At 41.8% G+C, this 72,089-nt stretch overlaps 1 long non-coding RNA gene across 1 annotated transcript; it reads left to right on the forward strand.

Annotated features, from left to right (window-relative positions):
• Positions 1-17,333: 17,333 nt before the first annotated feature.
• Positions 17,334-37,975, forward strand: LOC137342807 (uncharacterized). The gene is made up of 4 exons (XR_010967342.1): positions 17,334-17,400; positions 28,681-28,942; positions 32,378-32,434; positions 36,858-37,975. It is a non-coding gene; the product is annotated as an uncharacterized lncRNA (long non-coding RNA).
• The last annotated feature ends 34,114 nt before the right edge of the window (positions 37,976-72,089 follow it).

Genomic DNA, 72,089 nt, shown 5'->3' on the forward strand with positions numbered 1-72,089 from the left:
ATCACTTTTTGCCCATGTAAACTAGCTTTCATTCTGATGTCCCTGAACCTCTAAATCCCTTTGATCATCAACCCTTCCCCCATGCTTATTCCAGTGTGTTTCTAACTGTTGTTCTTCTGCTCAGTGTACAGCACCTCACATTTTGAAATGCATTTGCCATGTTCCACCCATTCACAATTATTTAATTTCACAATTACCTGCTCTCTTTAAAATTCAACATACCTCCTAGCTTAGTTTTAAATTCGGATATGTTCCCTTCTATTCTCAAATCAACAGAAAGAGAGCAAGAGAGAGTATCCATACAGGACAGGTCCTCACTTTTGAAACTTTCCATCCTGTATCCATCCCATTCTCTCCTTTTAGTCCCTACCAATATTGTCAAGGCTCATGAGGTTAACGAGGTGCATAGTCTGCTGTCCAGGGGGCTCATAGAGAGACTATTGAAACCACATAAGTAGTGGGAAAATAGATGAATCAAAAGTCCCTTGTAAGGGCAGTCTGCCCTACAAATGCCATTTTGCAACCTGTGCCCTGATCACTTCATAAAGTTTTAATGCTGACTTTCAGTGATCCAAGTAATTATCAATGTTACCAGGTTCGAACATTCCAGTCTTTCTGCAACTTGTGTGAAATCAATAATTTTGGTACTTTTTCCTACCGATGGATTTTTTTTGGCTTTTGAATACTGGGACATTCTCCAAGAACATTTTTTATTTTCCCTCTTTTGTTTCCAACTTTCCTGGTCAGATATCATTTTCTCTTAAACAGATAAGTTGGAATTCAGGACAATTATTTTGCTGCTAATGTGTTCAGTCACATTGGCAATGTTTCCAGGTTTCCCCTCAAATATTTGTGGAACCTTACTGTGCACAAATTGGCTGCAGAATTTCCAGGGGTTAAATTGGATAAACCCTGAAACCAGGCGCGGGGGGTTGCGATGCGCAGTTCACCCGCGCCTGGTCGTCGAGAGGCAGGCAGCAAGTAAGATTCGTACTGCCAGATCATTTACCTGATATCTGCGAGCAGCCAGGCCGAGCTGCGCTTTTGAGTGGCTGCTCACCACCAGGGGGCCCCTATATCGTGAGTGGCTAGGACCACTTAAAGGCAGCCAGCACCTCTTAAAGGCAGCCTGCACCTCTTATTTGCAAATATAAGATACGGGTCCAAACGGAGATCAAACATTACAGACATAAAACGCAGATGCAGGTCCCATCCCTATGTTTACAAACTGATGAGTTATGTTAAAACATTGAGTAAAGGTTGTGCAGTTCTAAATCCCACATCCTCCAATCTGAACGCCAGACCTCACCAATCTGCTAATCTACATTTGTACCAGGCTTTATGAAGTGATCAGGGCACAGGTTGCAAAATGGCATTTGTAGGGCAGACTGCCCTTACAAGGGACTTTTGATTCATCTATTTTCCCACTACTTATGTGGTTTCAATAGTGAGAGACTGTGCACCAAGGTTCTCTGGTGATGCACTAGGGCCTTGGTGTAAGAGGTGGACAGAAGGATAGGTATCCTATATCCATAGCGGGGCAAGAGGCCCCCCAGACAAATGCTCAAGAGGCAGTGGGAAGCAGTAGAGGACGAAGTGAATGCCAGGCGCATAGCATCATGAACGTGGATGTAGTGCAGGAAGAAGTTCAATGCTTTGATATGAGTGGTCAAGTTGAGTGAGGTCAACTGTCAAGTGGCATCTCCTACCAACTGCACCACTAGCCACATCCACTGCTCCACGCTCTACACTCCCATCACCCACCTACCAACAAACCCTTTCAATCAGTACTCAACTCTTCCAATCAGATGCTTCCTCTCGCCCTCACACATTACCACTGTTGCAAGTCACACACCCACACCTCACAGGTCACACACACATTGGCAGCTGTTCAATCATGACAGGCACATCACCCAAACATCTTGCAAGACACTCACCGACACGTCATAAGAACATAAGAACATAAGAAATAGGAGCAGGAGTAGGCCAATCGGCCCCTCGAGCCTGCTCCGCCATTCAATAAGATCATGGCTGATCTGATCCTAACCTCAAATCTAAATTCATGTCCAATTTCCTGCCCGCTCCCCGTAACCCCGAATTTCCTTTACTTCCAGGAAACTGTCTATTTCTGTTTTAAATTTATTTAATGATGTAGCTTCCACAGCTTCCTGGGGCAGCAAATTCCACAGACCCACCACCCTCTGAGTGAAGAAGTTTCTCCTCATCTCAGTTTTGAAAGAGCAGCCCCTTATTCTAAGATTATGCCCCCTCGTTCTAGTTTCACCCATCCTTGGGAACATCCTTACCGTATCCACCCGATCAAGCCCCTTCACAATCTTATATGTTTCAATAAGATCGCCTCTCATTCTTCTGAACTCCAATGAGTAGAGTCCCAATCTACTCAACCTCTCCTCATATGTCCGCCCCCTCATCCCCGGGATTAACCGAGTGAACCTTCTTTGTACTGCCTTGAGAGCAAGTATGTCTTTTCTTAAGTATGGAGACCAAAACTGTATGCAGTATTCCAGGTGCGGTCTCACCAATACCTTATATAACTGCAGCAATACCTCCCTGTTTTTATATTCTATCCCCCGAGCAATAAAAGCCAACATTCCATTGGCCTTCTTGATCACCTGCTGCACCTGCATACTAACCTTTTGATTTTCTTGCACTAGGACCCCCAAATCCCTTTGTACTGCAGTACTTTCCAGTTTCTCGCCATTAAGATAATAACTTGCTCTCTGATTTTTCCTGCCAAAGTGCATAACCTCACATTTTCCAATATTGTATTGCATCTGCCAAATCTCCGCCCACTCACCCAGCCTGTCTATATCCCCTTGTAGGTTTTTTATGTCCTCCTCACTCTCTACTTTCCCTCCCATCTTTGTATCATCTGCAAACTTTGATATGTTACACTCGGTCCCCTCCTCCAAATCGTTAATATAGATTGTAAAGAGTTGGGGACCCAGCACCGACCCCTGCGGAACACCACTGGCTACTGGTTGCCAGTCCGAGAATGTACCATTTATCCCAAATCTCTGCTTCCTGTTAGATAACCAATCCTCCACCCATGCCAGAATATTACCCCCAATCCAGTGATTCTTTATCTTGAGCAATAATCTTTTATGTGGCACCTTGTCGAATGCCTTCTGGAAGTCTAAATACACTACGTCCACTGGTTCCCCTTTATCCACCCTGTACGTTATATCCTCAAAGAACTCAAGCAAATTTGTCAGACATGACTTCCCCTTCGTAAAGCCATGCTGACTTTGTCCTATTAAATTATGTTTATCCAAATGTTCCGCTACTGTCTCCTTAATAATAGACTCCAAAATTTTACCCACCACAGATGTTTGGCTAACTGGTCTATAATTTCCAGCCTTCTGCCTACTACTCTTTTTAAATAAGGGTGTTACATTAGCAGTTTTCCAATCTGCCGGGACCTTTGCCGAGTCCAGGGAATTTTGGAAAATTATTACCAAAGCATCCACAATCCCTACTGCCACTTCCCTCAAGACCCTCGGATGTAAGCCATCAGGTCCAGGGGATTTATCCGCCTTGAGTCCCATTAATTTACTGAGTACCAATTCCTTAGTGATTTTAATCGTATTTAGCTCCTCCCCCGCTTTCCTGCAGGAGAAGGTGGCGCATAACAGAAGGCAGCAAGTGGCAGTCGCTCCATGGAACATGAACCTGCTGTCCCCTCTCAGGATGACAGCATCCCTGTCCCAAACCTGCCACTCTGCCAGTGGCCTTGCTGTTGCCTGTCAGCTAACCAGCCCACTCCCTGTAGAGTATTGAAACTTTATTATAGGAACATAGGAAGATAGGAACAGGAGTAGGCCATTTAGCCCCTCGAGCTTGTTCCGCCATTCAATGAGATCATGATTGATCTGAGACCTAACTACATATACCCACCTTAGCCCCATATCCCTTAATACCTTTGGTTAACAAAAATCTATCAATCTCAGATTTAAAATTAACAATTGAGCTAACATCAACTGTCGTTTGTAAAAGAGCGTTCCAAATTTCTACCACCCTTTCATAGAATGATAGAACCATAGAATGGTTACAGCACGGAAGGAGGCCATTCGGCGCATTGAGTCCATGTTGGCTCTCTGCAAGGGCAATCTAGCTAGTCCCCTCCCCCGCCTTATCCCCGTAGCCCTGCAAATTTTTTCCCTTTAAGTACTTATCCAATTCCCTTTTGAAAGCCACGTTTGAATCTGCCTCCACCATCCCCTCTGGCAGTGCATTTCAGATCCTGTGTAAAAAAGTTTTTCCTTAAGGCCCCCTTGGCTCTTTTGCCAATCGCCTTAAATCTATATCCTCTAGTTCTTGACCCTTCCACCAATGGGCACAGTTTCTCTCTATCTACGCTATCTAGACCCTTCATGATTTTGAACAACTCTATCAAATCTTCTCTCAATCTTTCTGCTCTAAGGAAAACAACCCCAGCTTCTCCAGTCTATCCATGTAATTGTCGTCCCTCAACCAGAGAATCATTTTAGTAAATCTCCTCTGCACCCTCTCTAAGGCCTTCACATCTTTCCTAAATTGCGGTGCCCAGGACAGGACACAATACTCCAGTTGTGGCCGAACCAGTGTTTTATAAAGATTCATCATAACCTCCTTGCTTTTGTACTCTATGCCTCATGCATTTTTAACCGCTTTCTCAACCTGCCCTGCCACCTTCATCGATTTGTACACATGGACCCCCAGATCTCTCTGTTCCTGCACCCCTTTTAGAATTGTACCCTTTGGTTTATATTGCCTCTTCTCATTCTTCCTACCAAAATGTGTCACTTCACACTTTTCTGTGTTAAATTTCATCTGCCATGTGTCCACCAGCCTGTCTATATCCCCTTGAAGTCTATCACTGTCCTCCTCACTGCAAATTTTGAAATTGTGCCCTGTATACCCAAGTCTAAGTTATTAATATATATCAAAAAAACAATGGTCCTATTATTGACCCCTGGGGAACCCCTGTACACCTCCCTCCAATCCGAAAAACAACCATTCACCACTACTCTCTGTTTCCTGTTACTTAGTCAATTTCGTATCCATGCTGCCACTGCCCCTTTTATTCCATGGGTTTCAACTTTGATGACAAGCTTATTATGCGGCACTTTAACACACGTTGTGTAGAAGCGTTTCCTAGCTTCACTCTAGCAAGTCCTGGCTCTAATTTTTAGGCTATGTCCCCAAGTCCTAGTATTCAAATATAGGAAACCTCCAAAAACAGGTACAAATGCATCGGCAGCCAGAAGCAACAATCCAGCACTAACCTGTAAATCCTGCATGGTCCCTTTAAAGCACGCTGGTGGGGGATCCTCCATGCTGTTTACGACCTGTTCAGCTGTGCAAGGTTAAGACAATGCGTTGGCTGGACCGTTTAGTTCCAAAATCGCATCTGTCCCTTTAAATCAACGTTGCACACTGATCTACCGTATATTCTCCTTACTTGACATGCTGCCGGTGTTCGTTATCTGTGCATGCGCAAACACCTTCACCAAGATGGCGTCTGGTGCACATCATGCTAGAAGTGTGTGCATGCATTCCGGATGCCATTTTGGGTCCTTAGGAGGCTGCGTAACACCTACAAAACGGGTACTACATGGCCCAATTTATAGCCCTCCTACTTTACAACAGTGACTACACTTCAAAGACACTTAATTGGCTGTAAAGCATTTTGGGACATTCTGAGGCGTTATATAAATACAAGCCTCCCTTCCTTCCTTCCGTCTATCTATCTGTCAATCTGTCCCTGTACCGTTGATAGAGATTAGGGAACTACTTATCTGACTGCAACAATTTCCAGATGCAGTCTTTACTGAATAAATTTGATTTAGGTGTTGAATTAGTAAGCAAAAAAATGAGCTACTACTAGGTGGTCAATTTTCCTGCTGCTTGATCACATGGTCCCCTATTCATGTACGGTACACTTCTAAAGAAACCGTTATGTTCATGTATAATTGATAGCAAGTTTTCCACAGATGTTCGCTCAAGAGACACCAGTGGGAACCTCTATAAATAGAAGATAGGTTGTAGCCAGCAGTGTGATATGATAAATATCCCCACAAGTGAGGCTGACCAGATAAGTTGTGAATAATGAAATCAGGAGTTGGTTATGCTCAATCTCAGGAGCGGAGATATTTATCATTTCACACTATTGATCATAACATATTCCATTTATAAAAAAGGTTCCCGCTGGTTTCTCTCAGATTTACTATGGATTATGGTGATGAGGCACATGGTCATGTCATAGATGCCCTATCATCACAGAGCAGGAGAAAAAATTCTTGATCTGTTTTTACGGTCACATCTGTGATTGTTAAGATTGTTTTCGCTGCTAACACTGTAAACGTTATGGGAATTCTTGATGCTTAGTTCAAGGTTTTCTACAGCATATGGATGGATGAGTAAATGCTGTTAAAATTTATATATTATCTATTTGCACATATGAGGAATGGGAATGAGTCTATGAAAATCGATAGTGATTAGCATGACCTCAAGGTTGGAGTCTGCAACCACTGCAGTGGTATCAATGGAGATTGTTTTCTGCAGGGCGCTGTGTAAAGTGCCAGTACAATGTAGCATTCAGATAAAATGTTTTAGTTCCAAACAGAAGATGCACATAAGGACCATCTACAGCTGCTCTGGAACATCATATAATGCTAGGTTTCATAATTTCTGAGCGAAAAAGGATAAAGAAACTGATAATTGAGACGAGATTAAACTGGTGAAAACCACTTCAGTCCTTTTGTGTTTAGTTCATGAATTTGGGGGGGTTGATAACAGAAAATAGTTCAAATAGGGTATTTTCTACTCGTGCTGAAATTCAAACCTTTTTAAAAAAATCATTAGTGTTAGTAACATTTCATTATGCAACCAGACCCAGCTCAAGGCAGCAGAGAGAAAGTGGAGGTAGAGGCTATATTTAGAAACAGCTCACTCTAAAAACTTAGTTTTTGTGAGAAACTCCTACCTGACGTATAAGTAATTTTGGGCGCTAAATTGGGCCTTGTAGCGCCCGTTGTTTTGGCTTCTCCAACATCCAAGATAGCATCTTGGCTGCGCTTGCACGTTTCCAGCGTGACGTGCGCCGGACGCCATCTTGGTATAGGAGTTAGCGCGTGCGCAAATACCGAACGCTGGAAGCATGTAAAGTAAGGAGAAAATGGATACAATCAGCGTGCATGTGATAAACACCATTTTGGGACTTAACGCTCAACTCAACACACAGTCTTAACCCCGACTATCTGAACATGTCTTTGAGTGCCTGGAGGACCCCCACCAGTGCTATTTAAAGGGACCATTACAGGTTAGTGGCTGGATTATTGCTTCTGGCTGCCGAGACATTTGTAACTGTTTTTGGAGGTCTCCTATACTCGAATACTAGGACTAGGGGACGTAGCCTAACATTTAGAGCCAGGACATGCAGGAGTGAAGTTATGAAATGCTTCTACACGCAAAGGGTGGGAGAAGTTTGGAACGCTCTTCTGCAAATGGTAGTTGATGCTAGCTCAATTGTAAATTCTAAATCTGAGCTTGATAGATTTCTGTGAGGCAAGGGTATTAAGGGATACGGGGCTAAGGCCGGTTTATGGAGTTACGTCACAGGTCCACCATGATCTCATTGAATGGAAGAACAGGTTCAAGTGGCTGAATGCCACTGCCACTTGCTGCCTCCTGATATGCGCCACCCTTCTCCTGCAAGAAAGAGGGACATGAGTCTGGGTGATGTGCCTGTCATAGTTAAATAGCTGCCAGTGTGTGTGGCCTGTGAGTTGTGGGTGGGCAGCTTGCAACAGTGGTAATGTGTAAGGGTGAGAGGAAGCATCTGATTGGAAAAGTTGAGTACTGATGGAAAGAGTTTTTTGGTAGGTGGGTGATGGGGGTGTAGTGGGTGGAGCAGTGGATGTGGTTAGTGGTGTAGCTGGTAGGAGATGCCACTTGACAGTTGACTTCCCTCACTTTGACCACTCATGTCAAAGCATTGAACTTCTTCCTGCACTACATCCATGTTCATGGTGCTGTGCACCTGGCATTGACTTTGTTTCCCGCTGCCTCCCACTGCCTTTTGGGTATAAGTCTGGAGGGCCTCTTGCCCCCGCCCTGCCCCGTGGATATAGGATGTCCCTCCTTCTGTCCACCTCTTGCACTAAGGCCTCTAGTGCCTCAGCAGAGAACTTTGTTGCATGCACTCTCGCAGGCCTGGTACAAACTCAGATCGGCAAATTGGTGAGGTCTCGCATGCAGATTGGAGGATGTGAGATTTAGTAGTGCGCAACCTTTATTCAATGTTTTAACATAACTCATCAGTTTGCAAACATAGGGACGGGAACTGCATCTGTGTTTTGCACGTGCGTTGTCTGATCTCCATTCAGACCCCATGCAAACAGCAGACTGTTGTTTTCAGCAAATAACAGGTACCAGGTACTTTAAAGAGATTTTTAAGAGCTTGCCTTTAAGAGATTGGGGCTCCCCCTGCTGGTGGAAATATGAATTGCATTGAATCCGTGTGTCAACGCTGATTCGGAACGCTGCTTGAAGGTAAGACCTCAGGCCTGACGAAAATCTCGTCCTGCCTGCGAAGGGGCCATTGGCCGCGGGGTAATAGTGGATCGCGCAATCTCTGCCCAATAATAAGCCCTATCCAATTTTCCCCCCGTGCGTCTTAAACACAGATGATTCAGAGTAAAAAGGCTAATATTGTATCACTTAGTTCTTAAACAGGGGGACTTCTTTAAAGTAGGAATTCACATGGTGGTTGTGGTGCTTGAACTTGAGAGCGTGACTCAGTGCTTCATCATGTAGTACATCTACCCACTAAACCATTTGGGGATACATATTTAGTAAGTTTGTAAGCCTTACTACTTGTGTTCATGAACTCTCACTGCTAGTACTTTTAATGAGAGTGACTACAGCTACATATTTATTGTACGGATGTGGGTTCTGTACTTACCTCCATTCTCAATGTGTTTCCTGAAGACACGCTCCTGTTCAGTACTACTGTGAGGCATAAGCCAAGCTGTGACTACTGTGTGGGAGAGAGCTTGGAGAATATAGTGTCAAAATTGTAGATAATTGCCTCCTACTAACATTCTCAACTTTTAACACAGGCGAAAGCTGAGAGAGTAGACTCTCCGAACAGCGGTAAGTACCAGCTGGAAGTGTTTAGTAAATCATTTAGATGTTTCTAAATTTGATCATCTAGTTTAATGACAGGTTGTGAATGCAGTTCTTGTTTTTGGCTTAGTGCAGAGTGGTACAGAAGCTCAGGCAATTTGTTTGTAAATGTAGTTTGCTCATTCCGTCATCTTATCCATTATTTTGTATGGAGTCATTGGGGACAATGGTCAACATGAGCATCCAATGAATAAAGGATCCAATCTTCTGAATTTTGTTTTTGGTGGAAAGGAAAATGTGGCCAATTGGAGTCTTACCTCTTCAGGAACTGTATTCCTTTTCCAATAATTAAAAAAGAGTGGCACAATAACCTGGGATGTGGCACCATAATATTGGTTTTCGGAGTATTTGCACAAATTCCATTTGAATGTTGTCAGAGTAAACATTTGGCATGTGGATCCACCTCTTTGAATGTACTGTGGTATTAGTCATTACTGTAGGTAGAACACATCAACATAAAATGCATTTTGTGGGTGTGGGATCACCACAAATCCATATTTAGTAACAGTTACTCACGCAAATTTTGCATCAGTGCAAACACCGATATTATCTTTGAATTATTTCAAATATGAATTTGACCATTACCTTACCATCTTCTCTTCTATCAGCTGAATTCCTCCAGCTGTGTTTAATGCATGTGTTTGCGATTGTGGGTTACTGCTTCTGATACCACTCAGACGGCGCCATCATTATTAAATGCAATATAACAAATAATATCAGATGTTTTAAAGTGACTACTGTTTCCAAGTTAATGCAGTTATAATTTTGCACTGTCTCAAAAATACAGATGAAGTGTTTCTTCTTCTCCACTATTCATTGAAAAAGAACCATTTGGAGAGGTGTTGAGACTGCAGGCTATTGCCTTTGACAGACTATTTGCGTGTTGTACATGCCATTAGCACAGATGTTTGAGAGTATAGTTTATGGTCTTTGCTGCACTATTTGTGTGGGATACATGTCGTGATCAAACTATATTGTGCTCTGGTCAGACCACACTTTAAGTATAATGTCCAGTTCTGGTGACGGGGAAACAAGGGAGACATTTAAGTGCCGGAGGCAGTGCAGAGAAGAGCCACAAGGTTGATCCCTAGTGTCAGGGGTCTGAGTTATGAGGACAGACTAGAAAATCTTTGGCTTTTCAGCTTGAAAAGGAGGTGTCTGAGAAGTGATCTTATAGAGGTATATAAAATAGTAAATGTTATAGAAAAGGTTCACCTGGAATACTACTTTAAGTGGGACAAGGGGACATAGGTTCAAATTAATAAAAGGACTGATATCAGGAGGTTGGTCTTCACACAGAGTGATCAACACTTGGAATGGACTAACGAGCAGAGTGGTGGATGCTGAGACCATAGAATCATTTAAGAAACAATTGAATGAAGCAATGGGAAGAGTTTGGGGTTGTTCTGGATGGATGAATTAAAGTGGGGCAAATGGCCTTCCTCATCCAAAAGTATCATGTGATCACAAGTACAAGCATTTTGAGAATTGACTACTGAAGCTGCTAATAATTTTCTTAGAGCTTGTTAATGATTGTCTAATGCCAACAGGCACATACTCAATATAATTACAATGCAACATATTTAAGGAAGTGGTTTGTTTTCAACAAACAACGGGGAAGTAGAAAATCTTCATCTGTATTTTTAAATGATTGCAAAATTGCAGCTACATGAACATAGAAGCAATTGTTACCTTAAAGGAAACTGCAATATCTGATTCATGCCATTCCTAGACAATTATTATGTCACGTTTAATTACTCATTTTTTATATAATTAAGGCTTAAAATTGGTATCACTGTCTTGCGTAAGGCGGCTTTGCTAAGATGGAATACTGAGTTGCATTGTATGCAAATCCTGTGGTTTGCTGAGCTGGTTTTTACTCGCAGAGTGTTTCTTCACTGTAGATGTTGCTGGTCTTACAACACCACATTGCTTTCGCTAACATTGCTGTACAAATGGCAGTGAAATGCTTTCACTTTAATTTAATGATTCCTTCTTCAATAAAGGCTTCCATTACTGTAGAATCCATTAGACAAGCTGCCTTACTGCTAAAGTTTACGACCATCCTTAATCCTTTCGCTGTAAGTGATGGATATATTTGCCAAATATTTTAACAAAATCAACTTCTGGTGGTTTTAAAGTACAGCGCAATTCTGTTACATGCATTATGTCAGGAAGGACAGAAAGGGCTGCTTATAATAACATCGATAGCTGTAAATGTTGGGCTGCAAAACAGGAGGCTCAAACTGTGAAATGGCTGAAGGAACAGGATTTGAAGGTGTTTTTGGAAAAAATTAGGAGAACAAAAATGTTCCTTAGGACGGAGGAAGTCTGGAGTAATCGCAAGCAGAAGTTGCCGAAAATAAAAAGAAGGCTTTACACACTGGTGAAGCAGCCCCCATTCCGCTTATGTCTGAGGAGGCGTGGGTGTGTGCAGGGGGAATTTTAATCTACCCCACTGCCACTGTCCCGCCCATGGCGGGACAGTGGCGGTGGGGTAGGTTAAAATTTCAAAAATCTGAAACCCGCCTCGAACGTGCCAACTTAATGGGGGTGGGTTGAGGGGCGAGCGAGTAATTTGCTCTCGAGAGGCGGGGCAATAATTTAAATATGTTAATGAGGGTGCGTTTCTCAAACCTTATCAGACTTTTACATTTAACGGCTGCGGGTCAGGTTTCCCAGGGCTCGGAAAATCCAGCAGCTGAAGGGAGGCGAGACAGCCGGGTCCAGAAGGAAAGTTCTTTCCCAGCACTGCTTGTGGGCCAGGAGTAGCAGGAATGCTTCCCCCCAAGCTAACCTGCTGCGATTGGCTTCCCTCCCCGCGATCCGACGACCCCCCCCAACCACAGCGATCTGAAGGCCCCCTCCCTGTGACCTCCCCCAACCTGCGATCTCTTCTCCCCACCCCCCCACTCCGTGATCGTCCCCTCCCCCCCGTGGTATCTTCCTCCCTCCTCCCTGTTCACCTGCTGCGGCCTTCCATTGTAGGCCATCCCGCTCGGCCTCTCAATTTGCTTGGCTGCCGGCTGAGAAAAGGAGAAAAAAATTTCAAATGAGGTCCTGCTGTTAAATTCGTCAGGACTTCGCGTTACCCGCATTTCCGGGTTTCCTGGCCGCTACAACACCCTACCCCTCTCCCTCCTCACCTCCCCGTAAATAAGGGGGCCAATACCTCAGTGCTCAGGACTAACAGGATTTTCATTCCCACTTCACCTCTTGCTTCGGAAACTTGACTTTTGAGGGAGCATGCAAAAGGCAACCAGCAGTTTCAGAACAACAGCCACCTGACACCAGCAGTAAATCTAAATCTAAATAAAGGGCATGAAACCACAATTAAAGTGTTAGAAGCATTAAAGTTCCATACAGCTGAATATTTACACAGTTCGACTTAGCTGAAGTCCCTTTTACTTCATTTTATAACATAGGGAGAAGCTGTTCCTGGTTATCATCCTTATTTCCAAATCCCTCACGGCCTCACCCCACCCTATCTCTGTAACCTCCTCCAGCCCTACACTCCTCCAAGATCTCTGCGCTCCTCCAATTCTGGCCTCTTGCCAATCCTGATTTTAATCACTCCACCCTTGGCGGCTGTGCCTTCAGCTGCCTAGGCCCTAAACTCTGGAATTTTCTCCCTAAACCTCTCCATCTCTCTACTTCTCTCTCCTCCTTTAAAACGCTCCTTAAAACCTACCTCTTTGACCAAGCTTTTGGTCACCTGTCCTAATATCGCCTTATGTGGCTCAGTATTAAATTTTGTTTGATAATGCTCCTGTGAAGTGCCTTGGGACGTTTTACTATGTTAAAGGTGCTGTATAAATGCAAGTTGTTGTTGTTGTCGTTCTCTGGAATATTACACCATCCATCCATCATTCCCTTACTAGTCCGTTCTTTCGATGAGGATTTCACCATTCCAACCAGAAGACGAGGCCTGATTCATTCTGTGAGCTGAAGAGCAGGAGTCCAGACCTGCAGTGGAAAAAAAAGGGCCAGGCGACTGTTCACCTTTTAGATGTGTGGGATGTTGTTAAACAGGCTATTAACACAGCATGGAAGCAAAACGTACAACTCCATCAATACATCAACCAAAATGAAAACGAGCCCCTAGAACTTTGAAATACTTTATTAATTTGAAATGGAGACTGTGAGTTAAGTAAGGTTCTATATTCTAGTGAAATGTGTTATGCTTAATTTTATCTCTTACTAAATCTGATTCAAAGAGCAGGATTCTCCCCTTTACAGTGGGGTAGTGGCTGGGCAGACTTCCGCTCACCACTGTGACCCACTGTAACCCCTACCCATTTTCCTGGGTTGAGGGCATATCACATGCAGGACGATCCCTTAGCGGCATCTGCACCATCAAGGTTGCTGCAGAGGAGGGGAACTCAGGCAGTGTTGCAGTGGGACCACCAATGCAGCATATGAAGAGGCATCCTTTGGATGTTGATATAGCCAGAGTTTCAAAAGGTAAACTTTTTATCCTGCCTCAAATATTCTTCCCTTCTCCCTTAAAGGTACTAACACATTCTGGGGTTTGGATCCACAAGAACTAGCTGCTCTCCACTAGCTGCTCTCCACTACCTCGCACAAGTGACCTTTCTCATGTGCCAGCATTGGCAGCAAAGTGCCTGCTGGGCTATTTCGTCAAGGGGGATATCACCACTGAGCCTCCTAGCCTCTCTTCACCTGACATCCACAGCAAGAATTATTGGATGGTGTTCATGAGTGGAAATCACGTGTGACTTTTTTTCCTCTTTCTTCCCAAGATACTGAGGCCCTCGTAGCACGCCAAGCGGAACAGATGACTGAGCACAGAAAAAAGATTGTTCCTGGGAACTTCCAGTCTATATGGCTCAGTTTCACACTGAGCAATGTACTTACCAACTGAGGCCCAGGTGAATCAAGGTAAAATATATTTTTAAAGGTATTAAGGTCGAATTTTTATGGAGAGTTTTGCTGTTTGAAAACTTAGTCATGTTAATATTCAAAAAATGTCAATTCAAGTCCAAAGTCATTCAAAAAGTTTTCATTGTAGCACGTAGGTTGTTAGATGGAACACACTGTAATAATGGAGTACCCCATTTCAGGAGGGTAGAAAAATTAACCGGACCACACACATATATATAATATATATGTACATACATAGAAATATACACACACACATATATGAACATATACACACATATTATATACATATATATAATTTACACTTCCTGATAACTGGCCATAATGGGGCGAGCCTACAGCGACAGACTAAACTTGATGGGGTGGGGTTAGTATTTGGATGAGATATCCTGGGAGTATCAGAAGCTGTATACTACAAAAAATGATATTCGGAAATCTGTGGCTTCGGCTAATTCTCCCCTCTGGTTAAAGAACAAGGTGTGATGATGATGCAGCCTTATGAATATAAAAATCATATTCACACAGCAAATCATTTAATGAATGTATTTACTGTAAATAACTTTTAATTTTTAGACTAATAAAATATCCCCCATATCGCATGTCTTATCCACACATACTATCCCCTCTTCAGTCTGAGCACAGTGGAAAGGTGTGGCCTGGAAATGTCTCCACGGCTGCTATCATTATTACACTGATGTTAACTGACAGGACGCAGTTATTCAGTTAAGATGAATCACAACGTCTTTCCTTCATCCTCTTTCCTTGTCCCCCACTCTCCGTGGCACTCCATCTAGCGATTTGATTGTAAACCCTCCTAAACACGTTCAACAAAGGTAAAGTCTGGGACCAAACCCAACCCTTTAAAAACAGATCATTTTTTGATAAACAGCACTAATACAGAAATGTGATTCTTGGTACAGAGTGCGGAAAAAGTTCATGCTTAGTAAACCAAAGCTTTGCAGTGTCTCCAAATTTGATCCATCTGACATGACATTCAACTATTTCAACATGTTACACTTTATTCAACCAGACGGTAAACATCTCCAGCATTTCAGAGCTCTAGCACTTGGAAACTTTTCTTTGAACTGTTGCCATGAGTTAGCAGTCTGTAGCCCTTCCAGTTTCACCATATTAACAACAGGTTACATACTTAGAACCTTTACACTGGTGCTAGACCAATCCATGGGTCTGCATTGTATATAATTTACTCAAATCAGCAGTAACTTTGTGAATCCATCTTTCTTTTCTGAATCCTAATTTCATGAGGGTTGCAGTGCATTGCATTGAAGAGAATTACAGTGAAATGTTGAATATTATGTGAATCATAACTTTATACTTTCTATTATATGTTTGTGTCTTTTCTGCTCTGATCCTTGATATTTTGAGATTTCTACTTTAATTCACTCTCATGTTTGAGCTTAAAGTCCCTACAGTCTCAAGAGTATCTTCATTGGCTCTAGTATCTGGACAAGTTTTCAGCAAACAAGCCCAGGAAATCTTTCTGTAAATTGCTCTAAGAACTAGATCTATCCTGTACCTCCACAGGACCTTTCTGGTGTCTTCAAAAAGCAATAAAGAATCATTACATGAGATCTTGTTTGAGACTTTAACTGACAAGTAAATGTATTGAAGAAAAGATGAAGAAGCAAATATCTAACAGCAAAATAATATATATATGTGTGTTATATTAACCAGTTATAGAATCATACAGTGCAGAAAGAGGCCATTCGGTCCATCGTGCCTGTGCAGGCTCTTTGAAAAAGTTATCCAATTAGTCCCACTCTTCTGGTCTTACCCGATGGCCTTACAAATCTTTCCTTTTCAAGTATATATCAATTGCCGTTTGAAAGCTGCTTCCACCACCCTTACAGGCAGTGCATTCCAGATCGCAACAACTTGTGTAAAAAAAAATCTCTCATCTCCTCTCTGCTTGCTAATTATCTTACCTTACTTACTGACCCTCTGTCAGTGGAAACAGTTTCTCCTTATTTACTCTATCAAAACCCCTCATAATTTTGAACACGTTGAATAAAAAACATCGGGATGTAAATTTGATAGCGCCCAATAATGCAAAATGGTTGGCGCGCTGGACTCACACGCCAGAAGTGAGAGGCTCGAGGACCGTCCTAAATTCTTCCTCGAGCCTCTGGGATAAATCCGATGAGTTGCAGGCGCCAATTGGGCTCCCCAACACTACTCACCAGTCTGGCCACGTGGAATTTTGGCCAGCTCAGACGTTGAATTGGCCCGTAAGTAATTCCAGGGCGGTGGTGGTGGGGCAAACAGGATGGGAGGAGTGCTGGCTGGCTGCAGCAGTATTTCTGTGGAGATGTGGAGGCAGGAGGAGCCTGCCTGCGCTCCTCCCTTCCTGGTGTGTTGAGTTGATGAACCAGTAAAGGGACTGCTATAGATCACTCCTAAAACAGGGCAAAAAAAGCTGCGTCACCTTTCTGTGGGGCCAAGAGGAGCATGAATGCTCCCTTGATTGTTTCCAGCCTTCCTATAAGGGCCAACTTCCAGCAGAGCTCCATAGAGGACCTGCCAGATTTCCCATTTTTCTGTTAGAAAACCTGACCAGACTGTCCTTGCAACATTTGTATTAACTTAAACCGAGCCTTGAATTTTAAATGCAGCTGAATTTTAAACTCCTTGGGGTAGATTTGGACTTTGTGCGATACTGACATCAATGGAAAAAAAAACCGCGAGAGACGTAAAACAGGCTGCCGATTCACTATCACTCGTTTTACACTATCGCACAAAGTCAAAATCTACCCCCATCACTATTGCGTCTCAATGAAAGGAACTTCTACAAAGTTATAACAAGATGAAAATACTTCATGTTTGTTGCAGTGTCCTTATCTGAGCTTGTCACACATCCTGTTAAGATTGATGTGTGACATTCCAATGAATAGCATTTGCGACATTTTGACTTAAGAAGGCATTATAAAAGTATTATTCATATCGTAATTACAGCACAATTCCTGTTGTTTATTCCAATAATATTATGATTTGTGGGATGTATTTAACTATAAATGTGAAAATTGAGCATTAGGATATCACAGATTACTTTTAAAAGCCACAAGGTGATTTTTTTTTAATTTAAAGGGTTAAGGCTGGAGCAGAGTTGTTTTTAAGAGTTGTCGATTTTCTTGCTCACATGCAAAGATATCATTTAAGAACAGTGTCACCTGTGAGCATAGAAGCGCTCCTGTCCTCTCATCTGAACATGTGCCAGAGAAGGTTTTGACTATTCCAGATGTCTCCAATAGCAAAATAGATATCTTCAACAGAGCAAAAAGACTCAAGGTATTTAACATTTAATTCATGTCCTGAATAGTGCTCCACAAATTCGGCATCTTGATGCTTTTGGGCTATATGTCGCAATCTTTTTTTTAGTATTTGTGGCTGGTTTTTAAGATGGATACCGATAAATAGTTCTATGGTTAGAGGAACAGATAGGCATTTCTGTGGCCGCAGACAAGATTTCAGGATGGTATGTTGCCTCCCTGGTGCCGGGGTCAAGGATGTCACTAAGTGGCTGCAGAACATTCTGGAGAGGGAGGGTGAACAGCCAGAGGTCGTGGTCCATATCGGTACCAACAAAATAGGTAGAAAGAGGGATGAGGTCCTGCAGGCAGATTTTAAGGAGTTAGGAAAGAGATTAATAAGCAGGACCTTAATGGTAGTAATCTCTGGATTACTCCCGGTGCCACGCACTAGCGAGTATAGAAATAGGAGGATAGAGAACATGAATGCGTGGCTGGAGACATGGTGCAGGAGGGAGGACTTTAGATTCCTGGGGCATTGGGACAGGTTTTGGGGGAGGTTGGACCTGTACAAGCCAGACTGGTTGCACCTCAACAGGGCTGGGACCAATACCTTCGCGGGGAGGTTTGCTAGTGCTGTGGGGGAGGATTTAAACTAGCTTGGCAGGGGGATGGGAACCTGAGCGTAGATTTGGAAGGGAGAGAAGCAGAGCTGGAAATGGAAGGCAGAAAATTAGTAAGTGAGTTTGGAAGGCAGAGGACACAAAGGTCAGAAACTAGACCACAAAGGAGTTTGGCAGTGCTTAATGGTATATACCTCAATGCAAGAAGTATAGTGAATAAGGCAGATGAGCTAAGGGTACAGATAGACATGTGGAAGTATGATATCTTAGCTATTACAGAAACATGGCTTAAACAAGGGCAGGAGTGGCAGCTCAACATTCCTGGTTATAGGGTTTTCAGACAAGATAGAGAAGGGGATAAAAAAGGAAGGGGGTCAGTATTGGTTAAAGAAACAATTACGGCTGTGAGGAGGAATGATATGTTAGAAGGATCATCAAATGAGGCCATATGGGTTGAGCTAAAGAACGAAAAAGGGGCAATCACACTACTGGGAGTGTACTATAGACCCCCAAACAGTCAGAGGGAGATAGAAGAGCAAATATGTCGGCAAATTTCTGAGACGTGCAAAAACAATAGGGCAGTAATAGTTGGGGATTTCAACTTCCCTAATATTAACTGGGATACAATCAGTACAAAAGGTATAGAAGGTACAGAATTCTTAAATTGCATTCAGGAGAACTTTTTTTAGCCAGTACGTAGCAAGGCCAACAAGAGGGGCGGCGGGGGGGGGGGGGCGGGGGGAGGGGGGAAGTTCTGGATTTAGTTTTAGGGAATGAAGCTGGGCAGGTGAAAGGAGTATCAGTGGAAGAGCATTTTGCTGGTAGTGATCATAATTTAGTTAGATTTAGCATAGTTATGGAAAAGGACAAAGATAGAACAAGAGTAAAACTTCTAAATTGGCCAATTTTACTAAGCTGAGAAGTGATTTAGCAAAAATGGACTGGAAACAGCTACTTGAAGGTAATTCAGTGTCACAGCAGTGGGAGGCATTCAAGGGGGAGATTCAAAGGGTTCAGAGTAAACATGTTCCCACAAAGGAAAAGGGTGGGACTGCCAAATCTAGAGCCCCCTGGATGACAAGGGTAAGGCAAAAAAGGGAAGCTTATGTCAGACACCAAGAGCTCAATACTGCAGAAAGCCTAGAGGAGTATAGAAAGTGCAGGGGGAAATTAAAATGGAAATTAAGAAAGCAAAGAGAGAGCATGAAAAAATACTGGCAAGTAAAATTAAGGAAAACGCAAATTTTTTTTATAAATACATAAAGAGCAAGAGGATAACTAAGGAAAGAGTAGGGCCTATTAGAGACCAAAAAGGTAACCTATGGTGGAGGTGGAAGATGTGGGTATGATTCTTAATGAATACTTCGCGCCTGCCTTCATAAAAGAGGGGGACGATGCAGAGATTGTAGCTAAGGAGGAGGAGTGTGAAATATTGGATGGGATGAACATAGTGAGAGAGGAAGTATTAAGGGGATTAGCATCTTTGAAGGTAGATAAATCACCACGCCTGGATAAAATGTATCCAGGCTGCTAAGAGAAGCAAGGGAGGAAATAACGGAGGCTCTGACCATCATTTTCCAATCCCTGGCTACAGGCATGGTGCCAGAGGATTGGAGGACTGATAATGTTGGACCGTTGTTTAATAAGGAGAAAGAGATAGGCCGAGTAATTATAGGCCAGTTAAACCTCGGTAGGGGAAATTATTGGAATCGTCATTTAGAAAGGCATGGGTTAATCAAGGACAGTCAACATGGATTTGTTAAGGGAAGCTCGTGTCTGACTAACTTGATTGAATTTTTTGAGCAGGTAACAAGGAGGGTCGATGAGGGTAACACATTTGATGTAGTGTACATGGATTTTAGCAAGGCTTTTCAAGGTCTCACATGGCAGACTGGTCAAAAAAGTAAAAGCCCATGGGATCCAAGGGAAAGTGGCTATTGGATCCAAAATTGGCTCAGTGGCAGGAAGCAAAGGGTAATGGTTGACGGGTGTTTTTGCGACTGAAAAGCTGTTTCCAGAGGGGTCCCGCAAGGTTCAGGACTAGGTCCCTTGCTTTTTTTGGTATATATTAATGATTTGGACTTAAATGTGGGCGGCTTAATCAAGAAGTTTGCAGATGATACAAAAATTGGCCGTGTGGTTGATAGTGAGGAGGAAAGCTGTAAACTGCAGGAAGATATCAATGGACTGGTCAGATGGGCAGAAAAGTGGCAAATGGAATTCAATCCAGAGAATGTGAGGTAATGCATTTGGGGAGGGCAAACAAGGCAAGGGAACATTCAATAAATGGGAGGATACTGAGAGGTGTCGAGGAACAAAGGGACCTTGGAATGCATGTTCACAGATCCCTGAAGGTAGCAGGACAGATAGATAAGGTAGTTAAAAAGGCATATGGGATACTTTATTTTATTAGCCGAGGCACAGAAGATTAGAGCAGGGAGGTTATGCTAGAACTGTATAAAACATTGGTTAGGCCACAGCTTGAGTACTGTGTACAGTTCTGGTCACCACATTACAGGAAAGATGTGATTGCACTAGAGAGGGTACAGAGGAGATTTACGAGGATGTCGCCAGGGCTGGAGAATTTTAGCTGTGAGAAAAGATTGGATAGGCTGGGTTTTCTTTGGAACAAAGGAAGCTGAGGGGAGATTTAATTGAGGTATATAAAATTATGATGGGACTAGATAGAGTGGATAGGGAGGACCTATTTCCCTTAGCAGGGGAGCTGAGGAGAAATTTTTTCACCCAGAAGGTGGTGGGGATCTGAAACTCACTGCCTGAAAGGGTGATAGAGGTAGAAACCCTCAACTCATTTAAAAAGTACTTGGATGTGCACTTGAAGTGCCGTAACCTACAGGGATTCGGACCAAGTGCTGGCAAGTGGGATTAAGCTGGATAGTTATTTTTCGGCCGGCACGGACAAGATGGGCCGAATGGCCGCCTTCTGTGCCGTAACATTCTATGATTCTATGAAATGTGTCACCAGAAGATCACATGAGAAGTTGAAAGTTCAGGTGAGGCTATGCAGTGCTATCTCTACTGTAATTATTCTTACTGCTGAGAAGGCTTTGCATCTCCTTGTACTTATTCCAAAATGATGACAGTACAGTGCGTCTATCACTGCCTTCGGCACTTCACACTTAGGTACATGCCAGTCACACCCGCAGCTACACACTGAACATCTGAGCAAATTAGGTCTCATTTGATTTGTAGCTATTTCAGTTAAACTGAAACTTTAGGTTCTAAATAGCCCCTATTTATCGCACACTAAGATCCTCAGTGTCTCATTTTAACTTTTTAACAAGCTGCCAACAAACCACTGCATTCAGAGTATCAAAGTGGGTGGCTTATGTGCAAATCCAATGTGACCTTTTTAAATGAATCTTTGGGGTAGCAGGATGGCACAGTTCATTGGGGTGCGTATCTGCTGTAGTAGGATTTTTGCTTCCTCCAACAATTCACCTTATGAGTTCTTCCTGACCTCGACTATGCAATGTGGGAGAAGGAGGGGTTGAGATGGACAGTTGAGTCAGAAGACAAGTCTGCCCTTTGTTGCAAAATTTCTATCAACCCGTTAAGAAGCAGCATTCACAATAAAGTGAACAAAATTCCACATTAAAAGGGGCTGCGTTACCTTGCAAAAGAATCCAGGCTGTAATACTGAAAATCCATGGGAACAGTAAAGAGATATCTAAGTTGGGAGATGCCATTGAGCCATTTCCAACTTTCCTCGTCATTAAATGTTTCAAGATACAATCTTGAATAAAATGAGAAGTCAGCAGTTGATGAAATCCAGAACCTTCTTGCCTCTCTGCAGGGTCAACCATTTTTAACAGTGTTTTGTATTATTAACCCTTATAGCACCGTTATTGGTTTTAATTATCTGGGAGTCCGAGATTAAGCTTGTTCAGTAGAACCCCTTACATGTTTTATGGGCATTTCAATGATCAATGTGGTCAAATCCATGATGACAATCTTTACATTCTGAGCTTCTGATTGGCTGAACGACCAGCCTCTAAGCCTATTTTCAGCTAATAAAAACCCATTTTTTGATAATTGCCCCCTCTTCCACAAAGGCTTGCAGGAATCTGGAGCTAGAGGATAAGTAAAACATTTCAAAGTTATAATAGACAACTTTCCTTCGGAAAGGTACAAAAATGTTCAAAGAGGCACAAAGAGAGAATGTGGTGAAGGGAGCAACAGGGGAAGCAGAATTTAAAATTATGTTTTAAGTGTTTGATTTTGTAGCAAATTGGCTGCTGCATTTATATAGAATTTTCAGCACAGAAACAGATCATTCGGTCAAACTGGTCTATGCCGGCATTTATGCTCCACACGAGCCTCCTCCCACCCCTCATCATCTAACCCTATCAGCATATCCTTCTATTCCTTTCTCCCTCATGTGCTTATCTAGCTTCTCTTTAAATGCATCGATGTTATGCGCCTCAACTATTCCTTGTGGTAGCAAGTTCCACATTCTTACCTCTCTCTGGGTAAAGAAGTTCTTCCTATCTTATATTTATGGCCCCTAGTTTTGGTCTCCCCCACAAGGAGAAACATCCTCTACACAACAAAAGTAATTCATTGGCCGTGAAGCTCTTTTATATAAATGCAAGTTTATTCTTTCTTCGTTAAAATATAGCAAAGTGTCTCCCAATATTTCCCTCGCTTTATTACTGTAATGTTAATATTTACTTCAGCTTCACTGTTCATGAGAGCAAAACTTAAAAAATCACCAGGCCCAGTAACATATAGGGGAGGGGTGGGGAGCTTAAAAATGATAGCATCTCTTACAGACTACAAATACATGATTTTTTAAAAGAAAATATTGGACAGATCTAGCTCAGAAATAACCTCGTCCTTCATTTCCTGCAGGTACATCCATTGGGTCATTCAGAAAGAATAACCAGCAGGTGGTAAGACCACCAGGAATTTGTCTGCAAGCAAAGCCCATATTTTAAGCAACACAGCGACCCTTTCTCATTTGCCAGAAGGTTTGGTTATGATGGATTCAAAGACTGCCATTAAGCTGGATACCCCCAATTTACTTCAATAGACCTTTGGCCTTCAGGACAAAACTGATGGTCTATTTTGAAGTTTTCACAGTAAACATAAGAAATAGGCCCCTCGAACCTGCTCAACCATTCAATCAGATCAGGGCTGATCTTTGACCTCAGCTCCACTTTCCTGTCCGATCCCCATATCCCTTGATTCCCCTAGAGTCCAAAAATCTACCTATCTCAGCCTTGAACATATTCAACGATTCATTATCCACAGCACTCTGGGGTACAGAATTCTAAAGATTCACAACCCTCTGCGTGAAGAAATTCCTCCTCATCTCAGTCTTGAATGGCTGCCCCCTTATCCTGCGACTATGCCCCCTAGTTCTAGACTCTCTAGCCATGGGAAACAATCTCTCAGCATCTATCCTGTCAAGCCCCCTCAGAATCTTATATGTTTCAATGAGATCACCTCTCATTCTTCCAAACTCCAAAGAGTAAAGGCCCATTCTACCCAATCTCTCCTCAAAGGACAACCCTCTCATCCCAGGAATCAGTCTAGTGAACATTTGTTAAACTGCCTCTAAGGCAAGTATATCCTTCCGTAGATAAGGAGACCAAAACCGTGCACAGTACTTCAGGTGTGGTCTCACCAAAGCCGTGTACAACTGTAGCAAGACTTCCTTACTCTTGTACTCCAACCCCCTTGCAATAAAGAACATTTGCCTTCCTAATTACATGCTGTACCTGCATGCTAACTTTCTGTGTTTCTTGTACAAGGACACCCAGATCTCTCTGAATACCAACATTTAATAGTTTCTCACCATTTAAAAAATATTGTGCTTTTCTATTCTTCCTACCAAAGTGAATAACCTCAGATTTCCCCACATTATACTCCATCTGCCACTTTCTTGCCCACTGATTTAACCTGTCCAAATTCCTTTGAAGACTCTTTGTGTCCTCCTCACAGCTTACTTTTCCACCTCCCTTTGTATCGTCAGCAAACTTTGATACATTACCCTTGATCCCTTCATCTAAGAAATTAATATAGATTGTAAATAGCTGAGGCCCAAGCACTGATCCTTGCGGTACCCCTAGTTACAGCCTGCCAACCTGAAAATGACTCATTTATCTCTACGCTCTGTTTTCTGTCCGTTAACCAATCCTCTAAACATGCTGACATATCACCCCCAACCCTGTGAGCCCTTACTTTGTGTAACAACCATTTATGTGGCACATTATCGAATGCCTTTTAGAAATCCAAATATACTACATCCACTGGTTCCCCCTTATCTACCGTACTAGTTACAGCCTCAAAAAACTCTAATAAATTTGTTAAACACGATTTCCCTTTCATAAAACCATGTTGACTCTGCATAATCATATTATGATTTTCTAAGTGCCCTGTTACTACTTATTAATAATGGATTTCAACATTTTCCTGACGACTGATGTCAGGCTAACTGACCCGTAGTTCCCTGTTTTCTCTCTCCCTCCTTTCTTGAATAGCGGTGTTACATTTGCTACCTTCCAATCCAGTGGGACCATTCAAGAATCTAGGGAATTTTAAAAGATCACAACCAATGCATCCACTATCTCTGCAGCCACCTCTTTTAGAATCCAAGGGCGTAGGCCATCAGATCCAGGGGATTTGTCGGCTTTTAGTCCCATTAGTTTTCTCTAGTATGTAAGGGGTTTCTTTTTACTGTTTCTCGGGCTTATAATAGGTCAGCCAGTTATGTTTTTCCTGAGCTGCCCTGCCCGCAGTACGGTTGCGAATCGCTTACCCCTTCCTGATTCTGAGCTGAGGACTTATCGAGTGGTAACAAAGACAGACAAACAGACCAGTGGATTGGTACAAGGAAAACCAATGTTTAGTAATAAGAAAACTAAAACTACAAAGTAAACAGTATAATACAGAAGATAAAAAGAAATCGCTGTGGATGTAATACAGTTTTACGCTTAACGGGTTGGAAGAAACGGACACATCGAGGGAAAATTCTAAAATCACAAGTTTAGCAATATCCCCTTTAACCCCCACCCTTACACTTATGCTAGGTTGTCTTGTGGCGGCCAGAAAATTAATGCTCACCGGTGAAAACAGATGAAAAGGCCTGGCCTCTGTGCCTGCTGTTGCCGTCGACATGTGGTTGCGAGGTTTACTGAATGGCCTTCCTTCTTAGGTGCTAGCAGACAGACAGGACAGGGCCAAGAGGTGAAGAGAGAAGAGCAGAGAGATACTGGGCAGCCCCAGTTATACCCTCTTGGTAACAGGTTTTTTTTCATACCTCATCAGCTTGCTTCATTGTTTGATTTAAGCACGAAACGTAAGACAAAGGACCCCATCTCTGGCCCATTTACATTAATGGCCAATTCCTGTATTTCTGAGTTCCATAACTGCTTTAAGACAAAGGACCTAATTTCTGGCCCATTTACATAATGGCCGGTTCCTGTATCGATCTGTTCGCTAACTGCTTTACCATTGTTCCGAATGTACCTTGATGGTTCACCTTTTGTCCTGCGATCACTTCCTGCTCGAATTTTGATGTGTTGGCCGGCCATGTTGATAGCTTGCCTCAGGGCTAGAATGCAGCTGCATTGTTTAAAGAAACCTGTCTGAAACACGAAGCCTGCTGAGTTGTTGAGAATGCAATTTCAAATCTGCCGGTCCTCGGCCATGTGTCTGACTGCAGCCATTTTGAGAGACCTTGGATTTTTTTAAAACAGTCACACCAGGGTTTCTTTAATAACTCCAATAAATCTTCAGGGTGGGGGGAACATGTGAAATTTTGCGAATCCCTTCAAGTACTTCTCTACTGTTATAATCACTTTAAGTTCCTCACTCTCATTATCCCCTTGGTTCCCCACTGTTTTTGGTATGGTTTTTGTATCTTCTACTGTGAAGACAGATACAAAATATTTGTTTAACGTCTCTTCCATTTCCTTATTCCCTATTATAATTACTTCTGTCTCAGCCTCTAAGGGACCAACACTTTTGCTACTTTTTTCCTTTTTACATACTTGTAGAAGCTCTTACAATCTGTTTTTATATTTCTTGCTAGTTTACTCTCATTCTATTTTCTCCCTTTTCATCAATTTTTTCATCATCCTTTGCTGGTTTCTAAAACCCTCCCAATCCTTAGACTTACTACTATTCTTTGCAACATTATAAGCCTCTTCTTTTAATCTAATACTATCCTTAACTTTTTAGTCAGCCACGGAAGGATCACTTTTCCCGTGGAGTTTTTATTTCTCAAGGGAATGTACATTCGTTGAGAATTTTGAAATATTTCTTTAAATGTCTGCCACTGCTTATCTACCTTTTAATCTACTTTCCCAATCTACCTTAGTCAACTCGTCCCTCATGCCTATGTAATTGGCTTTATTTACGTTTAAGCCTCTAGTTTCAGACTTAAGCATGCCACTCTCAAACTCAGAGAATTCTTGTTGTAATTAAAATATGTAAAGTAAAACTTATTACTTGCAAAGTATTTTGTGAAATCCTTGACAGTGATGCATATCAAGTATTGGGATTAATGATGCGAATGAGCAAAGTAAAACTGGTTAATCATGATTTATATTATATTGCCTGGATGCAAAGTCATTTCCTTTAACTGGTCCATAAATCCTACAATTAGGGTCAAATCAATTGTAACAAATTAAAATGGAAATCTGACTTGATTGAAAATGTGCTTGTTGTATAACAAATTAGTGTATTGCTGCAATAAAGTGCCACAAGCAGAGGGAATGTTTATTGCTGGTCCTTTGCCTTACTAATATTGCAATATTATTCCCCAATCCCGTACACAATTACCCTGTATCTGAGAATCAAAACTAGTGGGTGGTGAGGTGCCAGAATGCATTGGGAATCCAACACATGGTACATGAGCAATAGGGGGAGGGCACATTTGATTCCTCCATGAGCTGATTCGTGATCTCAGTCGGACTGTTGTTGGGAGGACAGGTGGCTACTGAGTCATGCTGCCTTGGGGTGGGTGGGAAAGGATGGATTATCATCAATTAACTCAATTTGATCGGCATATATTAGCTGCACAGCCAACTTACAGTTTATTTTCCCAATGGTGAAGGAAATGCCTTTTAACATTAATTAAATTAATTTACCACATAAGTATCCTGTTTAATTTTGAAGATTTATTTAGTTTAGTTAAAATATTTTTGCAGGGAATGCATACACAAAGAACTTGCCTATTGAACATTGAAATACATCATTCAGAGCATGCAAAAACCTGATTTAGACCGAGGCCTTATCTGCAGCCTGGCCCTCTGCCACAGTAAATAAAATTATTTTTAATATACTTGATCGTAGAAAATTTGAAATATTTGGAAGTGCTGAAATGAAAGCTATCCAGTATTATAGTATTGTGAGGGATATTGACTATACATGGGGAGGGGAAGAAAAGAAAGGGGAAGTTTTCCTTTATTCGCTATTTGTACTGAAATTGTAAATCCATTTATGATTTCTCTACAGATAGCAAACAGAAGGAATCTTCCCCCAGGTGTCAGCTGTACAGGGTATGACCAACGAACATCTGAATTTATTTTTTGATAATGTTGTGCTCATCAAGGTGAAAGATATCAGTGTTGGGAAAAGGAACACTTTCCATTTCAAGAACTCAGTTTCAGCCTCAAGGATTCTGAGCAGGTTACGTACAGCACAGAGTGAGCTCCTCTAGTTTGCCCCAATGTGACTAACCACAGTAGAGCACCCGCTAGTGCATCAATGTGACGTTTGTCTCACACCAGCCATCCTGTGGTCTCTCTCGGTCAGAATTTCCTAACTGGCAGCCTTGCCCCCAGAAGTATGATGGGGACGGGACCACTGCCTGCCTGAGTGACCTGATGCCGACCCTGGTGAATTTTCTGGGGTCAGCCCAATTAGATTAATTAAGCCAGGCTCTTGATTGGGAGCTCACCAATGGGGGAGAGGATCCAGGAGATTACATAGAAATTGCAACATGGAAACAGGTTGCTTGGCTTAATCAGTGCTCAGTGCTGCAGGATTTAAATATAAGGTAAGAGCAGGCAGCCACACCTTCTAAGAATGCACTGAATCGAGCATGTTTGACAGTTAACAACTACCTTCTCCTCACTGTATTGAAGTGTTGCAAGAGCTTAACATTAATGTCCATGAGGTACCACAGGACACTTCACATCCTTCCCCTCCCCCCAGCCTTCACTTGCAAGTGGTCCTTCACCACCTTATGTAAATGGACTCCATCAAAAGCCTGATATAGTAAGTATCTGCTTGTTTCTTGTACCTGTTACAGTCTACCTCCTGATATCTGGGTTGGATTGCATTTCGTGGCAACCAAGGGGCATTCAGATTGACTGCATTCTTCTTAAACAAGAGGATAGCCCATAACCAAAGAGACAGATCAGTCACAGATGGTGGACTGCCCCTCCCCACCTCCTGCCTATCACTCTCTATGAGAAGAACACACTGAAACTTCTTGGGAGGCAGACAATGAAAGTTATAGAACTGGAGGACGGGAGCCAGCTGTGTGTGCGTCATGACATTCTGCTTCTCTTATTTTTCATGCTACTGCACCACACATAACTTGTCAGCAAACAAAGTAATGAAACCCTCATGTCAATCTTTCTGCTGAAAGTCATGTGTGAATTGATGCTCCTCAGCAATCCATTTTTTTTATCTCTCTTCTTTTTGATCTCTTCTAGATGTGCAACACCAAGAAGAAACAGGAGGCAGAAAATCGGCCAGACCTTTCTGCTTCAGGTCCTGCCAGCATTTTATCACAGGTGTTATCAATCACCCTCTCCATTTTACACACCTGCCCAGAGGCAGCATGAAAGAGTGAATTAGAGGGGAGTACACAGAATGATGCAGAGTATGACTGGGTATGGGGAACTAAGGATGGAAGGTGAGGACCATACAACCATAGAAGTTTACAGCACAGAAGGAGGCCATTTGGCCTACCATGTAAGTGCAGGTTCTTTGCTAGAGCAATCCACTGTTCTGCTTTCTTCCTATATCCTCCTGTGCTTCAAATATTAATCAGTTTTTCCTTTAAAGATACAATGGTGCCTGCCTCAACCATTGCCAATAACAAAGCATTCCGTGTTCCAACAGCCCTCTGTGTAAAGAAATATCTCCGAACCTCTCTCCTCACTTTTAGTAACAATTTTAAATTGATGGCTCCTCATCATTTACTCCCCCAACCAAAGAAAAAAGTATTTCCCTATTCGCCTGATCAAAACCCTTCAGCTTTTTAAAATCCTAATTTAATCTCCTCTTACTACTTCACTGGAAACAGTTTCAGCATCTCAAGTTTCTCCTCATAATTATAGTTTCCCATCCTTGGTATCATCCTGGTAAATCTATGCTGTGTGTTTTAATGACCCCACTATAATGGGCACCCGAAACTGTGCACAGTAACTATGACCTAACCATTGCTTTGCACAAATGTATCATTACCATTTTATTCTAAGCCTCTATTTATGAAACAAAAAATGCTACTGGCTTTTTTGAATAATGACTTTATTTACCTGCGCTCATACATTCAGGGCATTTGAAGCTCTATGTTTTTCTATTATCCACACCTGCCAGCATTTAATTTCAGTTACCAATAGGCCACTTTTACTTCAATTCAATCACACAAAGACCACATATTAAAACATATTAACTTTATTAATAATTAAAATTAATGTCTAATGAAATGCCACATGTAAACAGAACATTCAATTAATTAAAACTTGTAATCATCCTATAGCATAAAGGTTTTCATTATATGGATGCACTATTAACATTTTAAATCCCACAAGTAAGACAACAACAAATATATAAATCAAAATTAATAATTCAAAAGAACAAAAATTTAACCTTTGTTTAATTTGTTCCTTTCAGCTGTATAAATCTGGAGATCGTCCGCTAATTCTGTCTATTCATGCACCCACTTTGCACCAGTATCGTGGTTCAAAGGAATCTTTCTCACAGTCATTCTCTTATAACAACATAAGAAATAGGAGCAGGAGTAGGCCAAACGGCCCCTCAAGCCTGCTCCGCCATCCAAACAGATCATGGCTGGTCTTCAACCTCAACTCCACTTTGCTGCCTAATCCCCATATCCCTTGATTCCCATGATAGATAGATTTGTGCACTCTATCTCAGACTTGAATATACTCAATGAATCAGCACCTACAGCCCTCTGGGGTAGAGAATTCCAAAGATTCACAACCCTCTGTGTGAAGAAATTCCTCTTCATCTCAGTTTTAAATGGCCGATCCCTTATCCTGCTACTATGCCCTCTAGTTCTAGACTCTCCACCCAGGGGAAACAACCTCTCACTATTTACCCTGTCAAGCCCCCTCAGTATCTTATACATTTCAATGAGATCACCTCTCATTCTTCTAAACTCCAGAGAGCATAGGCCCATTCTACTCAACCTCTCCTCATAGGACAACCCTCTCATCGCAGGAATTAATCTAGTGAACCTTTGTTGCACCGCTTCTAAGGCAAGTATATCCTTCCTCAGACAAGGAGACGAAAACTGTATGCAGTACTCCAGGTGAGTTCTCACCAGAGACCTGTACAACTGTAGTAAGACTTCCTTACTCTTGTACTCCAATCCCCTTGCAGTAAAGGCCAACATGCCATTTGCTTTCCTAATTGCCTGCTGTACCTGCATGCTAACTTTTTGTGTTTCTTTACACCCCTGATATCCCCCGATCTCCTCTTCTTCACCTCCCCGATGTCCCCCGATCTCCCCTTCTTCACCCCTCCAATGTCCTCCCGATCTCCCCTTCTTTGCCTCTCCCGATGTCCCTCCCGATCTCCCCCTCTTCACCCACCCCCCCGATGTCCCCCCCGATCTCCCCCTCTCCCCCCTCCATCCTGATCTTCCCCCTCTCCCCCGATCTTCCACTTTCCCGCCCCACCCGGTCTTCCATTCTCCCCCCCCCCCCCCCCCCCTCCCGATATTCTGTTCCAGTGCCGGATGATGTCTCGCTCTCTCTCTTTCTCTCCCCCCCCCCGCCTCGCGTTGCAGCACCTGACAGTAACCAGCCAGTCAATCAGATTGGCTGCCGGGCGCGAAACCCAGAGAGCACGTTAATCACCATCAATTACGATGCGATCGCGCGGAAACGGTAAGTTTTGTTTATTCGGGTTTGCCACGTGCTCCTTCATCCCCCCGCTCCCAACCCGCCACCATTTCAAAATTGAGCCCATTGTGTCCTCCTCACAGCTTGCTTTACCACCTAGTTTTGTATCATCAGCAAACTTGGATACATTACACTCGGTCCCTTCGTCTAAGTCATTCATATAGATTGTAAATAGCTGAGGCCCAAGCACCAATCCTTGCAGCACCCCACTAGTTACAGCCTGCCAACCTGAAAATGACCCATTTATCCCTACTCTCTGTATTCTGTCCATTAACCAATCCTCTATCCATGCCAACATGTTAACCCCAATCCCCCAATCTTGCATAACAACCTTTTATGTGGCACCTTATTGAATGCCTTTTGAAAATCCAAATACACTGCATCCACTGGTTCCCCATTATCTACCCTGCTAGTTACATCCTCAAAAAACTCTAATAAATTTGTCAAACACGATTTCCCTTTCATAAAACCATGTTGACTCAGCCTAATCATATTATGATGTTCTAAGTGCCCTGTTACCACTTCCTTAATAATGGGTAATCTTGATTTTCATGCAGCCTCCTCTCTGATTTCAACACCTCTTCGAATCATCTACTTTAAAGGGAATGTGTCAGCTTGGCCCAACGATAGTACACTTACTTCTCAGTTAGAAAGTTATAGGTTCAAGCCCCACTCAAGCGTCTTGAGCACTTATGCTGGGTTGACACTTCAATTACAGTGAGGGAGTATTGAATGTGCTGTCTTTTGGGTAAGACCTTAAAACAAGGCCTCATCTGCCTGTTTGGATGGAGTTAAAAGATACCATGGTGCTATTCGAAGAAGAGATGCGGAGGCCTCCTAGTGTCCTGGTCAATATTTATCCCTTGGCCAACACCACTGAAAAGCAGATTAACTGTTCATTATCTTTTTGCTGTTTGTGGGACCTTGCTGTGCGCAACAATGATTTCAAGACTAATTCATTGGCTATGACGTGTTTTGGGATGCCCTGAGGATGTGAAAGGCACAATATAAAAGCATACCCTTTCTCTTTCTATTGTATCTCCTAACAAAAAACATGCAAAACAGGAACAGTTGAAGGATATCCAATGTAGTAATGGCATGTAAATCCACATTAATGTTTCAAAAAGATTTAAAAATGCTGTGTGGATAACATTACACTTGAACATTGGTCTTTATACTCTTGAAGAAAGAAATCTGGATGTGGGAACAAATTGTGGAAAGAGAAATAATCTGATTGTTTGTGTTTCTTCTGCAGGCTCCCAATTTGTCAGAAAGTCAGGTTCTTAAAGCTGAAGACTACAACATCAGAGAGGTAAAGCATACTGCACTAGGTTTGACTTAACAGGAGAAAACTATACCCTTGATGGATCAAGCTGAAAATTCAGCCAAAGCTGTGTCCTAGACTGGTACAACACGGGGTCGTACGTTGGATTCCTTGAGTCAAGGGCAGACGCTGCCTCTTGGGAAATCAGAGGCGGTGCTACTCACTCATCTGCTGCTGGCCAATTACAGAGCATCACTGGAAATGCCATGACACCAGATTGGCTCTTCATACCCAAGAAATGATGGCCTAGAAATTCGATGATGCTGTAAAGCAGGCGGCAAAGTGTCCAATGTGGCGGGCAGTGTTTGCACCGGCAGTGCACAGCGCACCATATTTGTATAAGCATCAAAAGAGGCATCCGAGGCCCCGGGCCTGCAACAGGCATTAGCCCCTTTGCATATGCAAATTAGGGGCCTAACACCTGTTTGAGGCCTCCTTTGTAAAATTGGGCTGCCCTGAACGTAACCGGCGCTGGGCTGGCTGCGTTCAGGAAAACCAAGTCTACATGCAGCCTAACCAGCAGGCCACCACTAAAAAGGTACATTTTTAAAAATACTTACCTGAGTGTGGAGCCTGGAGGTGCAGGAGTGCTGCTCCCAGATCCACATTAAAGCCACGGGCCACTGTCCGCTGCCGCTCACCGCCAACCCCGCCCCCATCGCTGCCTCACTCCCTCTCCCAGACACTGCTCCCCTGACGCAGTGGCCCAAAATCCAAGTAGTCTTTGCTGGCCAGCTGCCTGTGGATGCTCTCCGATCTTTCTCCCTTCCCGGTCACCAATCTGCCTTCCCCCCCCCACCCCTCGCCTCTGATCTTACTCCTCGGCCTTCTAATGCTGGCAGCGGCCCGATCTTCGGTCACTCTTTGCTGGAAGGCTCTTCATGCCTCGCAGGCTTGATGTAAATGAAGCCTTAGGCCCAATATCAGGTGGGCCTCGGGCCTACCCGTTCCACTGCAGGGATTGTTCCCTGCACTGAATTTGTGCATTTCTAGGCCTATTTGTTCTGCTCAAAAGAGAGGAAAAACTGACAAAGTGGGGGGAAATATAAATAAATACAAACAATTGTAACTGTTTAAAGTAAATCTCCGCTACATTTTCAGCATCTGGTATAAATGAACAAAGCCATAATATACAAAGAACAAAAATGATCAATTTAATATGGCTATACTAACAATGGTATTAATAATTAACAAAGATTTAATAAACATTGCACTGTGCCACTCCAGTGCAGTAATTAATAACATACACTGACCATTGAATTTTTGTTAATCAACTGCAAGTTATTGCTTAATAAACCTGCAGTATTGAAATTGGAATTCCTGATCCTGCAGTGTGAACCTCATCAGACTTCAGGGACCCAGAATCACTGGCTCTCCCGCTCTGCACGAACACCCACTGGCTCTCCCGCTCTGCACGAACACCCACTGGCTCTCCCGCTCTGCACGAACACCCACTGGCTCTCCCACTCTGCACTAACATCTACTGTCAGCACAGGAACCCAAAGGAGAAAATCAAAACCAGACATGCTATAAAAAACACCTGAAACAGCAACCATGTTTCGAGGCGATAATCTCGTCCTGTGGCTGACATTTCTCCTGTCAATAATTTTACTGATAAATGCGACATGTGTACACAACAGGATATCACTTGCACCAAATGTTTTGCTAAAATGATCAACAAAGGGAATTTCATTCCTGGCGATTCAGGTACTTTTTACAATCCATCAGGTTTATTGCCTGTAAGTTAGTGGAAAATGATGTCACTCTATTTTAAAGGGGACATTCCACAATCCCATGCTGAATTTACATAGAATTACATAGAATGTACAGCACGGAAACAGGCCATTTGGCCCAACAGGTCCATGCCGGTGTTTATGCTCCACACAAGCTTCCTCCCTCCCTATTTCATCTGACCCTATCAGCATATCCTTCTATTCCTTTCTCCTCGTGTGTTTATCTAGCTTTCCCTTAAATGCACCTATGCTATTCGCGTCAACTACTTCATGTGGTAGCGAGTTCCACATTCTAACCACTCTCTGGGTAAAGAAGTTTCTCCTGAATTCCCTATTGGATTTATTAGTAACTATCTTATATTTTAACTTTTTTACACAGTGTGTGGTTAGGATCTGGAATGCACTGTCCAAGGGGATGGTGGAGGCAGATTGAATCGTGGCCTTTAAAAGGGAACTGGATAAGTACTTGAAAGGAAAAAAATTGCAGGGCTATGGGGATAGGGCGGGGAAGTGGGACTAGCTGGATTGCTCTTGCATAGAGCTAGCACAGACTTGACTGGCTGACTGGCCTCCTTCCGTGCTGTAACCTTTCTATGCTTCTATGATTTATGGCCCCTAGTTCTGGTCTCCCCCGCATGTGGAAACATCTTCTCTAGGTCTACCCTATCAAACCCTTTCATAATCTCAAAGACTTCTATCAGGTCACTCCTCAGTCTTCACTTTTCTAGAGAAAAGAGCTCCAGCCTGCTCAATCTTTCCTGATAGGTACAACCTCTCAGTTCTGGTATCATCCTCTTTTGCACCTTCTCCAGTGCCTCCATATCCTTTTTATAATATGGAGACCAGAACTGTTCACAATACTCCAAGTGTGGTCTGACCAAGGTTCTATACAAGTTTAACATAACTTCCTTGCTTTTCAATTCTATCCCTTTAGAAATGAACCCCAGTGCTTGATTTGCTTTTTTTATGGCCTTATTAACCTGCGTCGCTTTTAGTGATTTGTGTGTCTGTACCCCCAGATCCCTTTGCTCCTCTACCCCATTTAGACTCTTATTATCCAAGCAGTTTGTGGCCCCCTTAGTCTTCCTACCAAAATGTAATACCTCATAATTATCTATATTGAAATTTATTTGCCAATTACATGCCTATTCTGCAAGTTTATTAATGTCTTCCTGTATTTTGTCGAAGTCCTCCTCGCTTTTAACTATACCCCCCAATTTGGTGTCATCTGCAAATTTTGAAATTGTACTTCCGATTCCCGAGTCCAAATCATTTATGTAAATGATGAACAACAGTGGTCCCAGCACTGATCCTTGTGGAACACCACTTCCCACCTTTTGCCAGTCTGAGTAATTACCTTTAACCCTTACTCTCTGTTTTCTGTTTTGCAGACAGCTTGCTATCCATTCTGCTACTTGTCCCCTGACTCCACCTTAGTCATGAATCTATTATATGGTACCCTATCGAAGGCCTTTTGAAAATCCAAATATATTACATCTACTACATTACCCTTGTCTACCCTTTCTGTTACGTCTTCAAAGAATTCAATAAAGTTGGTTAAACATAACCTTCCCTTTTGGGATCCATGCTGACTATTCTTTATTATATTTTTGGTTTCTAGATGTTTTTCTACTACATCTTTGAATAAGAATTCCATTATCTCTCCTACCATCAACGTTAAGCTAATTGGTCTATAGTTCCTTGGACTGGTTCTATTGCTGTTTTTAAATATAGGATTCACATTCGCTGTCTGCCAGTCCTCTGGCACTATTCCCTTTGAAATGAATTTATATATACGTAATGGTGCCTCTGCTATCTCTTCCATAACTTCTTTTGATATGTGTGGATGCAATCCATCCAGACCAGGGGTTTTATCCTCTCTTAAAATTTGATTAGTTTATCAATTATCTCCCCCCTTTCTATCTTAAATGTCTTCATATCTTTTTTGATCTTTTGTCCTCGAAGGGAGTGCGGGTGAAAGACGGGGGTACAACACTGAAGACTGATTTTTCCGGGTATCAGGATTGCCTAATATGTAGATTATAGTGAGCAGTAGGGGTGTAAAACAGAGATGTTCATGTCCATTCTGCACACAGAGACAAATTTAACTTGTGGTTCACAATGAGCCATCCGTGGGCCTCATTGACATGCAGCCGGTGAGCTGTGGGTGGCAAATCTGAGGCAGCTCGCTGGTTGGGGAGGTGGAGGGGGGTAATTGGCCGGCTCCTACACTAAGCCAGCCGGCAGTTGGAGCCTGGGTGGAGGTGGGGTGGGGGGGGTTTTGATTCCAGGGGTTGGGCTGCTGAGAAAAAGGGTAGATGTATCTCAATGTATGCCATAGGACCCCAATTTCCACATTACAAGTGGCTTCCCACCTGAAACAGGTGGCCACACCAGCCTCCCAACCCAGGACCTTCCCCAAGGTGGCGGCAGCTGTAGCACCAGCCAAAACGGGGCAGTGAGTGTCCTAACACCATTTTCAGTCCACTACTGCCCCATTTACACCAGGATGGGGCCCTCAAAATTGCTCCCCCAATCCTTTACTGTGCAAAGCACAAAAGCAGTAGCGCCAGTTGAGAATACCTTGTCCTATCCCTTTCACTTTTTGAATTGGGCACAAGGTTCTGATGTACATCAGTTCTAACCTAAATGTTAATTGATCTTTCTTTCTGTTTCAGACACTGATCGACCTGCTGTGCCTCTCCAACATTTTCTGTTTTTCCTTTTCACACTACTTTACTACGCATTACTTTTAAGGTCGTGTGGCTCTGGAGCAGCTTGATTTCCAAGGCTCTACCATCACAATGACACAAGGTTCAAGTGACTGGCACCTTTAATGGGAAACAGCAGGTCAGGCAACACATGGCAGTCAAATGTAAATTGCAAATGGGCCAAGCAGTATGTGGGGTTTATTCAGGTCTCTGCAGCTGCCCATTAACAACCGTGAAGAACAGACTGCTGAAAACAGATCTACTCTTCACAGGCATTTCTAAAAAAGACCAGGAACCAAAGAAAGAGAGAAATACTTTATCAACAGGTTACACACATTGCCCTAAACAAATTATCAGCTTGATTATAATATATCGGACGCTTAAAAGGAAACATTGTCATTTTGCAATGATGTAACAACATATCTAATGCATCTACATGTTACTTAATGATTCCCTCCTTTGTTTTAGAACTTACAAGCTGAATGGGAATTATACATGGTTCTGGTTGAAGAGATAAATTGTAGATTGCAGAACTGAATGTAATGACAATACACTTTTAATATTTCATAACCAATGTTTATTACAAATTAATAACAGATGTTACATGAGGTTATCACATATTTATAATATGGTTACAGTTCTGTATTTATAGGTTTACTGAAAGATTATTATATTAACAGTAATAATTATATTGGTCCAGCTATTTTATTAAATGTGCATTAATTATTAATAGCAATGTTATTAGAAGACAATTTAGTTTCATAGTTAAGAGTACTAAGGCTTTGTTAAGCACACGGTGTTCGGGTTGCAGTGAGTGATCCAATAGATTTTATGCAGAAGCAAGGGGCAGAGAGCTAATCAAAGCAGAAAGCGGAAGCCAAGTGATCTAATTAGCCTAAGGGCCCATTTCAATGTACAACCTGCTAGGTCATTTATTATAACCACTAATAAATAGTTCAGAATCGGGCTTTGTTTACATTTTTATTTTAATTAAACATACACGCATTTTATTCTGCTGTTTTCTGCAACTCTTCACTTCACCTGACGAAGGAGCAAAGCTCCGAAAGCTTGTGATTTCAAATAAAGCTGTTGGACAATAACCTGGCGTTGTGCGACTCCTTACATTTGTCCACCCCAGTCCATCACCGGCATCTCCACATCATGACTAATACTTAGGCTAATAATTGAGGCAGAGCTAGCCAAACCAGTTAAAAAAGAACTGGATTCTACACGTAGGATCTGTCCACCTAGGCAAAATATTCTGTAACTTTGCTGTGGTGGTTTAGAATCATGGAGCACAGAAGGAGGCCATTTGGCCCATTGTGCCTGTGCAGGCTCTTTGAAAGAGCTATCTGGTGTGAATGTATCTCACTATCAATGGTCTGGGAATCTCAGACACTGATTGTTCTTTTACCAAAATATACCTCCATAGTTTTAAGTGTCTTTCTGTGCAATGGCAAAAACTAATTACAACCTGAAACAAAGAAACATTGAAACTAAACTGTTATTTTGCTAAATATTAAATATGGATTGTCTGTTTCAAAGTTATTATTCACAGTTAATTTGTACTGGAACAACGCCATTCTTCTGGATCATGAGTAGCCATTGCTGCAGAATTGGCTACATAATAATCATGAGTGGCCTATGCCAGCTCACTATCCAATCTATCCTGTGGGGAAGTGCCTTCCCTTCACTCAGTGCCTCTTCTATTGCATGACTAGGATCAAGAATGTGTGGTGCAATAGACAGTATTAGCACTTCCATCGAGTGAGGACAGATCTGGACAAGTTGTGGGGGAGGGAAGGTGGTTTTTCTTCACAAGATGTGATAAGTAGAGCTCTGCTGTGTGCACAGTAATCCCTGTGATATCAGGGAGTTGTGCTAATAACCTCTGGGACATTCTGACTATCCTTGCGGAGACTAGAGTTGCATAGTGCCCCTTTTAACAAGCGGCCTTGGCTGGCTGACATGGGAGCGCACAGCATTCTGTTTGTGTGCCAGGGCTGGGCAATTTCTCAAAATCTAGAATGGCTTCCTGGGAAGACTGGCATATGAAATTCCCCAGTGGCGGAGCCTTATTGTAGAAGCATATGCACTGGCAGCCCCAGCATTGGGGCTGGATTCCCATTAGTGGAAGAATGAATATGTGTATATATGCTTGTTTGGATGACTTCTCTCAAATGATGTCAGTTCCTCAGATCTTGGGCCTTTAAAAACATACTTGTTTATGGAAGATTCTGCTGAGCAGTTGAGATATTTTATTTGCTTTTCTACAGTTATCATTACTTGCACTTAGATTATTTTTTCAGTCATCCTTTGCATACATGTGAACAATTTTGTAAACCTAGAATTATCAATAAAATTTAAATCGAAAGAAATATGTTGCTTCTTTCGGTTGGCAGGAGTTTAGATTTAATTTAGGAATGCTATTTTTATGCTAATACTGTCTATTGCACCACACATTCTTGATCCTAGTCATGCAATAGAAGAGGCACTGAGTGAAGGGAAGGCACTTCCCCACAGGATAGATTGGATAGTGAGCTGGCATGGGCCACTCATGATTATTATGTAGCCAGTCTATGGTTGGCACTGACACAAACCTGGGTGCAGGCCCCTTCCTCATTCTCTCAGACACAGAAGGGTTCATGATAAGTTATAACATTTTAATCAGCTGTTGTTATAATGAATTTGTCAACGTATTTTGTGTGGAAGCAAAGGTCAGTGAACTGAGTAATGCATGAGGTCCAGGCTTTCACTTAAATTAGCTTTTCGTCTCACATTCCAACATAGGCAACATTTTAGTGAATAGGAGAGAGTAACATCTCACTGCTGTTATCTGCTCATTTACGTTCTTTAACCACTTCACCATGCATTTGTAATGGATTAGATAGAAAAGCAAATTTTAAGATTGATAACTTAATCTTCTAAAATATTACATTTCTTACAAACTCTATAAAGAGTTCTGGGCAAAGGAATCTGAGAATACAGGGGAAAGCACCTCTCTCCCCTGAAATCTCACCCAGCAAGAAAGACAAGAGCAGCACGTCATGGAAGCACCATCACCTCCAAGTTCCCCTTCAAGTCTCACACCATCCGACATGTATCACCATTCCATCACTATCGCTGGTCCTGGAAATCCTTACCTAACACCATTATGGGAGCACCATCACCACAAGGACTGCAGTGGTTCAAGGCGAAAGCCCCTCACCACTTTCTCAGGACATGTAGGGATGGGTAATAAATGCAGCCTTGCCAGTGGATTTCCCTTGCGTGCTATGGTATAATGACATTGTAATTCCAATCTTTATAAATGGGTTTACAATATCGACAGAGCTGGCTCACAAAGGAAATCACTGAAGTACTAATGTGATACTTTCCATAATCATTGTCTGTGTGGCTTCATTGGTTGGAAATATATAGACAAAGGCTTAAAAGTCAACAATGGTTAAGGAGGCAATGGGGGAAGCCAAGTGAGTTCAAGAGAATAGTGATCTGCCTGTGTGGGGTAAATCTACAAGTATAGTCATGTGTGACTGTACAAAGAGAATATGTGTTATGGCCAGGTCATGCATTTCCTATTTCTGGTGCACATATGCTGAAAGGAAAGGTTCTTCCCCTCTGCCACAGGCCAAGGGTTTGAATATATGTTTGAATAATATTTTATATGTAAATAAATCTGACAAGTTATCTCACCTCAGTAAATGAGCTGGCACCCCTGACTCCAAAGATACTGTGATCAACCTTTTTAAAAAATTCGTTCATGGGATGTGGGCATTGCTGGCGAGGCCGGCATTTATTGCCCATCCCTAATTGCTCTTGAGAAGGTGGTGGTGAGCTGCCTTCTTGAACTGCTGCAGTTCGTGTGGTGACGGTTCTCCCACAGTGCTGTTAGAAGTAATTTCTCCTGGTGCTGCCAGAGGGAATAAAGTTCTGGCTGCCCAAAGTTTCTGGGTGTGGTTGGGCCAGCATTGTGATTCCCCAACACTCATCTGTATGGGCACAACCCAACATCAGGGAAAATCCAATATCAGTTAAATAAAGCTGTGAATTGCAACTCTCAAATAACTCTGCTTGCAGGCACAAGGGGTAGATGTTCTGGTTCCTGTGCCTGGCTGTAGTGAATCACTTGAGCACAAATGAGTACAGAAAAATCAGACTGGTTCCTTTCCAGATGTGTGATCAAGTACACCGAGGCACAGGACCAGGATAAACTTTACCCATTGTGTTTGTTGCTGCATCTGCTTGATTCTACAGTACCAGGAGTCAAGGATTGTCCAGAGCTGTAATTTCTTGAAGTTGTTTTATATACAAATACAAGACAAAATACTGGCCCAGATTTTGCTGTCAAAATAACGGTGAGGCTAATGGCACACACTATTATTTATGCATAAATGGTACAGCAACTTCAGGTGAGGGGCAGGTGTGCAGTTCAACTCAAATATCCAAAAGTTGCTGTCCGAGATGCACTGCTCTGCTGTTAGCTTTCTATCTGGCTCTCTGCCTCACCATTGAAATGCATTGAATGGCGTGAAGCTCCCGAATTTGTGTAGTAGATGCGAACTAAACTCACCACGGAAAGTTAAATCTTGTCCATTCCAGTCTAAGTACCCTTTTAACGACGTGATAAATGTTAATTACTGCCAATCAACCTTTCTGACACTGAAAATTAACTATTACAACTGTGGAGTCTCATTCCTTCAGGTTTTATTTGTTGTTGGAGATTATTAAAATGTAAAATTTTAAATTTTACCTTTTTTTACTTTTCTTTTCTGTCTCTTCTTTCTCTCTTAATCCAATCTTTCTTTTGCTCTCTTTCTGTACCTGAGTTGACATTGATTTCATCCACTCTAAATTTACACTTCCTTCTCAGTCCTTGCTCTCTTAATTTCACAATCCTTTACTCTGATTGGTTAAAGAGATACCCTGTTGCTTGCCCTGTTCACTCATGTCCCAGATGCCCTGTTTCCCTCTCTGTGACGTTATCAGCTCGTACTTTCAGCAACTTGCCACACAAAAATTTTTAAAACCTAATCGTGCAAGGGCAGGTCTAACTAATGGAAAACAACGCTAGATGCCCTGCTATAGCAAAATCTGGGCCATTATGTTCATGGTCAGTCTTGGAAAATTGCCAGAATATAATAAGCACGGTTGTATCTGTGCTCTCAAACCACATTAACTAAAGTGAAACCTGATTCAGCCAAGCCACAGGATGTATATATATTGCTAAGACGATTACCTGCATGGTGCATCTGAATGGTTAGCGGGAAAATTCTGTCATCTGCTTGTTTTTGTGTGTCGATGAAGTGCCTTTATTTAAGTCCTGCTCTATATCTAAACTTTCTAATTAAATGAAATCCCGCTGTGTTTGAGGGGCAGGAAAATGGTCTTCTCCCCTCATTACACATTAATGCTCGCTGTCTAAATAGGGTCACTTGTCTACTGATAGTTTGTATATTTTTTAAAAAATGTCCTTGAAATTACATTGTACAAATAAACTGGTTATTACCCCACTAAAATAGGGGACAAAGGAATTTTATGTAACTGTACTAAGTAAAATCTGACAAGTATGCATCTCATTAAAACTAAACTGCCCAAAAATTTGAAATCCTGAATATGTACCTTGAATTTCACATTGATATGGTTGCTTCTGGTTTCAATGTGGTGATTCAGTGACCTACTTATCAGGCCATGGATGAAGCGGTATCTTGTCGTGTGTTTCTCTTATGAAATATGTTTGTTCCCCGCTCCCATCCCATCACATTTGTTTGGGCCACACGGGTGATCCTCCAGCACCTCTCTCTCATATGTTTGATAGGAGGCTCGGAGTATGGTGTTACTTTGGGACACTGACGTGCTCTACAATCACCATGTTCATGGGCCTATCACCAGAGCCCGTTTCACAGCATCAGCACTGACTAGTGACAAGTTTATTTTAAAATGTAATTTTGCTTAATGCTATTGTGGGGGTTCAATCCAAAGGGGCATTGTGTTCATAACAATGTGCATGCTAAATCATTTTGATGAGAGAAAGAGCCAAAAGAGCTATTTGGCTTTTTTGGTCATGCTGATGTATTTGATGTAATTTATGTCATTGTGTCATGTCATTGTAAACAAGTGCAAAAATATTTGCTAAACGTCATATTGAAGATGATGTTTGTTTTCTATTATATCATGCGAGTTGCTTCTCACCACTCTGTACAGATGAGTAGCTGCCATCTTGAATTCGTAGGCCCAGGCTCAGTGCCAAGTGCATTATTGAACACTGATTTCTTGAGCTAGTATAAATGTTTAGCACCATAGATTGATGTCAATACATAACATTTAAATAAAATGTTCCAATTTACCAGTGTCCTACATTTACGTATAAATCTTGTGCTTCAGAATTTTCTGGAAAGTAGGAGCATCACGTCATGCTCAATTGTATATCCCAATGGCTCCTGAGAAAGAACCTGATTATATATGGGAAATCTGTAAGCATTACTCTAACAGCTTAGGAGGTGTTAAATATTATTCCAAATGTATTTAATTACATAACAATGTGGAAAATGCTATGTTGGCATTAAGAGATCCACCTCTTAATGACTGATTTAATGCTCTTTAACTCATTGTGCACTCATACTGTTACCTGTGCATGGTATGTGAACGGATTTTAGTCTAAATAAATGCACATAGATGCATAAATCACTCTGATAAATGTCTTACATTGCCTCTCTCCAACTTATTTAAATAATGGTGCTAAACAGGTTTTGCACCACATCTTGTAGATTTAATCAAATAGATATTAAATAGACCCTATTCTGTTGCGAATGAGAGCATGGGGAACTTGCTCCATCTTTTATGGGAGTGTCCCAGGTCTCACGAGTTCTGAAAGAAATTGGTTAATTTCGTCAAGAAATCCCTCAGGTTATGTATCCCTTTGAACCTAGCTCTGTCTATCCTGTATTAATGGGTCTTGACTCTACCATCAGACTCAATCTGGTTAGTTTAGCAATGGCATGAAAATGGATAATTTGCACTGGGAATTATGAAAATCTAAACAAAATAAATGGCACATCAATTGATATGCTCCACATTGCTGATTTTGAATGATTATAAATCCTTGTTCTTGGAGGAATGGTATACTAAAGTTTAATCCTTTTTTCAGGTAAACCTCAATGCGACAGCGTTGAAGAGAATGAAGTGGGCTTCAGGCTGATTATATCAAAGGCAATCTCAAATAATTTTTGGGCATAGCCTCTGCAAGAAATATCTGACTGATGTCCTTGTTTTGATTTATTTTCAGTCTGGAGCCTAGGCTGCATTATTCTCATCAGTTGGATTGTACTCCTTTGCCATTTAGTTATACATACTTTGTGTTTTATCAATTTCATGCTTTTTTTAAAAAAACAACCGTTCTCTCAATTGTTCAGTGGGTAAATGCACCACGAACCCCTTCAGATCAGGAAAATAGGAACATACATAGGAACAGGAGTAGGCCATTCAGCCCCTCGAGCCTGCTCCATCATTATATAGATCATGGCTGATCTGTACCTCAACTCCATTTACCCAGCTTAGCTCCATATCCCTTGAAACTTAATAAAAATCTATTGATCTCAGGCTTGAAAGCTCCAATTGTCCCAACATCCACAACCTTTTGGGGCAGACAATTCCAGATTTCTACCACCCATTGTGTGAAAAATTGCTCCCAGATTTCCCTCCTAAATGGCCTAGCTCTAATTTTAAGAGCAGATCACCCCTCAATCTTCTATACTCATGGGAATACAAGTCAGGTCTATGCAAACTGTCCTCATAATTTAACCCTCTAAGCCCCTGTAACATTCTGGTGAATCTGCGCTGCACTCTCTCCAAGACCAATATATCCTTCCTGAGGCGCGGTGCCCAAAACTGAACGCTACAACTCAGGACTACATGCATGCTAAACAGCGGAAGCAACATGCTATAGACAGAGCTAAGCGATTCCACAACCAACGGATCAGATCAAAGCTCTGCAGTCCTGCCACATCCAGTCGTGAATGGTGGTGGACAATTAAACAACTAACGGGAGGAGGAGGCTCTGCAAACATCCCCATTCTCAATGATGGCGGAGTCCAGCACGTGAGTGCAAAAGACAAGGCTGAAGCATTTGCAACCATCTTCAGCCAGAAGTGCCGAGTGGATAATCCATCTCAGCCTCCTCCCGATATCCCCACCATCACGGAAGCCAGTCTTCGGCCAATTCGATTCACTCCATGTGATATCAAGAAACGGCTGAGTGCACTGGACACAACAAAGGCTATGGGCCACGACAACATCCCAGCTCTAGTGCTGAAGACTTGTGCTCCAGAACTAGCTGCGCCTCTAGCCAAGCTGTTCCAGTACAGCTACAACACTGGCATCCACCCGACAATGTGGAAAATTGCCCAGGTATGTCCTGTCCACAAAAAGCAGGACAAATCCAATCCGGCCAATTACCGCCCCATCAGTCTACTCTCAATCATCAGCAAAGTGATGGAAGGTGTCGTCGACAGTGCTATCAAGCGGCACTTACTCACCAATAACCTGCTCACCGATGCTCAGTTTGGGTTCCGCCAGGACCACTCGGCTCCAGACCTCATTACAGCCTTGGTCCACACATGGACAAAAGAGCTGAATTCCAGAGGTGAGGTGAGAGTGACTGCCCTTGACATCAAGGCAGCATTTGACCGAGTGTGGCACCAAGGAGCCCTAGTAAAATTGAAGTCAATGGGAATCAGGGGGAAAACTCTCCAGTGGCTGGAGTCATACCTAGCACAAAGGAAGATGGTAGTGGTTGTTGGAGGCCAATCATCTCAGCCCCAGGGCATTGCTGCAGGAGTTCCTCAGGGCAGTGTCCTTGGCCCAACCATCTTCAGCTGCTTCATCAATGTCCTCCCCTCCATCATAAAGTCAGAAATGGGGATGTTCGCTGATGACTGCACAGTGTTCAGTTCCATTCGCAAACCCTCAGATAATGAAGCAGTCCGAGCCTGCATGCAGCAAGACCTGGACAACATCCAGGCTTGGGCTGATAAGTGGCAAGTAACATTCGCGCCAGATAAGTGCCAGGCAATGACCATCTCCAACAAGAGAGAGTCTAACCACCTCCCCTTGACATTCAACAGCATTACCATCGCCGAATCCCCCACCATCAACATCCTGGGGGTCACCATTGACCAGAAACTTAACTGGACCAGCCATATAAATACTGTGGCTACGAGAGCAGGTCAGAGGCTGGGTATTCTGCGGCAAGTGACTCACCTCCTGACTCCCCAAAGCCTTTCCACCATCTACAAGGCACAAGTCAGGAGTGTGATGGAATACTCTCCACTTGCCTGGATGAGTGCAGCTCCAACAACACTCAAGAAGCTCGACACCATCCAAGATAAAGCAGCCCGCTTGATTGGCACCCCATCCACCACCCTAAACATTCACTCCCTTCACCACCGGCGCACTGTGGCTGCAGTGTGCACCATCCACAGGATGCACTGCAGCAACTCGCACAAGGCTTCTTCGACAGCACCTCCCAAACCCGTGACCTCTACCACCTAGAAGGACAAGGGCAGCAGGCGCATGGGAACAACACCACCTGCACGTTCCCCTCCAAGTCACACACCATCCCGACTTGGAAATATATCGCCGTTCCTTCATTGTCGCTGGGTCAAAATCCTGGAACTCCCTTCCTAACAGCACTGTGGGAGAACCGTCACCACACGGACTGCAGCGGTTCAAGAAGGCGGCTCACCACCACCTTCTCGAGGGCAATTAGGGATGGGCAATAAATGCCGGCCTTGCCAGCGACGCCCACATCCCGTGAACGAATAAAAAAAAAAAGGTGGGGTCTGACCAAGGCTCTATACAACTGAAGCATAACTTCCTTCCCTTTTCAATTCAGCTCCCTTAGGATAAAGGCCAACACTGGGGTCTGACCAAAGCTCAATACTGGGTTTGATTGCTGGTCTGTGCTGTATGATTCACTGTCAGCTGGAATAGAAGCTGGGTTACTACAACTGGCCTCAGCACCCCAGCATTGGGGGTGTGGGAGGTGCGGGAATAGCCACAGTTCCAATCTCCTGCTGGAAAGTATATGTGAGGATAGTACATGAGCATAGGGTCAAGGTGGGCTGTCATGGGCTCCCAACAATTGACTAGACTGCTCACCTTCACCGTCTGGCTTCATGTATAATGAATGGTTAAGAGCTGCCAACACTTGTGGACTGGTCCTTCAGTATGAGCCACTATCTTCAGAGGAAAAAAATTAACAAATGCGACTGGATCTCATTAAGTAGTTCTTAACAATTCCTGTAATCTGTTGAATAAATCGCCAACAGCCTTCTAGTGAAATCCAAATCTCTGTCAATACCAATAATTTTCTTGAAAAATCTCCTAAAATCTGATGGTCTTTCACTAAAAACATTCTTCAATCGTTCATCATTTGCATATTGCAACATATGTCAATGGCACCCATATTATACACAGAAGGGCACATGACTATCAGGCTGTAATAGAGGTTCTATTACTTGTATCTAAGACGATTGTAATCACTTCCATTTGTAATGCTCATGAAGACCCATTCATATCTCTTGGAAGAACTCCTATAGTGCACCATTACTGATAGATAAACATCAATGATTACAATACATTTAAGGATGACTTTGAGCTCTATTTATCACCACCTTTGCTGATTTGATCTCACCTTAATAGTTCCAACTACAGCAAAGAGTTATATTATCGATTATAAATGACACTTGTGATTGCAAAGTGTGTTGTATAATTCACACCAGTGTGCAATCACAGTACTGTGTAAATCACTGCTCAATACTTAAAATAAGTGTTAAAAAAGAGGACTTGTAATGTAAAACGTTTCCTACATTATAACAGTGTCTACACTTCAAAAAGTACTTCATTGGCTGTGAAGCACTTTGGGATGTCCTGAGGTTGTGAAAGGCGCTATATAAATGCAAGTTCTTTCTTTCTGAATAAATGATACTGTATTACTGTACGGGTAAAGTCTAAGTGGCTGAAAACCTTTGTAAAACCTCATATGTAATGACCTGTCACATATGTACTGCATTACTCAGCATGAATCTTGCAGTTGTCAGTTGAAGGGAACATAAGTTCAAAATTGTATAAAAAATAAAAATGCAATGATAATTCTAATGTAATGTAATGAACTCAAAGGAATGGGTTTGTCTCGGTTTGAGATTATTGAACAGTAGGGTCTATCTTGGCATAATGTGGTATTTGGATTTGTTTTATGCCCAAACACTGGTATGCTGAAACCAAACCCAAAATAGCTGTTCACTTTGAATTCATTTTGCTGGATTAGTGTACCTTTATGTATTTTACAATAATATGAAATGTTTGCATCAAGGTAAGTGTCAACTGAGAAGATGCAAAGATAGGTTGTGGCTGTGTTTGACTGTTCATTGTGTCTTTTCAATGGTATCTATTTTAGTTTTCATTGAGTGGAGGAGAATGTTTTTATAATGGTGACGGACATTTGTGTTCACTTGAATGTTTGCTTAGTGGATACCCATCCATTTTTCTTGCCTAGTTTGGGTGCAATGTGGCCATGTACCTGACAGTCTCGTGTCGGGGGAAGGTAGGAATATGATTCTGGTGTCTATATCAATTCCTGAGATCTTACTGTATGTGTGTATGTGTGTACACATGCATGCACATGTGCAAAATGGTCGAGATAAAGACTCCACGGTGGGGGGGGAGGAGGAGGGGAGAAATTCAACTTCGGCGGTGGCAGAAAACGGGTGGTAGCAGAAGGACTGCCCGTGAGACACTCCACCTGAGTTTCCTTTCCAATGAAGTCAAGGAATATCGGGCAGGGAGCATGACGGGCAGCTGACCCGCTACCGACTGTTTGGCGCCCCCCACCGAAGTTGAATTTCACCCCCTATGTGCCCTAGTCAGTGCTAGACTAATGAAGTCCCTGGCTTGCTTACATATTAGACTATCTACAATTGTTATTCCTATATGGAGAATCTACAGTTCGAAGCCTTAGAATTGAAAGTCCTAATGTATGAGTATCCAAATCCAAACTCAGACCGTAGGGTTAATTTTATCTTAATTGGAGTCAATGGAAAGTAAAATCGGACGGGGTGTAAAACAGGCGGCCAATCAGATCCCGTCAATTTCCCGTCTGGTTAGGTTAAAATTGCCATCCATGTTTCCATAAAAGCACTCAACTTGCACTTCATTGATTTTCTTTGATTGGTTTTATTAACGGTTCAGCGTCAATAAATTCAGGTTATAAATGCTATCGTTAAATGACATTCGTTATCAAAAAAATGCATTTGAAATGTAATCTGGTTAAGAAATTTTACATTTTTTTTTGAGATCCCAATCTTTGTACATTGTTTACAATTGACATTCCCGTTACCCCCGCGCTGCCAATCACAGATCCTACCCTGAGATAAGCCAAGAAAACAGGTAAACAGATCATTGTCCTAGAATGTCACATCCAGCCATCCACGGAAAACAAACTGCTTCAGGCCTTCAGCAAGTTCCGGCAATCTGCACCAGTTGGATGACATAATGAGATCATGACAAATTAAACAAGACTTTACTAAAGTAATGGGATGGATTACCTCAGGAAAATTTCAAGTCCAAACAATTTATATCATGGAACATTATTCTACTATCTACTTCCTAACACGAATGATTTTTTAATGATTCTATCTACTCTGCAAGATCAAGTTTCAAAGTAAGTGTTTCCATTTATCTGTCAGCTACCATTAACTGCTTTGTAGAGATCATTAGCAGCTTTTTGTTATTGGGTTTTGGTTGTGAACTCTTCTACATTATGATTTAAGGTGTCAGCTGAATGAAACTAAAGCAACTGACATTGGATCACAAAAATGGCTTGCTGCAAGAAACTAAACTGAAAGGAATTTTCAGTATATCTCCCTGCTGCCATGGTCTTTACCTGGAGATCGGTGTTAGTTAGGAGTTTAGTGACCAAATCTATTACTAGTGTCAGTTCAATGGATATGTGTCCAGGTTCCATGATTGTCCAGTGATTCTGAGTTCATGATTCACATTGGTCCAATGTTTATGGGTTCCTAATCTATTGTGGCCCAATGGTTATGGGTTCATGATCCATGGTGCCTAGTGGTTATGGGTTCATGTTTCATGGTAGTCTGTGGCTCATTTTCTCTGGTGGTTTAATTTCTATGCCTCTCACTGTTATGCTGGCAGTCTAGTAGTAGAAGGCAATACTATTCTCTTAGTCTTGATATATGGGTTGGATTCTTATCAGTCTTTTGCAGAACATGGCAGATTTCCCTGCTCCTGCATCATTGGTTGATCTAACTTCAAATTCTGAATCTGAATGGTTGGCCTCGCTACCACTGTAGGTATAATATAACCCAAGAATTAAACTTTTATGCTGGTAAAAGCAATGAGACAACTCTGAGCTCATCTGAAATCACGGTTCTCAAAGGACTAGTAAAATATAATGTGAGCTGTCCAATATCACATTGGTTTGTTCAACACTGTGCCACAAGGTAAGAGTATGACGGTTTCACGTGATTCATGACATGGAGGAAGATTTGTTCCATTCGCTATTTGTAAAATCATAAATGGGAATGTAAAGAACATGTTTACCATTTGGAACAAGTTGTGAACAAAGGAAATCCCCCAAGGTAAACTCTCAATCTCATACAGACCATGAGTAGAAAAATCAAGTGATGCAACTCACAGTGTCACTTTGGCAGAGATCTTGGAAATGGCGCAAGGGCAAAAAATGGTGTGAGAAAAGAAATAAATTAAAACAGTCGGGGAAAATGTAACAGACAATAAATGTCCCAAGGTAGTTTCAAAGATCCTCATGTAAACTAGTATTTGCATCAAAAGGAATTCTAATATCCCTCCACACAATAATGATGTTCAGTGAATGAATGACTAGGCTTAGCAGCACCAGAACTATATCTTATGACCTCTGCTGGGAGCGTGTATGGTCTAATGGTGGTGCAAGGAATCGCAAAACCTTCCTCTGTGTATTTCTATGGTGTACAGTAATAGGCAGTATAGTAATATCACCCAACGTCATTTGTAGGTTATATACCAATATCATACACTATCATTTCTAGGCTATATATTAACATCACACTATAATTTCAAGGCTATATATTAATATCATAGTGTATTTTCTAGATTACTATCATATCTCCTGTGGCATTGAGTCAGAGGTTTTATAAGAACAGGTGTATTCTGCCATGTAGTATTACCACGGACTTAGACTTATCAGTGTTGGGAGTGGGACTGCGTCCTGGGAGTACTGGGAGGAGCACCCAGGCTCTGGTAGTATTGGGATGGGTCGCAGAGCCTAGCAGGATTTTGGGGGTGGTACCAGAGACTGGGAACAATGGGAGGGTTAGGGTCACAAGGTTCTGGGATCACTACAGCCAGGTATTTTAGGAATACTGGGGCAGATCCTGGGATGGGCCTAATGGCCTCCTTCTGTGCTGTAAATTTCTATGATCCTATGATTTTATGTGGGGACATTTGGGGATGAAGGTCTAAAGATCTGGAATAAGCGAGCAATGAGTATGTAATCTGGAGGTTTGTGAGCATGGAGAGAGGGTCCTGAGATCTGGCAGTGAAGGAAAAGGCTGAGAAGGGGCAAAGGGATCATGCTGGATTATTTGGAGTGGGGGGGGGGGGTACGGGTCAGAGTTTGGCAATATTGGGGTTATTGTGGAGGAGGGTGATCAGGACAATGGGACCTAAACTGCAATTGGCCCTTTTGAACCATCAGGTCCTGACCCCCCACCCTGCAGTGTTCTTGACTATCAGCCTTCTACCCTAACTCACCTGCAGTTCCTATCATGCCTCAGGTACGTTGCCTCATCTTTTCCCCATCATCAACTGATTCCGATCTTTTTGTTCCTGCCATAAAGCAGTAATTGTAAACAATTTTACAACACCAAGTTATAGTCCAGCAATTTTATTTTAAATTCACAAGCTTTCGGAGGCTACCTCCTTCCTCAGGTGAACGATGTGGAAATCGTTCACCTGAGGAAGGAGGTAGCCTCCGAAAGCTTGTGAATTTAAAATAAAATTGCTGGACTATAACTTGGTGTTGTAAAATTGTTTACAATTGTCAACCCCAGTCCATCACCGGCATCTCCACATCATAAAGCAGTAAAGCATACATTTTCTGCATAAAATGAATAGACTGAAAGTCATGGGTTGGGGATGCACAATTTCCTGATATCCATTCACAACATGCTCCAGGAGTACAGAAGTGGAAAATTCAGCGCACCATTTGTGCAATTTGCACAAAAGAACAAAAATAACTTTGTAAAACACGCAAGAGTTCATTGTTTATAGTTTCCAAGTTTTAATATATATATAAAGAGCTTAAACCTCAAGAACAGTTCAAAAAAAATGTTTCAACTGAATTTTCAACTTCAATTAACAGCAAACCATTCTCTATATCCAATCTCTCCAGTTTCTTTCTTAACTGTCAACAAAGAAACTGTGATCATAGCTGTTTCTGTTCACATGTGCTCCTGTTCACAGGCATTGTCTGTTGTTCATAAATTTAAATAAATGCCAGACTTGCATGAAATAAAGCTTTGAAAGTTCAATCTCCAGTTACTTTCAAAGTCTTTTGGAAAATCAAAGAAATTCTTAAATATTCACAGAATGTGGACATGAACCCGTTTACTCATAACTCCTGTTGATTTACAGATTGCACGGGGGGTAATTCTACTAACTGCATATGCTCAGAATGCACAAATGTGGTTGAAAGTTCTCTCTAGCTGCTGTAAAGTAAAAATATCTACTTGAAGCCCTGGCTTTTGAGAGAGGCCGAGGCCTTCAACTAAAAACTTTAATTAAGATATTAATGACACAAGACAATTCAATATATAAATGTAATCATTTTTTGTTGTGAAATATGCAACTTTTAAAATTTCTTTATTTTGTTTCAAGCCTTATTTTGGACATAAATTTCAGTTACTGAGAGAAAAATGGTGGATGACATTATTTTTGAAAAAGTGTTCTGAGTGATTCGATTGGTTCATCAACAAACAGTGCCAGGAAATTGTTGATATGTGGAAATTTAATTATTATTTCCTACATAAAAAATTTCAATGTTGAATATTGATGTAAAAGTTGGACCAAAAGTCTTGACAACAAGATGTAAATTTTGTGGACAAGTATGTACATGTACAAAAATTTGATCTAATATTGATATGGTAATATCCCACTGTAATTTCTAGGCTTTACAGCAATATATCTGTGTACTTTCTAGGCCATATAATATCACACAGTATAATATCTAGGCTATATTGTGTTTAAAAGAAAATCCTGGCGGGCAATTAAAGGCTGGAATCCAGTCTCAAAGTACAAGCTTTGCTTTCACAATTTATGATGTCATCCAAGCCACCAACTGGGCTAAAACTCTATAACTCCCTCCCTCCCTTGCAATGTGCAACAAAATCAATGATCTATTTACAAAGAACTGGTTACAAGTTCATTACATCCATTGTACCAAGAAAATCTTCACCAAAAATGTATTAAACACATTACTGTATCATATCATTAACACAGGAAACAAGCAAACTTCTGGACAGTATTTGGGGGGTTAACAATAAACATGAATGGTAATGTAGCTGGAGTGGGAGGGATAACTTTTTCTGGGAGTTAATAAACTATTTTTGATAGTCCTATAATTAGACTGTAAAGAATAACTAAAGTGATTTCTGCACCTTTAAGGTCAGAAATTCTCCACAACATTTGCTTCAGCATACCTCAGCCAATGGCATCACTGCTTTTTTAAAACAAGTTTTTTTGTACCAATTAATTTCTCACAGATCTCAGGAGAAATAACGGCTACCTGCGATGCAGTATTCCATCAAGGCTGCTGTCATTTTTGGAGCTGAATGCTTAGAGCACAATTAATTTCAGTCCCAGTATTCCCAATGTTGGCAAACACAATACACGATGATAAATGTTGAAGTACACTGGCAGTCGCCAAGCTCTTAAGGGGCAGTTTGCTTGCATGTAATTTTGTGAATGTACTAAATGAAGTGCCTCCGGTAGGTAGAATAATATATGTAACTAGTACCCATGGCCTTGACGTTCAATAGTTCTTTATAACCTCAACATTATAAACTGGTTCACTTGCAATATGGAAGAATACATCGAAAAATCTTCATAAAAGGATGTTTGTATTAACTTATTGTAGGGAGCAGGGAAGTAGAGGAAAGAATAAAAGATGGATTACCCAATTATTCCTCCCACTCCAGCTATATTACCATTCATGTTTATTGTTAACCCCTCAAATACTGTCTAGAAATTTGCTTGTTAATGATATGGCATGGTAATGTGTTTAATACATTTTCGGTGAAGATTTTCTTGGTACAATGGATGTAATTTCTTTGTAAATAGATAATTGATTTTGTTGCACATTGCGCAAAGAGGAAATGTTACCCAATTATTTTAAGAAGTGCAAACATAACTTAAAATAGAAATGAATACTTTTACAAGTGCACGTCTAAATTGCTATCAAAAGTTTTAACAAGACGATTAAACAGAAATGAAAATCCTTCTTCTCCACCCCCCCCAAAAAGGTCAGGCGGATAGTACTCCAGATTGAATCCAGCATTTTCTTGTACTAGCGCATAAATTAATAGATTCATTGAATTTTCACAACTTGCTATGGAGGGATTTGAATTCATGGGATGGGTTGTTAGTCTAGTACCATTAACAATAGGCTACACTACCCTGCTTATAGTGTTGTGGTTTGAAAGATTTTCTCATTTACCTACCTTCCCCAATAGATCAATTCTGATAGTGAAAATATGGTTTGGAAAAAAAAAGAGTTGAAACTACTGATGGGAACCTCAAAGGTTTCTACATTAATATGGACAATCTTTTGCTGCTCCCACACAGCAGTCACACCAGTTCAACAGCAGCTGTTATGGGATGGAGAGGGTCATGTTCTTCAGCAAACGTGCACATACACAGGGCCATGCACCAGCGCACTTGGCGCTACTGATTATAGAAATTCCTCTGTGCCTTATTTTTAATTAATTGATTAACTCATTCAGGTGAAATACATCTGCGTACTATTTAAGAGTCGTTAACCTGTTTATTTTGAATAAAGTAACAACTTTGTTAAAATAGCAAATACAGAAATTTCACCCAAATGGGTTAACCAATTCCTTATAAATAGTATAAGGAAGGATTCCTATAAAGACTTTTTGACAGATCTCGGCATGGACAAAACCCAAGCTTTAAAAATAAAGAGTTAAGAATAAAATACTATAAAACCTGACATTTTGGTGAACAGTAAATTTGCCAATTTAGACAGTTACTTTAATTTACACCATAATTCTGACCGCAGCTACAGCGCTGTACCCTATTGCCAGGTACAATAAAATGAAGAATAGACCAACCTGATTAATCAGTATATTGAATCTATTAAATACATTACAACTGGGAAAATATTAAAGAGGAACCATGGTCCATTGGGAAAAAAAACACATGTTGAATTTTTCAGCACATCATTAAGTTGTTTAGATTTCTTGACACAGAAACCTGAATTGCTAATTTTTCTTTGAACAAAATACATTTGCCTTTTAGTTGCCAATGAGTGTCATCTATGGTGTGCAAGACTGGAATATTGAACTAAAACATCAGACTATTGTTTACATAAGTTTGTGATCAATTCTGACTAATCACCATAGTTACTGTAAGAAATTATTACTATAATATATACAAAATAAATACTTTTGCAAGTGTATGTTCAAAAAAATTTGCTTTCAAAAGTTTTGGCAAGAATATTAAACATAAGTAAAGGCCTTTCTCCCCTGCCCTCCAATTTTACAATATGACGGCTAAAACGCCTGATAAAACTGTGGATTGAAACATTTTCTCATTTGCTTATCTATCCAATAGATCTATTCTGATAGTGAAAATATAGTTTGAAAAAAGAATTCAGACCATTGACGAGAACCTGAAAAATGTCTGCTTTAATATGGATAATCCTTTGCTGCACCTACATAATGGCAGTTCTAGTTCAAAGGCAGCCATTGTGGGCAGGAGAGGGTCACATTGTTCATTCTACACATACACATGTACACATACATGTGGGCGTATGTATGTGTATGTAAATTAGCAGTTTAGGTTTTGCTGTTCAGGTGCACTTTGAAGGTGAATGGTCAGTTGTTGTCATTGGATGGGACCAGAGCTGTGGGTGGAGCTTAGCTCCAATCTGGTCATTAGAATTATTACAATGTTGAGTAAAACTATGCTCAGAAAGGAGAAAAATCAACAATTGAGTTTTGGGCTAATGAAGCTTTTTAAAAAACTGCTGATAACCAGGTGGGCAACTTATTTATCAGACTTAGTAGCCCACTGCAAATATTCATTGTCTGAATTATATAATCATAAATGAATCATTCAGTCCAGTTCTCCTCAGTTCTAGTAATTCTAAAACCTGCATGAATCTTCAATGGAAAAGATACAAATACATTCTTACTTATTTTGCCCGTGGGGAGAAATAGGGATTGCAATTGTTCTGTACAATATTCGTAATGCATTTGTTTGAAATTGCACCATCCCCTATTTTAATGAAGCCATCAGCCTGTTTAAATTAAATAGGTAAATCCCTTATTTAAAAAAGTGGAGAAGGGAATTTCATTAAAAATTGGTCATTTGTTACTAACATCAAATAGTTTGCTTTCAACCACTGGTCTAATAGATTTAAATTTCAACAAATGATAGCAAGGCCCACCCTAGTTTCGATGTGTTTGGCAAATAGTATTTTTCAGCATGTTTTCAACCAGATAAAGTGTTCACTGTCATAGTAATGATTCCCATAGGATCAAAACCAATGGCCATGTAAGCTTTTAGTGTTGGAAAATTTAATAGCCAGATCGATATTCTGGTAGCCTGGCACTACTGTAATGTCACTAGCTTAGCCAGACAGTGAAAATGGCTCCTTAAAAGTATTTCTAACATACTTTTGGTAATACATCTTTGAACCCTTCTCCCATTCCTAAGATTGCAACATGGTTGATCCTTGCAATTACAATGTGAGATTAATCCAAGTTCAGTCAGAGTGGTCAGTCTGTTGTGTCCATCAGATGCTTCCAGATGTTTGAAATGCTGCAAAAATTGTGCACATTAATCAATCACTCAATTTCTAAGGTGTTCAAATCTCAACAAAATGTTATGATCTGGACAGGTCATTACAGCAGTCCCAGGCTACCAGAATATTGACCTGGCTATTAAATTTTCCAACCCTGAAAGCTTTCATGGCCATTGGTTTTGATCCTTTAGGAATCATTACTGTGACAGTGAACACTTCATCTATTGAAAACATGCTGAAAAAATACTATTTGCCAAACATATCAAAACTAGGGAGGGCCTTGGTATCATTGTGCTGAAATTTAAATCTACTAGACCAGTGGTTGAAATCAAGCTGTTTGATGTTAAAAACAAATGCCCAATCTTTTATGAAATTCCCTTCTCCACTTTTTAAAATAAGGGATTTACTCATTTAATACCCTTCCCTATATCAATACATATGGCACATATAATCATGCCTCAGGTAATTTGGCACACCCTCGAACAAGTTTGTACCTCTTTTATTTTTATATGTTAGTGATACACTGAAACTTGCTGTATTACTAGACTGAATACCATATAATGTCTTGACACAAAGCCATTTTCTATTGACATACGGTCATGTTCATAATCTTTGGTACTTTAGCTTTTCTCTGTGATCGTCCCACTTCAAAAAGTAAGACATTTTAGACATCAGCCTTTTTCAAAGAAAGACATCATGGTATATCGGGCACTGTCCCTTCCATTTTGACAGTCTCATGATATTCGGTGATGGATCATGAGGTAGCTAAGGATTACATACTTATCTGTTAACCCTCAGAGAACTATAGAAAACCTAGCTATCCCAACTAACCCAGGATGATCCTTCTACCCAGGACCCCAGAATGAAATGACGGCAGTTACGGATTCACTTTGAATCCCAGCAGTGCACTGTGAAAGCACTCTGATTTACAAGCTGTCTCAGCGAGGTGTTATTCCCAGTGCTATTAATTATTTACTTTTTTTCTGTTTACCTTCAGGCAACAAGTAATTATTTTTAAATATTCATCTACCTTTCTTATGTACTTTTTGAGTTTTAAGTTTGAAATCAGAGGTGTGAGGAAGTTTGAAATGTTACACATGAAGTTTAACTTTGATTTTTTAAAAAAATCTTTTGATACCAAATGCAGTTGGTTGCCTGCCTCAGGTGTTTTGCTAAGAAAAAAAACTTGCCCAACTTGGTCTGGTCTTGGCTGCGATTTGCTTGTTGCAAGTAAAGGTTACACAACAGATTGATATGCTCACAAGTGTTTCATCTGGATGGTCCATGTTAAAAAATAAATACTGAGATGGGAAATCATGGTGTTCCCTAAATTATTATTTGTGATTCCAAATTCCATGGATAACCAAAGGTATTTGCCAAAAATTATAGTTTGGTCCTGACTGTGTTCTATTCATAAAAATTAAAGATTGCATAATAGATTGATACATTCTAACTTGGATCAGTTCACATTAAAACATGGTTATTGGGATTGGGTGGTGCAGTGAGTTCGAACATTATACATTCATCACTGGAACTGGGCTTCAAATGCAGTCTAGAATGAAGGGACGAACATCTTCTCTATGATGGCTGTAAGGGAGTCCTATGTAAAATGTAGTTTTTTGGGTCGCGACCGCAACCTGGCTCTAACAGGCTCACCTATGGGTTTAATGTGGGCGCGTTTGAATGCATGCGCGGAGCTGAATCGCCAAGGTCATGTCCTGGTCATTAGCGGGGCAATTAAGGCAGTTAAGAGACATTAAGTAGCGTTTTTTAAATTGATTTTAACTGAGCTTAAACTTTAACGCCTCCAGGACTGTATTCCTGGGGCTCGTGAATCTCGCCAGGTAAAAGGAGGCAAGAAGGGCCAGTTCATCAGGTAAGTGCCTTTATTGCATTGCTTGTGGACCAGGAGGAGCAGGAGTGTTTTCTCCAGGTCCAGCAAGCTTACCTGCTGCGATCAGACCTCCGTGATCGGCCGCCCCCCACTCCCAATGCCCGAGCCCCCATCCCCTGATGTCTGATCCCCCCCAATGTCCGAGCCTCTACCACGATCACCGACTTCACACCAACACCTCCCCACCATGATTGCCTCCCCCCCCATCCAACCCTTGCTGACACTGATCTCTCCCCGACCTCCCCCATCCCACCCCTGAGGACACTGATCTCTCCCCAGCTGCTTTCCCACCCTGTCTATCAGGCTGGCTGCCAGGCGCGAATCCCAGAAGTAACATTTTTATTATTCAATTAGGTCGCCATTGCTGATTCCGACCCACCAACTTTTCTTCCGGGTTTCCCTTGCGAAAATCTATCCCCCCCACCCCTGCTCTCTTCCCGGTTCCAGGTTAAAATCATGCCCCAAGTACCCATCCATCACAGTTTGACAATAAAGGCACTTTTGGACACCTTGAACTATCTTAATTTCATTAAAAAAACTTTTTTTTACAAACATTTATTATGAAGTCAAAATATAAAAAATATATTTGAAGATCACAAGAAAAAATAAATTAAATACAAATATTTCTATGAATGTCACAGACAAATGGTTAATTATTGAAGGGTGGTTCTGGCTGATGAGAGCCTCAGAATGTTGAACACATTCACACCTCAGAGGTACAGTACATCAGTGCAAAAGTATATCAATCATTTATTAGCCATTTTTTTCTTATGCTGTCATTCACCTCTAACTGAAGATTGCTTCAGAATGCAGATAAAGCAATTAGCATTAAAGGTAAAAGAAAATCTGGAGTAAAAGGCAATCTACTAACATCAAAATTCAATGAGCATCCTCAAGTCTGTACTGAGACTACAGTGCATGATTCATGATTTAGTAGCTTCTCTGGACTAGGGGACAGGGAGGTAATTTAATCAGTTCAAAGTCCCCTATTTCAGTACAGAATCTTGTCAGGCATAAATTACAGCCATTAGTGAATGGCTTGGACTAAACTACCTTTTAAACTGTTCAGGTAAATTCTTTTGTTCTTGTTTTAGAAATACCGAGGATAGGATGTTGAGTAGTCATTTCAGATAGGGACTATTGATGAGAGAAGCAATGTGTCACATTCTGCTTGATCTTCTCTCATTGTTTCTCAGTAACATTTATTGGTCACTGGTTGATTAATTGATGATGAGAGGAATATAGCTGTGATGACAATTATTCATATGTACAGATCCAGACAACATTACTACCTGCTACTGAGCTGGAATCACATCTTGTTCAGTATGTGTACCTTGCTCTGTTGCGACAAGTTGCCATGTTTTGTCAATTTGTGCTATTTAATCATGAGGTGCATGGTCAACCAGCAGGGGAGGTAACAATGCAGCAAGACTTTGGATATAATCTAGATCAATTAATACAATTAACCTAGTAATTACATTATTAAAAGATCAAACTCAGAATTGCCCAGTAAAATAAAAGATGGCAGAAGGAAATTTAAGCCCACAGTGGGCTTTTGGAGAAAAGGTTTTGGAAAATGTAACTTTTATCAAGATTGCATTTTTCCACCTTGTTCTGAATTTTATGTTCATCAAGGTGAGATATCAGCATCAAGTCCTCCCAGATCAGATAGACAACAGGTTAGTTATATACCAAGATCCCTTTACTCTCCTCTAACAAAATCTAACCTTCAAATAGCATCCCAAGTGCACCAATTATTTTTGTGCTCAAAGTCAATTTAGAGAGTGAAATTCTGTTCCTGGTGCATTGGCAGTGCCAGCTCATTTTGCATTTCCCTGGGTTTTCTGCTGTCCCTTCATTTAAATGCAGTTGGCATTCTCCCAGTGTGATCTGCATCATGCACTGGGAGTGTAGGGATCAGAATTTGTTGGGCAGGAGCAGGACTGTGCTGGGCGACTACTTAAAGTGGCACCTTCACTTCCTGTTGGTGGCAAAGTTAGAAATTGAGAATTTTCTGCTGTGTTTTGTGCTAAGATGAGGCAGGAGACTGCTTACATCCAAGGGGCAGGAAGGACAACCTATGTCAGGTAACATGCTTTGAATGATGGGGCTCAACAGTAAAGTTGAAAGAAAAGGGAACAAATAAACATCCAATCCAAAGAAACAAGCAATGGTGTAGTCCAAGTAACCAAAATAACAAAAATGAGGACTAATCTCACCAAAAGATCAGTCTGGACAGTCATACTTCAGGTGCAATTAGATCGGACAGCTAGAAACGGTTACCAAAAAGGCTGGTAAAGGCCAATTCACTGAAGGAAGATGGAAATATGAGATCAAAGTAGGCTAAAGGCACTTCTTCATCTGATTTTGTGCACCTGCAGAAGTGAGCTTTGCTATAACAATTAAAGGCATGCAGCGTTGGCCTGCAGCCAAGGGCATAAAGCATTGGAATTCCTTCAGCAGCAAGGACACACCTCAAATGAATCATGTAATGAAGCTTGTGTCATGGGAAAACACAATCCACATGTGCCCAACTGTATGTCCATCAGAAAGCTCAGTGCAAATTGACGCTGAACCTGGTTTTGCTCTCCTTCTACCCATGACCTGCATGTGCACCATTTATGCAAGGAGCAGAATTTTAGTCCCTTAATGCCAATTTATGCCTGAACTTTGAAGAATTTTGTTCTGTGGTCTCAAATACAATAGGACTGTATTGAGCTTGCAGAATCTGATTTTGCACTGGAAACTTAGTCATCTGACAGAGGAGACTTTTACTCCATTTGCCTGGACTGGATTCAAATACTTTTGATAAAAGGACAGAACTCCCATCTCATCCACTCATTCACTTTGTCTACCACAATCATTTTTAATTTTCCTTTTTTTTTCCCTCCTTCCCTTCCGGAAAGCATTGAGTCTTCAATTGAGAATGGCGACCCTGGTCAATGTTACCCCTCTCTTACCTGGGGGGCAATGATGCCAATTGTCGTGTACAATGCTGTCCCAGTTGAGATCAACTAACTTAGAGTGGATTAGTAATCAAACCTGGGGCCTTCCTGGAACATATGATTCCACTCCAACTACTACCATCATTACTGATATGTGATTGTCACCTCTTGGAACTGTAAAGGTGACTTTGCGATGTCAACATCCCACTGTAACAATGGGCTTGATTTTAGGGTCGGGTTACCTGCGGGTTTCCAGCGGGGCGGCCCCGAAAATCCCGATCTCCGATCACGTGACCGGATTCGGACGAAATCCCGGCCACTTCCGGGTACCGCGCTGACGTGCGGGCCTGCGCGCGCAAGCCCCGCTGGTGGGAATCCCGCAGGCAATTAAAGCCAGCGGGGTTCCACTTGAGAGTACTTACCTTGCTCGTTGTGGTCAGTTAATGAGCTGAAGCAGCTGTCAAAAGAGGAAGTGTGGGATTTTAGGTTCAAGGCAGTCAGTTTCACACACTGGGGGAAACAGTACTTTTCAAACCAGGCGTGTTGCAGCCAGCAGCCTGTGGCAGGTGCCAAGGTGCGCTCCACGGGGGAGAGCCCTCACCCACGCAGGAGGCCACCGCGTCACATGGGGCAACCCCTGCCCCCCACCACCCTCCGGCCAAGCCAGAGGACAGACCGACACGAAACCGCAGCCCCAGTCCGAGGACCCACATACCTACCCTGCACAACCCCTCAGACCAACACCTGCCAGTTGGGTGGTGTGTGGACACCCTCGGAGGACGAAGAGCATGACCAGCACCAGCAGCCTCGCAGTCCACGCCGTCCGCCGCAGAGACGTGGATCCCCCCAACACGGTGTGGTTGCACGCCCACCTGCACAGCAGGAGGGAGGGCTACCGCAGAGAGAGACGCGTCGCAGAGGGCACTACCCTCGCCACAGGGTCCACAGACCGAGGCGCAGCTCCCCGGACCTCTCCGAGCAGCAGTGCACAGGGAGGCGCAGATTCGCTCGACATGTAGTCGTGGAGATCTGCAGCCTCTTTCATGCCGAGCTGCTCCTGGCTGGCCCCAGCACCAACTGCTTACCTGTCGCTGGCAAAGTCACCACTGTCCTCCACACCTTCTCCTCCGCATCCTTCCAGGGTGCAGCCGGCTACACCGCCGATGTCTCTCAGTCGTCTGCGCGGATGAGCCCTGCAAATACACCTGCACCTACTCTGCAGTAACACGATGGGTGGCATCAGTGGTGGGTCCTCATAGTGATACCCAGGAGCGGGCATTATTGGACACAACGGACAGGATTCGCGGAGACATGGCAGTGGTGGTGTCAATATAATGTGTGCTGTTTGTGGCTCTGAAATTCAATATGGGTAACACCCATGACAAACCCTCAGACACCCTTGTGCACCCCCTTCATGCTGACGAGACGCTTGCCTTACCCTGCCTACTGCACATATGTGATGCATGCCCTGTGGCTGCAGCACAGGTGGTGGCAGGTTGAGTGAGGCTGGCCGTGAGGGAGATGCACGAGAGGGTGAGTATGGGATGGAGCCATGAGATTGTATGAGGATTGGGTCGCGTGTTAGTGGCAGGATGAGTACTGGCGAGGTGAGTAGGCGGAGGTAAGATGAGGATGGGGTTTGAGTGGGCATGAAGGGTGATGTGACAGAATAGTGTTGGCGGTGCCGAAGGAGATTTGGGGTGGGGGCAGTGTTGTGGCAGACGGAGTGTAGGGGAAAGACTTCGTGTTCTCACTGCGGCTGACCTACTGCGGTCATTGCAGCGCCTCCTGCACTGTATGCAGGTGGGCCATATGTTGGTGGCGCAGGTGACCCCCTCTGCCACCTCGAGCCAGGCCTTCTTGGTGGCAGAGGCAGGCCGCTTCCTCCCGCCCGCCGGGGGGAAGATCTGTGTCCTCCCCCTCCTCCTCACCCCATCTGATGATAGCTGGGGTGAGGCATCATTAAACTGGGAGCAGCCTTCTCCCTCGGCTGCTCCATGCTGCAATTTGTCCCATTGGTTGCAGCATCTGTCAGTGGAGGACTGCCCCTTTAAATAGAGAGCCTCCAGCTGACAGATCGTACTGCGCATGCGCAGCCCGACCGACGCGCAGGCCAGCGCCGTGGACCCCGGAGGAGCAGGTAATTGGATCCTATTAGTGTGTTGCCTGCTACGATCGTGTGGGCAACCCACTAATTTCGCCGTTCGCGTTTTCGACGCTCCCGGAGGACCACCCGCTGGGAACCCGCAGGCCTGCTAAATTCGAGCCCAATAAGACAATAATGAATGAGGTTTGTATGTATTAGGAGCTTTATTACACTAGCTGGATTTGGCATGGAGCATCCAGGCACAGAAGAAACACCATATGATAAACCCCTGATATAGTTATACCTTAAGTTTAAAAAAAATAGATATTTGAATCTGTTTTGAGTTGCTGCCTGTGACACAGCATGACTTTACAGCAGCTCTAGTACAGAATAGCATTGAATAAATTGAATGAAAAGCTGCATTTCACAACCATGCAGAACCTCCCTTTGTCCTTGAAGGAACACTTCAAGATAGGGCTGAATTGTAGCCACCTCCTGGAATCCATTGTTCTGAATCAGAGCCCTGCCTCCCAAAATAATTTTTGAGCACTTTACCCAGTTAATAAATCAATACATAAAGTTTACACACTTATGGTTCACTTCTTGATTAGAATACAATGGGCTATTTATAAGAGAGGCCCAGGTGAAAGACCTACAAGAGAAGAAAATCACTTAAGGTAAACAAAAATATACTTACATTTAAAAACCACCTTAACATGCCATCGAGGTGTTTCAAGCACTTCACCCAATGAATTACTATTGGGGTGCAGTGATGGGTTTGGACCATAAAACAAAACAAAACTTATACTGCATATGTGGATGAGTGAATCGACAGCAATCTGAATTAGCTGACTCCAAGTTCTTGACTATTGTTCTCAATCTCAGATTTAAAGCAGACGGTCCAAATTTGATTTTAAAAGGCTGTTTGTATCCTCCCTCCCTATTACATTAACCCCCCCTCCCCCCATTTCAGGTCCTGTTGAGCCACACACCATATCCAGATGAGAAGAACCAGGCCTTTACTGCCTTGAAGTCAATGAGATTGAGATAAGCTGACTTTTCTTTCCAGTTTGTCTTTATTCAGCAAATGCTTTAATGTAACTGCACACGTTTATCTCCAGGTACAGTTAAATAGAGAATATTTTTTCAAGAAAATAAATCTGAACCCATCTTTTGACAGAGGTATAATCAAATCAAACTAGCTCCCCTGTGAGTTTTGTGTAAGCTCTTCATTGTGTCTCAGTACCATGCTCAGCCCTATGCTTCATTCAAGGAGCTGCCAAACGGGTAGCACAACACCCTTCAAACAGGAGAGAAGAGAATCACAACGGGTTTTTGGTATCAACTGAGTGGACTAGGGCCACCAAAAAAACCCTCTTCTATGACTACTTACTATAACCAGAATACGACAAGACCATCTTCATAACTGGCCTAGTCTCTTGAGGTGAAAGGTGACCCAAGAGAGGTCAAGTTTAAATTACTATGTGGCCCATTCCCTTAAATAGACACCTTTTACAAAAATGTTTAAAAGAAAAACACAACTGGAGTTCAAGATGACATGAAATGGCTGATACAATTTTAGTGTAACATCTGGAGACACACAATTGAGGCCTGCGGCTCCTCAATGAATGATTGAATACCAGGCCTGTGGACACTGGAATTCTTTTTGCTTCTTTTTTCTTTAATGTACTGAACAAGATGTAGCTAGAGGGAAAGTAGCAGTCAGCTAATTAACACGGCATTAACCCCGAAACACAATTACCACTCTTGCTCTGATGTATAGCTGAGCACTGCTTTAGCAAATCATGGGAAGGCCTTAAATTATTGATCGTTGCTCTGGATATGCATTTATATCTCTGTCAAAAGATGATCCACCTTCATTCAACATTGATTTTAACTCTTTCATTTACATGTATTTCCCCTCAAGGTATTGGAATAAAAAATGTAAAATAAATCAGTCTCAGTTCTAAAAAGAGTTAATCTTCTAACCCGGTGTCAATCTTCCATTTGTAAAATGCTGTTTAAAGTTTCAATATGCTTGCGCTCCTCCAGGTGAAATGATGACTGACAGTGCTGGGGAAAGGGCTTTTTCTACAGCAAACCCTGTCAGGATGGGTTTCGTACAGGCTGATCTCCTCAAGGCCACCATCATGTGAGCCTAGAGTCATGTTTACACTATCCTTAAATATTGGCGGATCCAGGGAGACTCTGGTTCTCACAAAATCAGATGGAGAAGTGCCCTCAGCCCACGTGATCTCATTTCTCCAGAATGCTAATCCTACCATCTTCCTCTAGTAATTTGACCATAACCACTCTCTCTAGGCTGGCTATTCCGATTCCACCTAAAGCACATTAGGCAGATCAATAATGATTCCAGTTCTGCCAGAATCCATTTCTTGATGGAATCTGGATGCTTATGCAACCATTTGCAAATGGATTGTGCTAGAAATGGGGAGCACTGTGTTTTCAAAATCATTGAAATAAATGGGTTAAAAGTCAAATCTTAGATGAGATTGCACTTCTAATGTAAGTGATATGAATGAATTAATGCTAAATTTGAGGGCTGTTTTGTGCTTTGAACTCATGACCATGGGAAGCTGGATTGAAATTGTACACATTTATTTCACTTGGGATTCTTAACAATGATTGCGTTACCTAGCTGAGCTGGATGAGTATGTCAATGGTGACACAATGAACTGCAATCCTCCAACAAAGTGGGCTTCCAATCTCAGAGGTGCCATTTGTAGACATGCCAAGCACAGGCCTAGAGGTTCCCTAGGGAGGAGGAGGAAAAATCGGGGAAGAATCACACAGAGCCACTCCCATAGATACTTTTGTGGCAAGTTACAGCGTGCCATTGGTAAAAGCCTGGAAACAAGTTATCTGCCTGCTCTCAAACAGGGTATGGTATGCGTCACTAGGAAAACTTAAAAAGAGTGGAAATAAAGAAATATCAAACAATTAAAAAAAAGCAAATTGAACTTAGATTCTGTATGAACAGTCTGACTATCTGAATATTAATCATACTCCTCAATCACCCTGCTTTAGGATTTTCTGAACCTCACATGATATATGTGTACTCATAGTATTGCTAAACAGAAACAGAAACTGAAGTGCCTGTGCTTTGATAATGATATACAGACATATATTGTAATAGTGAATGTTATCATATTGGATATTAATAATACAACTGTCAACACCCACAATGAAGAATTGTATTTTTCTTTGTCAGAATGGTATTTTTACAGCATATGCTACTTCTAATTGACTGCACTTAAAAAGGCTTTTGCCTATTGTTCAGCCAAGTTCAATAAATAAATAATACTTGCATTTATATAACTCCTTCCAATATCAAAACATTTTCAAAATGCTTCACACAATGAGCTACATCTAAAGTGCAGTAACTGTTGTCTGGCAAATGTGGCAGCCATTCCATGTCAATAATATCCCAGAAACCACCCTAAGATGATTGATCCATTAATCCTGTTTGTGGTAATGGTTGAGGGAGGAATGTTGTCCAGGATACCAAGTGGTTTTCCCAGTCTTCTTTGAATAATGTCCAGAGATCTTCAATACCCACTTGAACAGGCACACAGGACCTTGGTTTAATGTCTTATCCTAAGGACAGAGTACCGAAGTCATGTATCAAGCAGCATTTCTGCTTCGATTTTTTAACAGTTACATTTATTTTAGGACATAGATCGATTCCTTAGTTGGTAAATGGCCAGCATGGAACTGAGCCATTTATAGCAGGAAGGTCCCAGGTACAATTCCTAGCCTGTGCTAAGTTAGTTGATCTCAAATGGGTGCTACAGTTGATTTCAGTCCCATAGGCTAAATTGCCAGGGTTCTGCTCCTGTTTGTTATCCAGCGAAAGTGTCTGTGAGGATGTTGAGTGAGGATAGAACAAGTTGTGATACCTTATAGTTGAATCAAATAGTCATTTGGATGAAGTTCTGTAGAGTGGACAAGGTGCTGGAAGGATGGCCAGCGTCCCAGCATGAGCCAGTGCTTTCAGGACAAAGAACGACAAGACTGGGAGAATGGGATTAACACAAGTAACAATGCATCGATATAATAACGGGGGTTGGGGCTCTCAGTTACCACACTCTCTGTAACACATTTTGTGTTGTAAGGCTTCTGGACTTACCTTTTTCATGTTCCATTTTATGCCACACAAAGCTGTCAGTCACTATTACAGGCATCATGTTATAGACAGAATAGTGCATAGGCTGGAGTGTGTTACAAGGCAGTGACACATCAAGCAGTTCAGATGATATAAACTGTGACAGCAGAACTTAAGCAGTTTACGTTTTTCATCTGAATCCTATGACAGATTACTTTCCTCAAAATACAATGCAAACTGTGTTTTCTATAGATGTACCATGTCAAAACAGTCTGTATGTATCATCTGAGGGGTAGGTTGCAGCACTGAAACTATTCCATGGTGATAGCTAACATTTACAATACATAATGTTCCCTATTTATGCGGGGTTTTATTGTTTCTGGTGGGGTATCAGTCCTATTCTTGGTGGTGACTCTCTATGTGCTCTGTGCCAATTCATTAAAATGTGACAACAGGACACTTGACCATACTGCCACTGCTGTCAGTTTATCAAAAGCAATCCACGATTGATGACCAGAAAATATTATTTCTCTCATGCATTCCACACTGAATGGCTGGAAATGTGCTAAAGGGCGTGAACATTTTTCATATATTGTTAGCCTTTTAATAATGTATACAGTTTAGTTCTGATATTTTTCAGAATTTTCCATCTGTGAGACGGGATTCCTTCAATAAAAAGGAGAGACAAAAACAGCTGTGTGATCCTGGACACCCACTACAGGGACATATTCCCCTTACCCCAAAATACCACTGGGAAAGGCAACAGAATGAGAAAATGGTGGGAAATGCCAATGATCTTGGGAAACTTGGTTTCTTTACAACTCCCTCCAAGCATTGATCTTGAACAATGACACTGGTGTACCCTAAATCAAGTGAGAGCTGGGGTGTCAAAGACAGGTGTCAGTACGAGCAAGTGGTAGCTGAGAGATGACCTCAGATGTGAATGTTGAGAGCCGAAGCAAACACTTAAACATTGCCTCATGCAATGTCCCTGTCAACATCCTGTACCCGCGAGGAATTATTCGAGATAAAGACATTGGCAGATTCTGGTTACGGTTTTGCAGCGACAAGCTATGGTGACAACTTTCCATTTTTCTTTCTCACTCCATCTTTCCTTTCTCTCCTCTCATCTTCCTTTCTTCTTTCACAACTTAAAATGCTCTGCCATATGTTAAAACTGGTGTGATCATTTGTACTTTCAATTTCAGTTTAGCTGAATCATTGGTTTCGGGTTGAAAACAAATGCAGTTGTCCTTGTTTTTCCATGTGACACTGGCAATTTCAGACTACCATGGCAATATTTCATTTAGACCATGGGGTCTTTATCACGAAAAATTTGAGTCAAACAATGTTCCTGGAGCAATTCATTCTCCAAACTCTATCTCAGAGCAGCCTTACCTCCCTCCTCCTCCCAGTTCATGGAGTCTGATGCAGGATATTTCCTGCAAAGTGAACTTTTTTGGTGTCATTTTCATGTGTTTATATTTAAATAAATGTTAAAGGTTTTTGACAGACATGATTGCTGACATGATGATTCATTCTGTCATTTGAAGATAACTTCTGTATCCAAACCTGGCAAATTATATGTGTTGATTTGCTCATTTTCTGCCCCTTCTTCATCTCCTTTTCTGAGGGTGCTGATGTTGTTGGGTTATATGAGAACGATACACCTTTAAGGACACTGTGGAGTCAGATTAGGTTCACCTGAACAATTCGGTGACTGAAGTGCCATTTCCACCTCCTTGTTCACTTTTAATTGAAACCAATTATGTTACGCTTCCTTTAAGATGTCACATACAGTCCTGTGTACACTTTAATTAGAGACACTAAAGTGGAATAAGTGAAGGTCAAAGTGGTGATAATGTTTAAAAAGCCATCCGTGAGTTTAGCTGTAGTTCTTAGATGAGATCAGGGTTTTGTTTTGTTGCAAACTGATTTCTTTTTGGTATTCATCCCGCTTTCCTCCTATAACAAAATTTCAGCTTCACCGTACTTTTCTGCTCAATGAAAGGTAAGTGTATTTTACTATTTTTCTGCTATTTTATGACTTTTTTCCATATTTGATTGTGCCTCTTTGTAATTCACCCCTTTGACTTGAAAGGGACATCATTATCATGGTTTGCCAAGTCTAAGACTGGACAGTTGGTAGAAAAGGTGCAGTGCAAGGGGTGGGATAGCAGAATGAAGTTCCTTTTGTACATCATTATATCATGACTGTCAGAAACATCCCAACATGTTCTGAAGGTGAATGGGGCAGCCATTTTGCACATGTGTCCCATGAATTTGTGTTAACGGGCAGTAACAGCCTCATAATTGGGGTCAGTAGACTTGCTGCCTCATTAAGGTGATGCTCTGGCCATTTTCAAAGTAGCCTTTCCCTGGGTGGTGGGAGTGGCTGCCTGTTTCAGGTGGTAAGCTTTGTGATTAAGCTAATTGGGGTCCTTTGAGGTAGTTAGGATCCTGATTGCAATTTTCAGGGACATATAGGGTGGAGTGTGTGCCATATCTGCTCTGCCCAAGTGTCCTGGTGTTGAGTGGCCTAATCAGTTGTCCTTAAAGGGACCACTGGTGGCTACTCCAAAAACAGCTTAGAATAGTTTCTGGCTCCATAAAAATACTGTGGGTTGCTGCTGGCCTGGATGTTTTTGATAATGAGAATTCCTTGCAAACTTTGAAGCTATCATCTGAAACTTTACCACCAAAAAGCTTCTTACATTCATAACTTGTTTTCAAATGTTTGGAAAAACAAAGAACTGAAATATTGTAGCCTGCCAAAATACAATTTTTAGTTTTGCTTGAAGAAAAGTAGATACATTTCCTGCAAATGATCATTGTTTTAAATTCTCCATACCAAGAAAAAGAAGCACAGATGATGGAATCACTGTTTGTGCCTCTGCCTTTCTGTCCATCAGCCAGCTTCTATCCACACTAAGAATTAAGCATTTGATAATGGTCTTTAAAATTGAAATTTTACCCAAAAAAAAGCTCACATTCATTCTCTAGTTTGTTTTCAAATCTTTGGGTGTGGGGAAGACAAAATCAGAAATGTTATTGCAACATGAGGAAAGACCTGTTTGCACTGAAACTGGTACTGAGGCAACCTAGAAAATTGTCCATCTTGCATGCGCTCAGACTGCAAACTAAAAGCACCAGTTTAGTTGGTGATTCCCTTTAAGTGACAGAGTGAAAGCTCAGGGAAAAATATCCACCTCAAGCCCAAGCTTTTGGGAGAGGCTGAGGCCTCTATGTAAAAATGCTAATTAAAGGCACAAAAGATAATTTTATAGGCAAGTTTAATTGTGTTATTGTAAATGTGTATTTTTTTGGTTATGTTAGAAACCTTATTTTGAAACCATGATAATCTAAAATCGAAGACAAATATTTTGAGTCACTTAGTTTGGTGGATTTTTGTTGCTTCTCATTAGTTCGAATCTTGATTTTGCTTTTTTAAGAAAGTCAATCAGTTGAAAGTGTGACACTGAAATTTGCATATGTGCCAGATGTGTGATTGACAAAACATGTGCCAGATGTACTACCATTATGATATTGCTAGCAGATCTATCATAGTGAGCTTGAGGATAAGATGTTTTATAATAATAGGGTGTTGGGTCATGTAAAACACAATGTACTATCTAGACCATTCATTTATAGTGAATAAGGCAAATAGTGTTTTTATTATATATGCTGTCATCCTTCTTAAAAAAAAAGTGTGTTGGGGATCAAATTCTGCAATTTTATCCATTTTTCCAATGGTAATGTCCTTTTTATCTATGTACTCAGTTATTATCTCTCGTCCCTTTTTTTTAAAGTCCAGGATACAGTCCTGCAGTATAGGAAGCAGACAAGCTAAATTTCAATGTCTCCCACGCATAGTCCTGTTTCCAAGCCACCCCAACCTATTCTTGGGCCCATTCTGAGCCTGAAGCTATTTTTTTAATGCTGACTGTGCCTCATGCTGTATTTGCCATTTATATTTGCCAAAATGGCTGAAGTACAGTAAATGCACTTTAAAGCTGCAATTAAACCAGT

Source organism: Heptranchias perlo, chromosome 26 (assembly GCF_035084215.1).
Source record: "Heptranchias perlo isolate sHepPer1 chromosome 26, sHepPer1.hap1, whole genome shotgun sequence".
Taxonomy (NCBI): Eukaryota; Metazoa; Chordata; class Chondrichthyes; order Hexanchiformes; family Hexanchidae; genus Heptranchias; species Heptranchias perlo.